Genomic DNA, 72,089 nt, shown 5'->3' with positions numbered 1-72,089 from the left:
TAATATGTTGCGTTCATGTTACATGTATAGATGTAAAAGTCCCAGAATGCAAAGGTATGTGGGATACAAGCACTGGCGTTGCCAATAGGTTTCGCATTTTGAAAGTTGGAGCTATTGGTTTTGTAAATGACATTTTATATTTATATATCGTTATTGGCATTGTCAATAACAATATATAAATATAAAATGTCATTTACAAAACCAATAGCTCCAACTTTCCTAATGCGAAACCTATTGGCAACGCCAGTGCTTGTTTGTATTATTGAAGAACTCTAGTATAGTATATACAATGTAATACATTACGTTGTAACAGGCAGTAGCCTGCCTTGATCGCCACTACTCTGGGGATTTGCAATGCTTCTCCCCAGTCCTTATTCTCTATTTCTCCCACTTTGTCATGACATCTATTTTTTGGGGAGCTCTAGGTCTCTTTGGGTGTTTCTCTGTAACATCTGATATGTGAGAGATATCGCTCTAGTGGTCACATTGCCATCCAGTTGCCTGTTCTTCAGGTGCGAGCTCTCCATTGTCTTCGTCTGGCGGCACTCCCACCTTCAGCCCATGGCACAGTTGGAGGTTATTAAACGCTTGGGTGCTGGCATGTTGTATTCTGTCCTAAAATGATCATCCCTTTCTGCACCTAAACAGTCCCGCTCTCTCTGTCTTTTATCTCCTCCCACCACCAAAATGATCTCACTCCTTATAGTGACTTTGTAGGCCTCCTACAGGGTGGCCACATTGTCCACCATGTCGGTATTTTCTGCAAAATATAATGTTGTCACCCTATTCAGCTGTTGTACTGCTAGCAGGTTTGTGAGTCTCCATATTGTCATTCCCCTTTCCCCCTTGGGTTTGGTGTTTTGAATGTACTCACTAATGGGGTGTGATCCGATATTCCCCACACCCTGTAATCCGGCCTCATGAATCTGTGGAGAATCGTCTTGGGGCAAAAAAGTAATTTATATGGGTATGCATGCTATGTGCCCACGAATAGTAGGAGTATCCCCTGCGTTGTCCTTGTAGTGCTCTCCAGGCATCTCCCAGACCTAACACCTGGAAGAAGCCCACTAATTTCCCTATGCAGAAGCATTGTACTTGCCTAATGTGAGTTCTGTCTAGTTGTGGGTGCATGATAATGTTAAAGTCGGCTCCCAGTATGGTTATCGCCTGAGGTATGTCTGCTAAGACGCGACCCATGGTATACAGTTTATCAGTTTGCAACCCTGGGGGAAGATACCCCCCAGGGAGTATCTTCCCCCAGGGAAGGTAGCTCCAAATTCCCTGGAACCACTGTACACTGCCCCAGGGCAACTTTCGTTACTTGGCATGCTAGAGATTTTGTAACTAGTGTTGGCACCCTCTGGAGCCTGTAGTGAATCCTGCGTGACCAACCATCTTATATTCCCCTTGCCCTATTGCTGGTGCAATTTAACCTTCTATGTGCGTCTCTTGTATGAATATCACATCTGCTGAGTATTTCGCTAGGGCTTTCGCGACTAGCCCCACTTTAATTTTGTGGCCCAGGGCATTGTCATTCCAAGTCAACAATTTAAGGGTGTGCAGAGTCCTTCTCGGTGTGTGTCAGTTTGCCCCATCGTGCAGCCTATATTTCAACTTGGTTTCCCTTGAAAATGATAACATTTCAAACTGTTGAACTGTTTCCCAACTCTCATCCCTACCTACCTTACCATGCTACAGCCTTGAAACTGGCTGCCACCCCCATTCACTGTATGTCAATCATCACCTCAATACATAGCGTTTGTACACAACAATCAAGTAGGCCCTGCGGCGAATGTATGTGCCCAGTGGGGAGGAATTCCGGGACTTGGAACTGGGGGCTCGAGGGTTGGGTGGGATAGCAGGAAGAAGGGTTAGACAAATATTGACCCCTAAAGGGTGGGCTGGGGGAATTGAATCACAGGGATAACCTGGGCGATGCTGTGATCTTTGGAGCTAGGAGAGTTAGAGCTAGCTATCCTTGAGGAGGGGAGATCATGCAGACTAGTATGATGACTGTACTGATGAGGTTCATTCCCACTGGGCATTGAAGGAGAATTGTTCTTACCTATAAAGGTAACTAAAAAGGGGGCCCTTTGGAGCTAAGGATGGTTCAGAAGATGGGTCTAGTGTGTTATAGGCTAGACTTTGCGGAGACTAGGGGACCTCAGGGGAGCCAGCAGCTCCTAGGGAGGGGGCATATTTGATGTTAGCCACTATATTCATGATGGTGGGGGGGGAAATTGTCAAATACCACTAGGTTGCGGTCTGAAGTTTGTATAAGAATGGTTCGGTTTTTGTAAAGGGGTTAGTGTACCCGTCCTCATGTTTGCGGACGATACCCTGATTGTCTCTCGGACTCCGAGTGGGCTGCAGAAGGCTGTCAATGCCTTCGGGGAATTTTGCCAACTGCGTGGACTTGAGATTAACACCTCAAAAACCAAGTTCATGTCCCTTAATCAGCGCAAATCCTTTAAAGGAGAAATCCTCCTGAACGATATACCCCTAGAGCAGGTGGAGGCCTTTACCTATTTAGGTATTTTACTCCAGAGTAACATGGGTTGGAAAAGTCAAACAGACATGGCTATTTTAAAATTCCATCAGCTCGCACGTGCCCTATCCTCCAAACATAAATCTTCCCACACAAAGCCAATTACACCTGCTTTGGAGATGTTTTATATGAAAGTATTAAGTGCTGCCCTGTATGGATCAGAGCTTTGGGGATTTTCAAACCTGAGCCAACTAGCAAAATCGGAGAATACATTTCTACGTAGTTTAGTTGGTGTTTCCCAAAGCACTCCTACTGTTCCGCTCCTACTTGATCTAGGTAGGAAAAATGTGATAGACATAGTGAGGCTACGGCCACTATTGTATTGGAGACGAATTTGGACCATGCCTGAACTTGCTCATTACGTCCATGCTTTGAAGGACGTGATCTTGGTAGATCGCTTCCACACAATCCAGTGGCTCAAAGAGCTTGGGTCACTTTTAAAAAAGCTGGATCTTAGTCATTTATGGGACGAACCTGATATATCAACTTTCCCATCAAAAAAACAATTGAAAGAAAAATATTGGGAAATGGCTCTGGTAACATCTCATAGCGTCAGCAATAACACCAACCTAACTGGCCTTTTTTTAGATCATAAATCACGCCCGTTTTGTGAATCGTATTGGGATATCATTGAGAGCCCTTTAGACCGCAAACTGTACTTTCAATTCAGGGTAGGGACCCTTACAGTCAAATCCTTTACCCATGAATGGACGCCATCCGGAGATGATAAATGTCACAACTGTTCAAACTCTGTAGAGACCATAGCACATTTATTTTTTGTATGCCCCCTCTATGTTGCCCCTCGACGCAAATGGCTTAAACCCATTTGCTTAAATCTGGGCACCCGGAGGCACATAGATGCCCTAAGGATATTAGAGTCAGACTGTTCACCCTGTATAGCGGTTGCTGTAGCTAAATTTTTTAAGTGGGCCTGGATTATACACACACGCACTTTTCAGCCACTTGATGCTAGCTAGCTGCTCTAGCCAATCCCAAGCCTTTTCTTGGTGTTAAAGATTTTTTTTTGCCTTACAGAGGAACTCAAGAGTGTCGCGGGTAAAAACAAGCTATATTTTATTATAGTTGCTCCCTCCACTTGCAATGGCTGATGTGCTCTTGCCCTTTGCAGTATAGCTTCTGTGTGACGATAATTTAGTAGTCTTACTACTATGGCCCTTGGTGGAGCTCCCAGGATTGGTGGTCCCCTAGGTACTCTGTGAGCGTGTTCTATTGTGAACCATAGGGAGGTCTTCCCCTCCAATACCTCTATAGACTATCAATCCACAAAGAACAGTTCCATTGATGATCCTTCTGCCCGCTTAGGGAGTACCATCACTCAGATGTTGTTTCGACGAAAACACCCTTCTCAGTCGTTGACCTTCTTCCTCAATGCAAGCATTTCTTTTTCCAAATGTTTTATGCGGGCCTCATGTCCCAGCATCGTTGGTTGGGTTTGAGCTAGGGTGGATTCTTTGCCCGCAGCTCTGTCCAAAAATGTCCTATAGTCTTCCTGAAGTAAGTTCACATCATGTATTACGGATTATAACTCCTTAGAGCCATTTATGACTGCTTATATAGCGGTTTGTGATTCAAACCATTGGACTAATCCGGTAGACGGTTCTAGAGTAGTCACCAGTGTGGTGCCCAGCATGGTCTCCGGTTTATGCAGCTGGGCTGGATTGTTGCGCACCATCACAGCCTCCCTGTTACCTTAGCATATCTTACCTCAGTAGCCCCCTCATAGTTGTGGGGGAAAAGGGGAGGGACTGTAAACAGTAGCTGCTTAGCTCATCTTGTCTGTTTCTTGTTGGGTAGTGATCTCGGGGTCACCTCCAGTGAGCGATGAAGCCGTGAAGCAGGCTTGTGGTGCCCTAGTTTCCTCACTTCCCAGCAGCTCTGCACCAAGCATGTGCACCTCTATTCTCCTACCACTCGGCATCCCTCCTGTTGTGGCCTCACACACTTCATGCATTGCTGCCATCTGCTCACAATTCCAGGGCACAGTAGTGTGCAGTTAATATGAGTGAGCCTGGTCCTTGCATCAGCGAGTTATCGGCAAGGCGCATAGTGCATCTTCCACTCCTGACCTCTCAGACTGCGCAGGGGGAGCCCCCCATCTCGCTGACCGGTCTACTTAGGTGCTCGTCACCCGGCCTCCTCAATATTTGTTCTTGCAAGGGGGCCCTCACTCTCCCCTGCCATCTCTGGGACGAGCACAGCATGCTGCAGTTTGCCCTTCTGGTACACCAGAGGGCCATCCTTGGCCTCACCTTTACTTGGGATGGGGGCCACTGGAGTCAGGCTCTCCACCGTTTCTCCAAGGGGCAGGCATGCGCCTTAATTTCTTCAACACACTCATCTGGCCGGTAGAGCCCTCTGCCCCCTCGCAGCCTCATCTGGTTGTCCCTTCACTGCTGCAGCACCTGGCGATCCCTCTCCACCAGAATCATCTTGTGTCGGCTTTTCTTTGTCTCTGCTGCCACCTACAAAGGTCACCGCACTTTCCTTTGGCCCTTTTTCCCCCCGTTGGTTCTGCCAAATGCCACACCCCCACACTTTCTTTTCAGTGTAATGCGGATGGGGGGGGGGGGGGTGGTAATGATCCTATAAGGGCTCAGGAGCAGGAGCTCAGCAGTCACGCGGCTGCCGCCATGCTTCTCAAGCCATATCCCTCATCTAGCTCTGTTGATGCAGTCGTGGTATTCGTCGGCCACCTAGGGGACGCGTGACTGCTGAGCAAATGAATAATAGCACCTTCTCAGTATCCTTCGGGCCTAGAGAAATATGCCTATGAAACTGTTCTACCTGCAAATTGACCATTAAATGTCATGTGAGTTTCCTGCTGCACATGTTCTCAATAGTCAGAAGGCTTTCAGCCAGGAGAGAGCTCATCCCTGCTGTCCTGTTACACCTCAAGAGCAAGCCGTTCAAACAGAATATCTCCAACAGCATGAATCTGTTTTTGTGGAAAACAACATTTCTGACTGCCATTACATCAATGCTAAACATTGGTGAGTTGCAATCTCTATTCATCTCTGAGCAGTACACCATTTTTGCCTGAGGTAAGTTGGGTCTCATCCAGCATTCGTCCGAATGTCACATAAAAATAAAAAAAGAGACATAACTGCAAGCCTTTCTGTTCTCTCGCTCCAGGACTGGACTGCCCATAAGGACATTTTGTATTCCCTCACAGTACTGTATGGGGCATTTTGGAGGCCACATCCTGGATAATCGAGAGCACCTCCCGCCGCATTCCCTAGCATTATCTGTTGACATACGAAAGGTGTTAGATTCCCTTCGCTGGGAGTTCTTGTATGCTACTTCACTCTGGATGGGGTTAACACCTTGGCTGCGCAGGATATTCCTCTGCTGTGCTGGGCCATAATGATAATGGGTGTGGTGAGCACAGCTCCACTGTGCCTCATGACGAGCAAGGGTCAGTTGGCTGGCCTCCTGTTTACCTACAGGGACAAAAAAGCTCCAAGAAGCCCATAAGCCCACTTTGCTGAAGAGCCCAGCTGACCGGTTTCAACTGAACCTGCCCTGTACACTGCTGATGGTGTCTGCTGAAGTCCAGACCCCCCCTTACCCAACGCCTGAGTGCTGGTCCTAGAGTCCTTGACTGGTGTTAGCAGAGTGTACTCCTTCCTTCCCAGACTGCAAATGTTGGCGCTTTAAAACATTTTGCCAACTTTTCTTATGAAGAATCAGTGGGAGACCTGCACCACTCTCAAATCGCTGGTCAGATCTAACTCACTGGTCTGCCCCACTGGAGGAGGTCTAAATTCCAGAAAAGTTTCCAAGCCTGAACTTAGAGATAGGGCTTCACCAAGCCAACTGATGTTGAATCCTTCCTTGGAAGGGAAGCCAGACTTTGCCCACTCAGAACTTTTCTGCCTTAGTCAACGACTGCACCAGTACCCAGCTCTTCAGCAACCTGCCATAGTCAGACCCCAACTCGGATCCATCTTGGCTTGCTAACGATAACCTTTTATGTGTGTCTGCTCTCTGCCATAGCTACCAGGTGTTAAGCTCAGCTTTAAATTACTGAAAGCTTTACTGGACCTAACAACAATAGTGCCATTATGGCTTGTGGTGCACTACCAACCACCACCACTAATAATCCACTTTGCACAATACATCCTGTATTGGCAAATTTAAAGGTTATCTATATACTCCTGAGTCATGGAAGCAAGTATTAAGATGTGTACGTGTCTTCTACAGAAAGTGTTAAAGTAAAACCATATTTTGCCACGCATAAGCAAAAATATGCTGCAAGTGTTTTTAAGAAGCACTTGCAGCATATATTTGCTTATGCCTAGAGAAATCTGGAGAGGGTTCCTAAATGTCAAGACATTACAACCCAAAATCGACTTTGAAAGAATATGAAACAGAAAATAAGATTAACATTAAAGCTTCTGATGGAACAAATATCCCCTTATAGGACAACTACGCTCAGGAACTAGAAATCCTTATGTTCCTAGCACACCGGTGTGGCGTTTTACACACTACTGCAATCATCTTATGTGTCTTGATTTACTGCAGGATGGGTTCTTGGCCACTTCAGCCCTTCAAGTGCAAATGGCACCTCTTTGGGTATTTAGGAGAGTTTTGATCCATCTAAAACTATGGTTAGGGACATGGCAGCTTCCTGAAATGTACCTTTTTTTCTCAAGGCTTGAGGAAAATACCTTTTTATTTCATGTAGAATGTGCCTCTCAATCTCCTCTTTGCTCAGGTTATGTTCTTGGTTACCGTCACAGCAGCTGGAGACTGGTGTCAGGAACATTCCTACATCAGGCCCAATAAGCTAATTCTTTGTTTGTCTTTATATTTTCACTCTGAAGTCCAGCCCCAGTGGATATTATCCTCCATATCTCAGACACAGGGTTACTGACAGGGACTCAGGCCTGAACACCATTTGCTTACATCAAGCTGTTCGGATTTACTTGGTGCATACTATCATGTTTCACCGACCAGATCCTCAGTTCCTTTTCCTTGGATATGAAGCCCTCAGTCACTACCCTTAGCAGATGGATCCAGTGTGTCATAATCTCTTATTAGGTGGGCAATTTCCTAGCTTGGCAAGCATTCTAGAGATTCACTAGAGGGGGTTTAGGCCTTCCATTCTGAAGGCAAGGTGGTCTTGCATCCACAAACATGCTCATTGACTGCTATAGTTTGAATACGGCTATTATGTATTCTGCTCTTTTGAAGCAGTACTGCTGCTGGTAGCCACACACTGACATTAGGCTGCATTATTCTCTTGTTAGTATACACTCTATCTCACATCAGTTGCTGTTCTGCATTCTTATTGGACACCCATGTAACTTCCTATATGATCACTACTTTAGGATTGTGTAAAATACAGGAGATGCAGTGATAATTTCCATTACTTACCAGTACACTTCGTTACAGTGAGCCCAACTCTTCTTCCTCCTTTTCCTGCCACACACTCATTCTGTCCCAGTGGGATACATGTCCCTTACAGTACACCTGACACTGCTTTCTAAACTTGATGTTGTACTGGGAAAAGACTGATCATATCCCGATAAACAAGAGAAAGGTTTAAAAGACATGTGTAGGAAAGTGCCCCTTTTTGTACGGTTACCCTCTAACTTTTTGCCAGATACCTGATGTCAACTTCATGGAGTATGTGCCAGGACCCTGCAAAGCTACCCGATAGCTGAAAAGGAGATGGGCTGCAGATTCCCCCTCAGCCGGACCTTGGGCAGACTGTCCCTTCGTCTCTCCGTTGTATCTATACCCTACCCCTTTCTCCCCTACCCCCTTACCCTTCTTACTCCATTTTCCTTTCCTTGTATGCTCCTTAAATGTTATTACTGGTATCATTGGTAATGTGCAATTGATGTAAGTTTGCAAGTATGTGGAACCTTATGTAAAGCGCTCAGATACCTTCGGGTCTTGCCAGCGCTATATATATATATAAAACTGTTTAAATAAATACATTTAAAAAAAACAGGCCTCAGCCCCTCTGTTCATTGCACAAAACTGTGCTTTGGTTCCACATTTGGTACAACTCTGGGCCACTTGTATGTCCCTTATAAAAGGTACCCCTGGTACCAAGGGCCATATAATCAGAAAGGGCCTCTGAGAGCTGCAACATGTATTATACCACCATAAGAGACCTCTGAGCTTAACACCCACACACTTTCACTGCAGGCTGTATATTTTGTTGCAGACCAAACTGAAGCATTGATATGGAACATCTTCCTCTGTGCCATGCCCCCAACACTGCCAGTGGCATGGGTAAGTCACCCCTGTAGCAGGCCTTACAGCCCCAAGTCAGGGGGCACCATACCACAGGTGAGGGCATAGCTGCATGAGCAATCTGTCTCCTCAGTGCCTGTGCCATTCACAGATGTTGGTGCAGTGAAGCTATTTTGAGTACATGGGTTGGGAGTTTGTCATTATGCACTCCACAGCCTCATGATGGCTTTACTAAAAACTGAGAAGGTGGGTATCAAACTTTTCAGCATAATAAACCTACACTGGTGCCAGTGTTGGATTGATAATAAAATGCACTCAGACAGCATCTTGGAGATGCCCCCTGAAAAACGATTGACCTCTAGTGTACTGGTTGACTGGTTTCCGCCCGCCAGTCAGCCAGCCAGTCAGTCAGTCGCCCACCAGCAGATAGGTTTCTGACCTCATGGGGTGATAGCCTTTGTCTCTGAGGTCATAAACAAAGCCCGCTCTGCAGGATCAGCAACACTTGGCAGAGCCTCAAAGTCTCACACTTTGTGATGTGCTGATTTGGGCAGTGCCAATTAGTGGAGATGCCTGCTCCCATGTCCAGACACCACTTTTGGTGGCAGGACAGGCGGGAAAATTTAATGAGCGCAGTAGGAGTGACCACCCTAGTCTGGCACACCCCTAGGGTCGCCAAGAGCTGAGCTTGTCTTGGAAATTATCCATCATGGATTGGAGAATTGGGCCCAATAGGAACAAGAATGTGACCCTCTCCCTGAAGGGTGTAGTCGCCCTAGGGGACAGTAGCCATTGGATACTGCCCACCACCTCAGTACCGCCGGTAAATGTAGTATTTAGGGGCTCACCTGAGTCTTGTTCCTCAGATTTGACAAAGCACAGAAGAAGACCACTGTTGGACTAGGAACTGAACCATTGCAGAAAGAACCCGGCAAGAACCCCACCACCCGTAGCTGGTTTGACAACTGGGCCTGCTGTCCTTCCAGAAACCCTGCTAGGCCTCCAAGAAACCCTGGACACCTTCCAGCCTTAAAACAATCTCCAAGATCCTCCCTTTGGGCTAGAGGCACTAGTCCCCAGCATCCGCCGGTACAAAGACTGCAGTAGTTGAGGACCGACACTTGTGTTGACGCGACTCACTACTGCAAAAGGAACCACAAGACCACAGTGGTAGATGACCAACACTTGTATCAACGTGAATCTGCCCTGCCAGAAGAAAGTACCACAGCTGAACGGCCTCCACGACCTAGAGGAATCTTCTCGACCTAATAACCCAAGCTGCTCACAGCTCCATTCCAGAGAGCCAGTATCCTCCTCCAAGTGGCCCTATCGGACTGTTCGTGGCCCACCGGTTGGACCACAGCCTCACTGAGATGGCCCAACATTGTCAGAACTCTTCCATCCACTGCGCATCTCCATCCTCATGACTGTGGCTGGTGGTGCCTCCCTTCGATCTACAGTGACTCACTGATAACCGCAACAAACCTGCCGTGGACAGCCCACTGACCCCCCATTCAACCCCATGGTTCTTAACTGAACGCAAGAGCAAACATCATTGCCGGTAACGACCGTCGCAGCATAGATACTCAACTCTGCACCTGGCTGCCTCAGTGCCGCTGGCGCTGGTAGTGCAGTGCCCAGCTCAAACTGACCCTTGCCCAGGGCCGTTCTAACCCTCAACGCTTGCTAATGTAAGTCGTATACTTACCCGCTGATGCATAACCCAGTTTTCCTTCCTTAGGACATTACACTTTATTGATTACCTGGAACTGTCTCTCTTGTACCAGTATGACTGATACGGTTTTGAATCAACAATGCCAAAGTACAATGGGCGTGGCCAGCAACATGGCCGAGTGAGCCGCACTTTGCCGGAGCTCCGCCGAGCCGACTTTATCCGACTAACCTTACCCCATCCAGCAACCCTTAAATCCTCACACAGGGTAGCGGGCAGTACACGGACCCCAGAGGTGGCCCTTGATGACTAATGGGGCCGATCGGAGGAAGAAACACGCCGGTAAAGCTTCAGCACGCCGACCCCGGATCCAAAATGGCGGCACCCATTGCAGCCTAGTTCGGAGTTGCGGGCTGGATCGAACGCGACTTCGGAGGGGACAGGAGAGCACGTTATCGCACTCCCCGGACTGCGGCCAGAGGTGGGTGAGCCCCCGGGAGCCTGGCCATACACCCGGGAGTGAGCATCAGGCAAAGGGGAGCAACTGGACCGGGGCGCATGGACTCCCCGTAGCAGGCGCCGGAGGGAACGGCCCAACAAGCAACGGACGCCTCCCGGGGAAAAGACGGAGGGAGATTCTGTCTGCACTCCCCCCCCCCCCCCCACCTACTGCAGGCTCACCGGCTCATCGGAGGTACGCACAAGCTGCGAAAGGGACGCGGACTGGTGCCTGCCCGTCCCCCCTCCCTCCTCGCTAAACATCGGAGACGCGGCTGGGCACAGAGGAACATAGGCCCGGGTGCTTCCTGGAGTGTGGGGAGAGAGATCGGAGCCGGATGCCACTAGTCTCCCATATGTCTCCCCAGGCTCCCAAGCGCAATTAATGGTCCTGCCCTGCAAAAGTCACCGGCGATAAGCCCAGAAGACCTAAAGCGCTGCAAATTTCAGGGGGACATGGAATAGGCCGTGCTGCACCACTGGGACACTATAATTCCTCTCGACTCCTCCGTTCTCTATAACCACTCCTGCACGTGTGATAGAGAGACTGTTGGCAGCGCAGGGCCAGGAACGGGTTACGGACATGGACACACTGCGCAACCCCCTGCATTGAGGTACCCTTATCACACGACGGCCACGTCGTTCTGCGAGCCCTGGACCTGGCGGGAAATATTGCACTGCGGAGAGCGACCCCTAGCAGGGCGAAACCCTGGACTCTCGGGACAGTGGGTAAGGGTGGACAAGACAGGCATTTACAGCGGTAGACTAAGCCCACAGAGAGGCGGCGCAGTGGAGGGCCGGAGTGGAGGCCGGAACGCCGCAAGGAACACAGACCTCGCCTCCCCCTTCCCCGGCTGCGAGACCGGGGAAGGGGGCGACTTGGGGAAGGAGGACGCAATCCTTAAGGCCCCAAAGCAGGGACCCATAGATAAGTTTGCAGTGGCGCACCAACGCTATGGAGGGAGCGGCAGCGAACTCGGACATGGCCCTTCTGATGGGAGCGATACAGGCGTTCAGGGAAGATATCCAGGCCTCTCGAGCGGCCCTAGAGGTGAAAATTGGAGAGGTGGGAGTGGAGGTCAACCTACTACGGCAGGATTTCCGAAACCTCGCGGAGAGAGTCACTACGGCGGAAACGAGGCTGAGCGAAGCGGAGGATGTCATACATGCCCTACGGAAAGATGTCAAAGATCTGGCGGACTTCCATAAGCAACTACTGTGGAAGGTTGATGATGCGGAAAACAGGGCACGAAGCAAAAAATTCCGCTTTGTGGGTTTTAGGGAAGGGATCGAGGGGTCCTGTACGGCGGAGTTCCTGCGCACATGGCTGATCGAAACGCTGCCCAAGCAACATTTTCCAATTGCTTCATCATTGAAAGGGCCCACAGAGCACTCATGGGGAAACCTTTGGCTGGGGAAAGCCAAGACCGATCATAGCGAGGTTCCTCAACTTCGCCGATAGAGATACGATATTGCGATAAGCCAGGAAGTCGGGTGAGATGCAAGTAGAAAACTCTCGCATAATGATTTTTCCGGACTACAGCCAAGAGGTACAGAAGATGAGACGCTCCTTTGACACTGTAAAAGCTAAACTTAGGGATCTGAAGATACAGTATATGCTCCTTTTGCCAGCTAAACAAAGTAATATATAAGGAAAAGACCCACTTCTTCACTCATCCGGATGACGCATGGCACTGGCTAGAAGAACGCCCACCACCCCGGAGAGATGAAGGGGGCGAGCTGAACAGGGCGATGGAGGGTCCCTCAACTGGCAACCTCTGGGAAATGGTGAAACCACAGCGCCAGCGCAGACTGCGGGGGACGAGGAAGACACAAACGACACCGTACCCCTCGCAGACTAGGTCCCCTAGGAGGCACCGGGACCCTGCCTCCTCAGGTCGGGACAACCAAGCGGGATTCAGATTTCGTGCCATGGGCATGCCAAGGAACGTCCTGAGGAAGAGGATGACACTGGTGGTGCTACGACAGGCAGCGACGAGGAGGAAGATCAGTCACTTCATCCGCTAGTGGCTGCCATCAACGAGATTGAGAAGGACCCGCCTACAGGCAATGCCCCAGTGCAGGCGAGGACAAGGACCTCAATACTTGAACATGAACCGTGCTGGATGGACGAGATATCGGCTCGACCGGCGGACAGGACGCAAGTGGCTCACACGCCTCTCAATTGTTATTTTCATTAAGTACTGTTTGGTTATTATTATTGTATTCTTCCTTCTATGATCAGGAACTACCTCATAGAACTGCGGACATTGTAAGGCTGACATTACTCTTGATGACATCACCGAGGCCATGGCTAGGCTCAGACCGGGTAAATCCACGGGTCCCAACGGGTTCCAGCCGAGTTTTTTAAACACATCATCTAAAGTGCCTTTTCGACGGGGCGTTGGAGGAGGGGAGGCTCCCCCACGGTCGGAGGCTGGCAATAATAGTCCCGATCCATAAGGAAGGGAATCCTCAGGACGATTGCACGTCGTACCACCCTATCTCCCTCTTGAATATAGAGGCGGAACTACTGGCAACTATCCTAGCATTGCGCCTTCGTCTAGTGGTACCGGAACTAGTACATCTCGATCAAACAGGGTTCCTCCCGAATAGGGCTACTAGGTTAAATCTCCGACGTACCCACAATTGGTTGCAAGAAGTAAGAGAAAGGGTGGATCCGCACTGATTTCTCTCCCTTGACGCCGAGAAAGCTTTCGACGCAGTACATTGGCCATTTCTGGAGGGTGTCCTACAAAAGTTTGGTTTCGGCCCCAAATTCCGGAAGTGGGTTCAATTGCTCTATACAGAACCTAGCGCTAAAGTGAGAGTGAACGGGGCTGTATCGAGGGAATTCCCAGTCCAAAGGGGGACCAGACAGGGCTGACCGCTGTCCCCCCTCCTGTTTGCGCTCACAATAGGGGATTCAGGCGGAGTGAGATGAAAAAATATCGCTCTATGCAGATGACATCCTCTTATACGTTACTCGACCGGAATCCACAATTCCGGAAAAATTTCTGGAACTGGAGCGGTATGGCAGGCATGCGGGGTACCAGGTAAACTGGCACAAGTCGGTCCTCTATGATCCCAAGGGACAGGGAAGCTGGCCGGACCTTCCTGGAAGGTTGTTGACAACAGTGGAGGGGTTTGAATACCTTGGAGTGTATGTCACCCTGGATCGCACTCCGTCCTACCAACGGAACGTAGAACGAATAATATTGAATTTTATAGAGGACGCGACCCGGTGGAGGCAGCTCACTCTCACAATTCTGGGCCGGGCGGCCATGTTTAAGATGATCACACTCCCCAAATTCTGATATGCTCTACAGAACGAGTACTACCCTCTCCCGACCAAAGTCTTTGGGAGGATTCATGCGGAACTTAGGTCCTTCCTGTGGTTAGGTAAACAATCCAGAGTGGCACTGCGCAAGCTTCAACGCCATGAATACAGCGGAGGGATCTCGCTCCCGAATTTGGAGGCATACTACTGGGCGGAACATATAGCTCTGATCAACGAGTGGATGCATGCGCCGGCAGACCACCCCACCTATGCTCTTGAGAGACAAACTCTCAGCCTGTCCGTTGCTGTACTATCTGTATGGGACCGCTCGACGAAGACAGCTTCTCCCCGTTACGAGTACCACCCTACAGTTGTGGAAAAAGGCGATGAGCCGCACGGGCTGGGGAAAGAAACCCACCCGCCAGACGCCGATTTGGCACTGTGTGTGGCTCGCGGAATTGAATAAGCTAAAAGGCTTTCGGAGATGGGACGATATTGGGATCTCCACCTTGGGCGACATAGTGGCAGGCGGAGACCTGAAGTCGTTCGCAGCACTGAGGTCCGAGTTCGGACTGCATCACACGCAGTTCTTCAAATACGCCCAGTTGCGACATGCCTGGCGAGCGGAAAGAATATCACTAGACGGACTCCCGGATTACGCACCTCTAGAGGGTAGGTTGTTACAGGAACAGGTGCAGGAAAAAGCTGTGTCTCTCACGTATAGAACACTAACAAACAACATGCTAGGAGACCTGGAGAAACTGAGGAGAACATGGGAGAGTGAGGTGGGGGACATGGAGGTGGCCATTAAGTCTCGGCTGCGACTCATCCAGTTTAATGTGCTACACAGAACATACTACGACAGAGTGAGGCTTCATAAAATGGGACGGGCGGAAGACACTAGATGCCTTAGATGCAGGGCCACGGGAGGCGACTTCTACCACATCATATGGCCATGCACTACAATCCAAGCATATTGGGGTACTATATTCACGGAATTAAGTGAGGTGCTGGAGACCCCTATTGATCCAGAGCCCAAACTGGCCCTTCTAGGGACGACAAATGACGTAGATCTGGCATGTCCCCTGTTGACCTTTTTAGCTCTGGCGTTGGTAGTGGCCAAACGGGACATAGCTAAACATTGGGGTGCGCCTGAATCACCAGACTTGGAGGAATGGAGGAGAGGGATGGACCTGTACATGGCTGCTGAAAGGGTCACTTACAAGGCAAGGGGATGCCCGAAGAAGTTCCGTAAGGTCTGGGGTAAATGGAGAGCATATCACGGGCTGGATGCTGGGCTATGAAGGCTATCTACTTAGAGGGGAATCAGGAATGTGTCTAAGCCAACTAGGGAGACATCATAGGCCGAACATGAGAGACTACTGTATTGTGGCACTCTGGACTCTGGATTACACTGCCTTGGAACTAGCTAGAGATGTTTGGGGGGGGGTGGAGAATGGGAAATGTGCGCTGAAGATGACATGATTGTATTGTGGAGTTACACTAAAATGCAAATAAAAATGTTTAAAAAAAACAAAACCATGCCAAAGTACCTTCAAGACCATAAAATATTCCTACTGCCTTTTTGAAAGTATTACCTACCTGTAACTGAGTTCAACTTGGTTCCTAAAATAAAAGTAACTAAAGTAATATTTTTACAACACGTTGGTCTGGAGTTAGTCACTTAGTCTGTTCCTGCTTTGTATGAGTATGTACATCAAATGCATTCACACTACCATCTGATAAGCCTAACTGTTCAGACCAGCTAACACTAAATTGGGGAAAGTATTGTCTACTTTAACGCCTGCCATATCTCTGTGGACTCACTGGACTCTGTGCATACTATACCCATTTTAGTTTAGTATATACAGAGCTGGCTTCCAACAATACGCATTTAACACTATTAAAAAACCTGCTCCCAAGGATGGGTCACTATCACTACCTTTAGGAAAACAGGACTCAATTGAGAGTAATTTTGGCCAAATGTAAATTGAACTAAATTGGTCTTAAAGCCCAAGTCTAAAACTAGTGGCAGAAATAACTATTGGGGACACATTTACAGAAATGGCTGTGTGCCACCAAGAGTTTGGTAAAGATTGCAGACTTAATATTTACCTTGGAAATATTCAACATTCAGCAAGCAAAAATATCTGATGAAAAAGTTTACTTGGTTCCCCAAAACGAAATCCACCATATGCTTCAATAAGATGAACACATTTTGACTTCCACAACCTAGGATGTACTACTAGCTTTTATCCTCTTGAAGGCACAACGCTGTATGCTGTGTCCCTCTTTGGAATCTCCAGAAGTCTGTCCCCTTTCAGTTGCTCCTTCTTTTTTAATGACAAATTCAGATCCACTCACATGAAGCTGGACAACGGAGTCTTCACAATACCTCCCTTTCGACAGACAATAGGAAAGGATAAAAAGAAACAGTATCTGTCTTTAAATTCTCCATTATAAGGAAATCCTTAAGGGATAGCGTTACTGGTAGACATAGGTTTACCACTGTATATTCACCATTAACCCTGTGCTAGTTGATGGCTATTTTGCACCCTTTATCTTGCTACAAGTTCACAAATAGTACCAGTTATCACAATTTATGAACTATAACCCTTGCTCCCTCCTGGGGATCATGTAATGGTTGTGGAAATACATAATATTGTGAAAACCAGATGATTTTTGATTTGCTTATATATTACCTACTGGCTGTCGCCAGTATGTGGTTATAGTTAGGACAACGTTTCTGAATGAAAAGCATTTTTTGACTTGCCTAGATCTTTGACGCCATTTGATGAATCTTCATGACATTTTCCATAGAAAGTGTGCCGTTGATTCTAGTTGTGATTGGTAAGTTTTAGTGTGATCCGTCAAGCGGGGCCGAGAAACAGGGGAGGGTAAAAAAAAGCGTGTTTCCCACTGTTAATTCCCATAGAGGCTTTAGACACCCCTGCAGCCTGAATCGTTTGATGGAATTACACTAAATTTGGCATAAAGGTAGCTTTTGGTCGTAGATTATGCTTTCAGTCATTTGGTGTAAATCTATTCAGTAGTTTGCAGGATATTAAAGGAAATCCAAATTTATATATCTTTAAAAAAAAAAGTTTTATTGAAACAGAGAGAAACACATACAGACTTCAACAATAATAAGACAATTAAGAGAAAGATCAATAATAATCATCATACAAAAAACAATAATCAAATACAAAATGTATTACAAGGGGAAATGACAGGGAGGGAGGGGGGGATTCATAATCTTGGGGTGCTGAGCGGTTGGTCTAGCCATCGTGTTAATAATGCATTAGTGTTAGTCTTCTGGGGTATGTGTCGTAACAGTGGATCTTAAACGGGGTTGGTGTTACTACAACCGGACTTCAGTCAGGGGCGGGTCCGGTCTTTATGTTCTCGGGGTCTGCACATGATTTCGGAGGGGAAGCTTGGGAGGTGTCAGGAATCTGCAGTAAGTCTGTGCTATAGACGCACCATATATCTTTAGGTCTTGAGGTTTGAGGCTGAAGTGTGGCATGGATATCAGTTTGTAGACTGCAATAGGCTAAGCTGCGTGCCCATGCCGTTTTGTAGGTCTAGTTTTTGCCCCCCAATGTACTGCTATTTCTCTTTTTGCAAGAATCAAGGCAATGGCTACGAATCTACAGTAGCAAGGCTTAATATGGTTGACCAAGCCTAACAGGCCGAGTCGAGGGGATGAAAGGAGAAGCAATTATTTTTGCTATCGTTTGAAATACCTCCACCCAGTACGGGAGGACCTAGGGACGGGAACAGGTCAAGTGGGCAAAGTCTGCATCTCGCGTTTTGCATTTAGGGCAGTTGGATGACTTGGAGGGGTAAAACTTGAGCATTTGATGCGGGGTGATACAGATCCTGTGGATGAATTTACAATGGAGGACCTTGTGTCTATGATTAGGGGAGAATTTTTGGATTTGTTTGAGACAGAAAGTCCATTTTTTATCTGTCAGTGAGTGCCCCAGATCTTCCTCCCAGCGTTGCCGGACCCCTCTGTCCCATACCTATTTGAGCTCTATACAAGCTTTGTATAGTTTAGTAACTTAGTGTGTTCCCTCTTTATATGTAATAAGCAGAGTAAGTGGAGTGAAATCTGCGGGTGGGAATGGGAAGGAAGTGATGGTAGAGCAAAGTACCACCAGTTGTCTGGCGACTATAAAATTGTCCATGTAAGTCATCCCTGGAAGTGCAGATAATCCAGTCAGTGTGCGCGCCCGACCCCAAATTTATATATCGAAGATCGAGAAGCCGCCACAACTAATGACGTGCTCTTGCAGAGCTGTAATTGGCTGCCAATTCTACCTGGAAGTGATGGCAGCCATCTAACGAATCGGCTTTGGCAGGGACTAAAATAAATGCAAAACAAATAAAAGGGGGCAGGGCAGGAATACCCTGACCCCTAGATTCGGTCCTGGGGTTCCAAGGAGACCCTGCCAGGGGAACAATAAGTTTTCTTTTTTTAATTTACGGTGAAATCTGAGATGTCTGTGAATAAAAAAAACACAAGCGTGGTATCCCATGCTTGTTTTTAAAGTACGCCCCTTGGGTGGGCCAGGTCCAGCGGCATGCCACTATTTATGAAAACTGGATGGGGGGCCCCCCCTCCTAGGGCCTATTTATGCCATGGGGACCACATTCTCCCTGGGGCCTATGATAATAATTAGGTGGCCTTGGGGACCCCACTTGGCCCCGGGAACCACCACCTCCTCTGCCTATATAACTTAGTACCTTGCAAAGGTCTTCCTGCCTTTTCCCACACTGATAGACAGCTTAACAAAATGCCCCAGAGCGTGTTTTCTGTCAACTTTGGCGATACGTTCTAGATGCAGAGGAATAGGAGGACATCTCCACCAAACAAAGAAGCACTTACTTTATTTAGTTAGGAGGAAGCACCCGTTTGGTGGAGAATCACCTCTTTGGAGTCTTGTCATTTTCTCTTGACAAGGATTCACATTATTACAAATTTGTAGATGAAGACGCTCAAGGAAAATTCACATTGCCAAAATGACATGCACACCAGGTCACATTACCCCATTGTCGTTTACACAGTGGTAGTGCAGAATATGCACAAGACATTTACCCAATGAGTTACCACTTACTAATTAACCAGATGAAAGTACTCCAGCTGTGAATAACGTTTTCTGCAAAACTGGGGCCTCTTCTTGGAAAAAATGAGGTTCCGTTCTGACCCTGGTGCGCATTTCTCTGAAATTAAACCTCAAAAGGAAACACTTACAACAATAAACATAGGAGGGGCCCTAGTTGAAGTTCCACGTTAGTAAAGGACAAACGTTTGTAACTTCTTGGGCTTGGTGATTGCAAATCAAATATGTTTCCTCTTGTATTCCATGTTGGAAAACAACCTGAAATCCTTAGTGGAGGTTGATCTAATTGAGCAAAATCTGTTCTGTAGTAACTGTGACGAGTGGTTTCTTTTTTGTTGTATCTTGGTGAAAGCAGTGTCCTAGGTTCACCCTTTTTAAATACCTGAAGTATGCAAATTCCCAAAATCTATAGTGTCACTCACACACCCACTCAGACACTCACACTGCCATTCAAAGACCCATAGCACCACTCGCAGTCACAGACCCTCACAGCCACTCGCACACCCATCCATAGGCCCACAGTGCTACTTACAGACCCAGTCACAGACTCGCAAAGGCACTCGTACACCTACTCACAGACCCACACAAGTATTCACAAACCAACTCAAAGATCCATACAGGCTCTCACACATTTACTTACAGACCATACAGCCACTCACAGACCTATACAGCCACTCACATATCAATTCTTGAAATATGTTACAGTAATGAAATCTCACTCATGCACCTGCTCAATTGACGATACAGCCACTCACCCACCCATACAGCTACTCACACACCTACTCACTTGGCCACAGCCACTCATCCATAGTTAATCGCACACCCAATCACTTACTCATAAATATACTAACATGTGCTCACTCACCTATACAGTCACTAACACAAGCATACATTCACACATACAGCCACTTGCACGTTTACTCTCACCCATGGTCACTCACACACCCATTCGACACTTAGGCACCATTTTACACACCCCACCACTCACTCATACAGCCTCTCACATACCCACTGGCACACCCACCCACACAGTCACTCAGACACCAATACAGCCACTCACTCACCCATTCAACCACTCTCACATGGATACACACAGTCACTCATATTTTGTTACAAATAGTATCACTCAGTAGTAGTACACAAAGTTTACTAATTTAACATTTATATTATCCTACTATATACCTTTTAACACTCAAACTCATAGAAAATACTTACACTCAATGGATGATGTCATCAGGGATGGCAATGGAGATATCATCAGTGATGTCACTGACCATGTCATGAGTGATGCAATATGGGAGGTCATAAGCAGTGTATTGCGGGGGCGTTATTTATAGTTTGTTCAGGTAACTAGAACTGCTGAATTTCTATGGTTTTGTACAAGTGAAATCTGAGCCTAACTATATGTCCCTATAACCTTATAACCTTTGGTTTTTTTCAGTGATATACATAAATTAACCATATAATTCCTCACCGTAAACAATATTTTGTGAAACTCTTCTCTTGTGTTTATGTACAGTATGACCTTGCATCTTAGTTCTAATCACTTCATGCAAGGATGGCTTCTAACACTGTCATGGTGTCCAGTGAAGGAGAAATACCATAATCAAGATTTATAAGGATTGTATTGTATTGTATTGTAATTAAACTTATAATGCGCTCAGCTACCCGCATGGGGTCTCCCGGCGCCGATTAGAGGTAGCAGTGACATGAGTCTAGCAGGTATGTTGAATTATATCAAATAAGAAGAATTAAACAATCTTCCAAAGGGAAAGAATGCTTCAGAAATCTACCTGCCTAGACCCCCCCCCCCTCCCACACGCACACACAATCCACTTTTCTATTTTGGAACCATGTAGTGAGGTGAAATATTATGGCAGAGCACTCATAACAGTGTCTCCTTGCTAGGGCTCATATTATATCAGGATATGGATTCTAGCAAGGCAAAGACAAGCTTACATACAGAAACTGGATGTAGGCAGGAAGCATTAGTTCCATGACTGGAATGCCCTATGAGTTTGTGCACACCTGCAAATATATATGCTTATAGGTATTCACCAACTCCTCTCTAATCTCTTCTCACACTGGAAAGGTCACAATGTATTCCTTAAAAGTGAACAGGGAAATCTATTTTACGGGGTGGAGAAAAAAAGGTGGTGATATAGGGAAAGGGGAAATATACTCTCACTTTAGAAACACTAAAAAAAACATGCAGCAGAAGTTTGAATGAGCATAGGTAAGTGTGAATATTTGCAGATGCAAATCTATAATTGACAACATTTTGCTAGGAGTAATGTTTTTAGGATCACGTGTAAACTATTGTGAATTACTGAAAGTTGTAAACCAATACAAGGCCTGGACATGCAGGTGCACGTTTGAGAGTTTAGTTAAGAATAGGGGCTTATTTCTTTCCATGTTACCTATAGGTGCTTTAAAGCAATTCTCAAAATTATTTCTTTAGATCGGTTTGCATTAGGCACATTTTCTTAACGGATGCCTCAAAGAAATTGTATGCAAAGTTGTAGAATAGTTTAGCGTTTTTTTTTAATGAAGTTGCAAATTGTGTACATTTTATTTTGTAAGCTAACAATCAAAAATCTTGCTTTCATGCTTTTGCATGCATTCACATTTAATGAGGGAACATTTTGGGCAGATTAAAAATAGCCTACAATAGTTAAATTTTGCAAATATCTGTGCGTATTTGTATATTGAATCCACTGTCGATAATGCAAGCTGAAGTTGCAGTTAACTTCCTTTCTTACGAACACTTGCTCAGATTGTAAATTATTTGCATTAATGAATTACATATGTTATTGTGAATTACTTTTACATACATATACAAATCTTGTATTAGTGGTGGACAATCATCTTTCCCACAGCAATACTCTGGGACTGTAAACTCGTAGCCAAGGGTTTGTGCCGCATGAGGTTGGGCTTAGCCTATTTGTCCATTGACAAAAATAAATATGAAAACTTGTTGTTCTTGACGCCAACAGTATGTTTGGTTTTGGGAATTCCACATCCCTGGTTTCTAAAGTGAAACAGTGCGTAAATAACCCCGGTTTTAGTTGCTCAGAGGACTTCATAGATTCCAAGGGAGTACTATGCTGGTAAACTCTACACCCTGCAAACACTGACAATCACTGGCCTATGAGGAGATTAGAGGGTGTGAATAACACCCAAAATTGACAGAAATACAAATGCAGGTTTGTGAGTTTTCTTTTATGAAATGTTAAGTAGTTTCTATGTGTTTATATTCCCAATATTAACTTGCACTCGAGCATTTCTAATATTAACCATATTTATCTAGTATGGTCTAGTTTACCAATACATAGAGAATTGTAAAACAAATACATTTGTGATTATGCTTGATTTCTCAGAATTAAGAGGGGATCACACCCAATAAAAATGAATATTGGCACATCTCTGTAAACTAAGACTGTGAGAGAGTTGGCGTGATCGCTCTCTGTGGTGCTAAAGAATAATTAGCTACATAGCCCCAAAGGCTAGGGAAATCTAACTGAGGGACGGCAAAAGTATTTAAACCAACGTTACTAGATTAGTACCACCTGCAAAAGCAGAATACTACAATGAGATGAAGCAATGATTTGTCAGACAGACTTTTTTTTAACCCTATAAAAAGACCCATCTCAAGATATGAGGTTTCAACTTCTTCCAGTGACAGATTATTTCCACAATAAACACTCCGCCGGCTAAAAAGAAAATCTCACAGAAGATAGTTTAACCCCCTTGCACACATGCAGATCAGATTCTGGAAAAATACCTTGGCTAGGAATGTTACCCTCGAGCAAAAACCTGATGAATGAGCAGAAAATTGCCACCAACATGGAAACAACTTATACACAGTAAAGTATATTTATGAGTGCAATCTGATCTCTGAAATAAACAAAGGAGAACTGTGTGACATTCAAATGACAACAGTAAGTGGTGCAAGAAAGAAGCTAAATACAAAGAAATGTTGGATCTTTCCGGATTTTACTTAATTATCTTCTATGTACATGAAGTTGCAGAAATAATTTACTTCACAACTTTAGTTGAGATATCTATTACAAGAAGCAACTATTCTAGGATTCCAATACAGGAAAATCAAAATCTTGTAGATTAAAACAAATGTTGCGTTGGCCAAAAGAAATTATACATTGGAACTAGAAATGTGTTCTGCCTCGTGGATCATAGGCAGGTGGCAGAGAGGGAGGATAGTTTACAGACTGCACAAGAATAAGGCCAATTTTTCCAATAAGCACATGGGATAACTCTCTGGAATTCTAAGATTGATTTGATTACACATCGACTCCATATTTTACTGCAAAAATGACAAAATGTAATATAAATGCTCAATGTTCACAATCTCCGTTAATCCTACAACCGGACACTGGGTGTAGGATATGACCTATTTTCTTTTACAGTTTCTGTTTGTCACATCAGTGGCCTTAATATATGTTATTTAGCTCTTTCAAAAAGACTGCTGTAGCTGCACATTGCAATGCATTTAAATTTGGAGAATGGCTAGTATATTTCTATGGGCCTTGTAAATTGTATATAATTGCTTTTACAATTTAAACTTTAAGACAGATTTACAAGAAATGCAGATATTTTGCTGACATACATTTTCAAATCGGCGGGTGGAGGGTGGGAAGGGAGACCACTAACACATGCAATGTATTGCAGGGCAATAAAGTCATATCCACCGCACATAAGTGCCACTACACTGCAAGGTAAGTATACAAATATTACTCCGCATTTCACTTGTATGCATCTTCCAAGGTAGGATAGGTGGGGGAAAGAGTAACAATTATGTAATTTCTTACAATACTATGGCATAATAGTACAGTAGATACAAAACTCTGGATCGATTTTGTTAGCCTCAATAAACTGACAAAATGCCTTTCAAAAAGCTTCAAAATCAATTTTGCTCAAATCATTCTGTGAAAATCTAAAACATTTCTTCAGAGATCTTTCCAATTAAAACTACTTTTGTCTTACACACTGCAATGAAAAATAGATTACCAGTATGTTAAAAATGCAAGCGAAACTTCCGCAATTCTCACAAATCTAAAGTTAAAAAAAGAGCATTGGCAAAGCTAATGTGAAGGGCTGGCATGTAAAACAGACAATAGGTGGCACTATTATTTCAAGTGTGCAAAATTGTGAAGCCAAAACTGACCGTTTCTGCTTGATGGGGGATACGTGAGAATCCACAATATGGGGTAACTCTGGCAGTATGGAACACATTAGAGTTGCCAACAGACTAGCTATAGCGGTCTATGGCCAGATGCTAAAATAGAGAAACATAGAGGTGAGATACCAAACTGCTTGCGCCTGCCCCATTTTGGCCCAGACCTACAACTGTCTACCACATGAAGCCACAGGTTCACCAATCGCTACGACCAGTGCTGCCACACATTTCGTCTAGTACAACGGTTGCAACCCCACCTCAATTAAGTTCTATCAGAGGTGTACAAAAAGACAAATATTTCAAACAGCGTCCTTGAATATGGACCTTGCTGCCGGATAGATGTTTGAAAGGGTTGAACTATACTGCATAAAGAATTGCAGACAATAAGTACGCTGTTAACAAAGCTTCCATTTTAAATCAATGGTAAGCAAAAATTGGAAGACGCTGAATATTTCCAAACACAATCGATCAATAACATGTTTTTAACTGAAGTTTTGACAGATTAGCTTATTTCAAGATTATTATTTTGCTTAGTACATGACCTTGTTTAAATTTTTTCACAGTTGAGCTCCAGTCAAACTAATCGGAACCCTAATGCACAACGAGTAAAGTCACTGGTTAGCTTCCCCATTTACCAGTATACTAATTGGTTTTACATTTAAAAGAACAACATATTTCATAAATCACAGCATTTCTGATAGAGATATTGTGCTGCACGGTAAGGTACATGAATCGCTACATAAAAAGTAGTTGCATTCTACCACAAGAGATCCCTGGCATAAATACTGAGTTGAGTATCAATTTAGGAGATTTAATGGAGTGAAAATTGCAAGTGACCTTCTCGCAGAAATCAGAGAAAGCTTGGTCTTCTAAATGAAAACATGCTAAAATCAAGTGCTGAGGATTCTGTTCAAATCTCATTTTGGTATTGCCGATGTTTTGAAGGATGCACATTTTAGGAGGAACATATCAACTGTGAAGCTGAAAAGTAGTTGATTCTTGGGACCATCAAGGACGGAGGCTGTGGAAGTCAGGACAATACAGGAAGATTTGGGATACCCAAATACTGATGAGTGAGTCGCCACCTATTCATGGGTGTTCACATGACTACGAGCAGATCCAATGCGGGGCAGCATGAGCTGGTTTTACAGTAGCCTGGGGAGCTATTACAATCCGTAACACGGCTGGATCCTCCACTTGTCCATAAGAGGCAGAACTCACTACTGCTCATGGACGTAGCCTCTTAAGCAATGTGCATCCTGAGTGAAAGCCTTCAACATCACAAGTTAGTAGTCCTGAGACTGGCCCTCTTCTCTCGGCTGAAGGTTGGCCCGAAGTTTGTACATGTGGTTTAAAGAATCTGTAAAGAATGTCCCAATGGTGTTAATTTCCATCAACGTCAGGTTATCCAACTAAAAGGAGATACAAATAAAGCGCATTAGACTTGATGGACCACTGCTGGACTTTAACAAGTCAAACAACACAGTGTGCATAATTTCAGTCTGTCCATCCACACTGAACTACTGACGAATGCATCAGACACCAACAAGAATATTTCCATTTTCCAATCCGGTGGCACCTAATCAAAGTGTTATGCTGTTTAGTCAGGTACAACAGACAGGAACAATGCAGTAGAGTTTTTCTGTAACTAATACAGTCTCAAAATTAAATAAGTTTTAGCTTGCCACTCACTGTTAAGTTGAGGGAGGCAAGTCAGATTTGACGCAAACAGTGACTGAGCTGCCACAAAGTCTAATCATTCTAGCGTCTATTAGATGAACTGGTTTCTGTAAAGTCTACCAGGCTTAACAGCAATGCTTGTGTCTGCAACATATATGTAATAAGTAAAAAAATACAAAATGACTAGAATCCAATGGAAATATTCAAAGGTGATAGAAAACACAAATTGGAAATGCTTAATAAAAAATAATAATTTTAAAAAGCGGAGGGCACTGTCAGAAAAACAAAATCAAAGAAAGACGTGCTGGATGCTTTTCTCAGAAATGCCTGACCTGCCTCCCTCCAGGACAGCAGGGTCTCTACACTCCCCATGGGAAATAATTTTCACAAGGGCTGGCTCAAAACATGCCCAGTTGCTACCAGACTATTGCTTCCCTTGTAGGCAGATGCAGATTCCTGTGCACTCAAGACCTTCTGTACTCTCGAGCTGCAGAAGATAAATTCTAATTCAAAATGCAAACAGACTCCAAGAAACTGTGCCTGGACCCCCTGGCCTAGTTGTCCAGAGTTCAAAAGTCAAAAACTGGGGGAACGTGGCACAAAGAAGAATTTCTTGCACAGGAACTCAGGAATCATTGTATTCCAAATTTCTAATAACGGTTTGCTCCGAAACAGCAAAGCAAAATCACTGCCTCCCCAGCAGAAAATATTCGGTCTAACTACATTGAATCCTATGTACATTCGGTGATTTGAATTTCGGTCTCAGGAGATGGGAATCGACTTAGGCAACCTCTTCCCATCTCCTCCAGAATATTGCAGACTAGTAACCTTATAATCTACAACAGAGGTTCTAAACCGGAGGTCCAGAGACCTGGGGGTGTCCACAAAGTCTACTCAGGGGTGTCAGCAATAGCTTAGAAAATTCATTAATATTAACAGATTAATAAAGAGTATATTAATAAAGGATAAAAAGGTACAATTTAAATTTTTAAAACGTTCTGTTAAGGAATTTGAAATTGGAGGCTAAAAATTAAATGTGTCAGATTGATTTGTGGAGGAGTGCAAATGCATCAAACAGAATACAGTATGGACAATAAGTGGCTTCAAATGAATTTAGAAAAGCCACAAACCTCCTATAAAAAAAATCTGATTTTTGTTTATATTTAATTGCTAATTTCTGTATTAGTAGTGTATTGTTTTGCAGGTCAAATCATTGAAAATGCTTAGGCCCGGATCCCCAGCTTCCAGTAATGACTCAGTGGGGGTCCCTAGATAACAATAATGATTTAGTGGAGGTTCACAGGTTCCACTAATGATTAAGTGAGAGTCCACAGAAGTCAAAAAGGCCAAGTACCAGTAGTATAAAGCATCACTTACATTTTTGAGAATCAAATATTCAAATGTACTGCAGCTAAGAAAACTGCCAGGAGAGCAGGGGCACAGGTTCGGCTATATCCCTTCTAGTACCACGTCACCCGCTATCTACAGCATGCTAGATCAGCTGTGAGAAAGCAGTAAACCTGTGTGCACCTATATCACTCTTTCCCAGTTCTATATAGAACCCCTATCTTCTCTTCCACTCCTATGGACAGACGAGTAGGTTAACACAAAAATAGCTAAATCAAATACATCTTTTTAGGAATAGGTACTTTTTATCAACACACTCACCTGTGGGCTAGTTGGGAGGGCAGCATAATCCACAGTTCTTCAACACAATTATCCAACAGACATCCATAGATCTCAGACACCTTATTTTGGGGAGTTCTTGGCCCTAAGCTAATCAACACAGGACCTAATGTACCTTGGATGTGGCTCTGTCCTCTTGTTTCCTCATGCATCACAGATAATGGTTATATTTAGTAGAAAACTAGTTACTGAAGCAAACAGCATGTGACAGAATATGTTAAATCAATAACTGACAAGTACATGTACAATAACAAAAGCATTTATTGACAGGCAAGTAGAAAACTCCACCTATTAAAACATGTTACTGCCCCATTTGCAATCAACCCCCTTAAACAATAACAAAACAGGGACACAAAGGCCCTTAAGAGTAGATGCAGCATCGAGACTGAGCTTGTAAAACTTAAACTACTGTTAGTGACAATCATTTCCCAACCTCCCCTACCACTCCCACAAAGAAGACCCCCAAACCCGCAATCTAGGTCATCAGATTGTCCTGAAAGTCTCTCGCAGACCCTTTTTCGCGAACATAAATGCTTTCCCTTGATGGTCTATACTGGACTGCACCAGGAAGTTTATCCCCCGCCAGATGCTATCAAACCACTCCCTACCATCTCCTTCTGTGGGGGCTAATTACAAGTGCCCCACTGAATTGTGATCCATGCGCAAAAACTTGTCTGCACAGGGATCACAATTACAAGCGGTCTGATGTTTATTGTGCCCGATATGGTACCTGGTGCAATAATGATCGTACCTTTTGTCAAATTTCAGCAAGCCACATTTGTTGGAATTTAACAAGGGTAAAAGGCTCGGTATTTAACAGGACATGCAGATTTTTGTGCACCAAGCACCAACATCTGTATGATATTAACCAAAACGTCTTAAAGGCCGTACAGACGATCATTTTTGAATCCGACAAATTATGAACAACTTGGTGTCACATTTGCATCAGATGCGGTAATGAATGCCCAGCCACTCCTAATCAAGCCCTGTGGCTCTAGAGGTGTGCACTTCCAGCCTAGTCTTAAGATCGAGGTGGGGAAGCCCCGGTCTACAACTAGTTCTATGCTCCGATCTTAGATTTCTATTTTTAATAGCTTACCTCAGAATTTTTCCATCCATTCTACAGATTTTATGTAGACATTCACAGTGCCACTCACAGCTGTACTGTCTATGAGTCCTGGGAAGATTATAAATGCATTCTCCATCAGCAATTGTATGTTCCTAGATACACTCATTCCATTTTTGATGTCGGTACTCAGCATTTTCCTGCTTCTGCCCTCTCATTCTACAAGCAATGCTCTTTAATTTCCCTTCCTCTACCTTCACAGCAATTTCAATATTTATTTACTACTCCGCCAAAGCTGTCTGCGGCATATTGAACAAACTATGGTCCTTTCTCCAATTTAAAGTCCTAAGACACTAACTACAGACTCTTTTTACAGGAACCCCCACCCTATGATTACAAAAGTCATTATTCCGTTTCCTTCTCTCCAGCTGGGCAGTAGAGGACAGAAATAGTCAGGGAGAGTTAGGTGTATCCTATGTGATCACAGATTATCAAAGCCGAAAGTGAGCTTCCCAAGGAATTTGCTTTCACTTTGGATGCTGTTCTTTTGAGATCCAACATCAAATTGGGTCCGGATGACGGGCAACTGCACTTGGTAGTTATGAAACACTTTTCATTCACCTGTAATCAAACGTTTGCTTTCTTCTATTCACTCAGGGCCTCAGGCGCCATGCTGATCCTACCATAGTTTCATGTCAAGAAGTGGGACACAGCTTTCCCTATTGCTTAATTGTCTCTTGGACCACTCCAGACTTTCACTACCAAAGCCGGCCCCCCCAGGGGACTGCCAACACAGACACTGATTCCTTTAATGGTGAAGGCTTGCAATTTCCAGATCAGTTGGGGACAACGCCACTCTGGCTGAGGGACGGCACCTCCAGTGTATGATGGGTTGCATCACAGGAGTGCGGAAAAGACGCAGTCATCTTGGTCTCCAGTCAACCCTACTCCCTGTTTTTCGATGCTAGTGACGGAACGGTTCCGTCACGAGCGCCGGTTGGGCTGTGCTTATGACACAACCGTTCCGACAAGACCATATTTTAGAACCTTCAGCACAGCGCGAAAATTTGCGCCGCGCTGAAGGTGTTAAGCCAAAGATGTCTAATTTATTTAATTATTTTAGAGTTGCTCTGCCTATATACAGTTTCCTGTACTATGACCTTTCAGAAGAGTGACTACTGGGACACTCCATTATCTTCTCCCATACAGTGTTCCAACATACCTTGGCATGGGCTTCCTGTTCCTTGACAAAGCTGTCCGCAGACAACCGAAGCTTTGCGATCCGTGTGTCCCAGGTGTCCTTGATGAGGGTCCGAATTTCATCTGCTTTTGGGATATTGTCAGAGGCGCTGAAATGATAAATAATCCAACAGCCTTTTTTAAGCATGAGATATTTTTACTTGAACAATTCTATCCCTAAAGTCTTAACGAGAACAAGTTTTCCAGCTGCTCCTCACTAAGTACATTGGTTAACACTCAGCAATTACCATGATTTCATGTCACACAAGGAAGACAATGTGGTGGAGGCAGAGTTCCTCAATGATTCTTCTTACCATTGCAGCAGCACAGTCTTAAGACACAGGTCTTCTTAATTGCATTTTTCAGCCAAGGACTTTATAGCCAAAAAATACACTCTTCAAAATACAAAAACTTGGGAGTCTGATTTGTCACACTCTGAAGGACCATTGTAAAGATCCTCATTAGCAAATTATCTATTAACCCTTTGGTTAGACCGGTCAGCCTAACGGTGGTCTTTCCCCAAACCTTTTGCCTTCACCACTCCTACTTTTGATGATCTTGTTCTTGTCCATAGGACTCTGTGCACGTTACCACTGCTAAAATGATTGTGCTTTATACCCTAATCATGGTAGAATGGGCTTATGCCCAATTGTCACACTAAATTTAAAGTGGTACTCCACGTACCCAGGGCCGTAGGGTGCAATGCATTTAAAAGGTTGGACATATAAAACTTAACGTACTTGTTTTGGTAGTGGAAACATTCATTTTTCACTACTGCAAGGCCTACCTCTGCCATAGGGTGACATTGGGTTAACTTATTCCATTTAATAATTGATAACTTTCAATTGGGAACAGATAGGAATGCCGAGTTTTGCGTCTAAAGAATTGTAATTTGAAGGCTTTTTGAGTGATAAAGCCAGATTTTACGTCACAATTCTGAAAATGCCACTTTTATAAAGTTGTGGAGGAAGCTGGCTCTGTATATACTATACCAAAAAGAGGTATAGTGTGCACAGAGTCCAGTGAGTCCCCAAACGTCTCTCCGAGGATAAAGCAGATAATACCTTCCTCTCAATTTAGTTACTAGCTGGGCTGAGCAGTTAGGGTAGTGTGAATGCATTTGTTACTAATACCCCTACAAGGCAGGAAAACACACTCAATGACTAACCCTGCCAATGGTTGTAAAAAATATAACTTTAGTTACTTTTATTTTAGGAACCAAGTTGAAGTCAGTTACAGGTAAGAAGCCTTTTCAAATTCTTATTGGCAAATGGTTTGTATAGCATTTAATAATACTTTGCATGTACATGAAAAACTTTTCAATGTGCAAAAGGATACTCTGTATTCAGGATCAACACTTGGTACAATGTAGTGAGAGATCAATGCATTCCTATGGGAGGTAAGTAACTTACAGTTAAGTAAACAGTTGAGGGTTCAGTCTCCTTGGGTTTTGGTTAACACTGGGTAAGGGTCGGACCAGGGTAGGTACAGCACCACCAGCAGCACAGAGGCAGATGGTTGCAGAGGTCACTGGGCCCAATGTTATCCTATGGAGGCTGGGGGCACCTCCAAGAGGCACTGGTTGCAGGTAAGTACCTGTGGATCAGGGACATAGGCCCTGGTGGTTGAGGTCAGCAATGGAGGGACCACCAAGGAGCATGGATACTGCACTACCAGCGGCACGGGGCGGCCAGGTGCAGAGTGCAAAGGAGGCATCAAGTGTTCTGTAGAAACCAATAGAGAAAGTTGGTTGAAGAAAAAGGCATCAGGCTGGTTCCAGAAGACTGGCCGAAGGAATCCCACCACTGGAGAGGTACGTTGGATTGTCAGGGAATGCCAGGAGACCATCAGTTGAGGACCTCAAGGCCTGTGGGCTGCGGGTGCAGGGGTGTCTTTAGGCGCTGCTTTTTTCTCTCTCAGGTCAGGGTTGGGGGGGGGACGCTGCAGGAGTTGTGGAGAAGTTCAGGAGAGTTTGCCAATGCTAGTTCCCAGGTCAGGATCGCTGTGGGTTGGAGGCACTTCACTGGATAGGTGGGCGACTTGGACCGTGGGCGTCCGGTGCAGAGAGGTGCAAGATGTCGCAGATCCGCCTGGATCCGGAGTCCTTAGGTTAGTTCTTGGCTGGACAAATCCGGTGTCCACTGGAGACAACAGTGTGGAATGTAGAGCAGGTCACCGAGTTTCTTGGAGATTGCTGGCTACAGGACATGCTGGTTTCTGCAAGCAGGGTCGCTGGGGGATGAGACAGGCTAGAAGTCAGTCATCATCGTCTTCTGGACTGCTGCATGGCTCTTTGGTCCTTCTTCGTAGGTCATCGATTCTGAGGAGAAATATTCATGTTGGTCCTTAAATACTAAATGTAAGGGTGTTACTGGGTTTGAAGGGCAGTAGCTTGATGGCTACTGTCCCTTAGGATGACTACATCCTTTAGGTGCCCCCTCCCTCAGGGGTGAGGGGCACATCCCTATTCGTATTGGACTCAATGCTCCTAATCAAGATAGAGAATTTTCTGGCGCAGGGTTCACCTCAGCTCCTGGCCACCACTGGGTGTGCCAAGCTAAGGTGGACACTTCAATTCTGTTTACAAATTTTCCCACCTGCCCTGTTTACAAAAGTGGGGCCAGGGCGGGAATCTCCACTTTTTTGAAGGTGCCCAATCAGCAAGACACCGGTAGGAGCCTTTGAGGCTCACCACCAAGTGTTGCTGTTCTTACCAGGGGGAGGTTTGAAGCATCTTCACCCAGAGCAGGCTTGGTTTCTGATCTCCGAGAACACAAAGGCTCTCACCCAATGAGGTCAGAGACCTGTCTGGTGGTGGCTGGAAGACAGTGGTCATTTTTCAGGGGCATCTCCAAGATGCCCTCTGAGCGCATTTTATAACTAATCTAACAGTGTGGAGTTATTATGCGGAGATGAGAGATTTAGTACCAAACTTCCCAGCTTTCAGTAAAGCCATCATGGAGCTTATTTATTTATTTATAAAGTTTTATATAGCGCGAACTTGATCCAGAAGGATATCAGAGCGCTTTACAATTTGAGACAAAGGTAACAAATCAGAACATTAGTGAAGCCTGCACAAAGAACATGACTTATTTGTCCTTCACTGAAAATATATTTTTACCTGTGGTAAGAACTTGGGACATATTAGGGAATTACATTATAGTCTGGGATTGAAGGAACAAAACTAAACACATCTATTGGTAGTAAGAAATAAACTGATAAGAATCCATATTGAACAATAAAACCACTAACCTGTAACTGAAGAACAGCCCTTTGCTCTGGGATGTGTGCCCATTTGCCCTTTATGTTGCTCTTTTGCCCAGGTCTATTGTGGTGTCCTGTGATCTATGCACAGATGTTACGGCTTTCCCACTTGCTACCACTTTAGTGAACAGCGTTTGCCTGGAAGACTTCTGTTAGGCCATGATGCATATGGAATGTGCTATGGAAACAGGTCCCTACGCTAGACTCACTTTTGAGAAGGTATGCAGAGAGCTCCACTCAGCCCGTAGTTGGGGCAAGTGATTGGAGTCTACCGGTATGTGGCAGCAGGGCAATTACACTTACACGGCCAAAGGAGAGGAGATGGTGCTTCACAAAGTATCGGCTATGTTTGGTCTGTATTCTGGGCATTGGTTTGTGGAGTGAAGTTAAAGAGTACAAGGCTGAGGTTTTGAAACCCTCATGCAGATATTTTGCCTACCCTGTTGTAGCGTCATGTGGTGGGTGGTTTGCTGCTTCAGAGCACGGACTGCGTACTATGAAGCCGGAGTTCATAATGACAAACTCGCAGCTCACGTACTCAATATAGCTTTATTGCACTTACAATGTCTGGTAATGGCACAACCACTATGGGGGCATAGCGCTCATGCATGTATGCCCTCACCTGTGGTATGGTGCACTCTATCTTAGGGCTTTGAAGCCTGCTAGAGGGGAGACTTGCCTATGCTACAGGCAGTGGTTGTGGGCATGGCACACATAGGTGTGTGCCATGTTGAATCTTTGGTTTTGTCTGCACCAAAACAAGCAGCCTGCAATGGTAGTGTGTGGCCGTTAAGGTGAAGGGTCTCTGTGGATGGCACAATACATGCTGTAGCCCTCAGAGGCCCTCTCGCAAGGCCCTTGGTAGCTGGGGCACCTTTTATAAGGGACTTACATGTGGCCCAGAAGTGTGCCAATTGTGGAAACAAAGGTACATTTGTGGGAAAGAACACAGGTGCTGGGGCCTGGTTACCAGCATCCAAGCACACACTCAGTCAAGTTAGCACCAGGTATCTGACAAAAAGTTAGGGGGTAGCAATGCAAAAAGGGGCACTTTCCTACAAGTTGGCATTTTCTTATCCTAGCCATTTGGTACCTGCAGCTTGTCCCTATTTCACAAGACTAGGTGCAGCTGGCAGTTGGTCTTTGTATATTGCTCCCAGACAGTAAGGCCAAAAAAGACTTCAAAGTGGGCATGAGGTATAAATAATGGCCCCTCAGACCGAGCTCTTCAGTACACAACTGGAGCTGTGTAAGACTTAGAATAAGGACTGATGTGCTGCAAGAAAAAACAAACAGTCCAAATATCACCTTATTTCCTGGAAGAACACCCGCCTTTACAGTGAACCTAAGGTGCCTGAGCACGTGTGCTGGTGGTCCCCCAATGCTACATTACCTTTCCGCTGAAACTGGCTCGCAAGATACCCCTGGCAGGACATCTCAGGCAGGACAAAACCTTTGCCAGGCTGGTCACCCACTTCTATTGGCCCGGAATGAAGACCGCTTCAGGTACTTTCTGTAGGACTTGTTTCACCTGCCATGCTATCCGGCACCCAGAAGCCATCCCTCAAAGGACCGTGGCTCCACCTTCAGTGACTAGGGCCCTGATGGGGATTTTTACCCGAGGAAATGGTGTCCGACAGGGGCACCAACTTCATGTCCGTGTACATATAAATCATGTTGGAAGAATGTGAGGTAACCTACAAGTTCTGCTCACCTTACCATCCCCAGACTAATAGCTTGTTGAAAGGTTCAACAAGACTCAAGGCGCATGATTATGAGCCTGCCTGAGCCCAGGAAGTGGGACTTCGTCTTGCAATGCCAGCTATTTGCATACAGCGAGCTCCACGGAAGGGAGTAGTGTTTAGCTCATTTGAACTCCCCTATGGTCACCCTGTATGGGGACCTCTCAGTTTGCTGAAGGAGGAGTGGGAACAAGCCCCAAAGAAGCTCCCTCAGGATGTGGTTAGCTACATGTTATCCCTCAGCAGCCAAATGCAAATGTTCTGGAAGAAGGCTTCCAAGAACTTAGAATCTAGCCAGGAGGTATTGAAACACTGGTATGCCCAGAAGGCCACTCCAGAAGGAGTGGTTGATGAAGCCAGTTGAGCCCAGGAACTTCCAAGATTGTTGGACAGGGCCCTATGAGGAGACAGAGTTAGGGGGACCCTCTGAAACCCACTAAGGGTTCTCCATATCAATCGCCTCATCCTGGACGCAGAATCTCGCAACGATCTGCAACCGGGATTTAAGGTACTCTTGTTCAGCAGACCCAAATGGGTCCCTATATCTGGCCCGCACTACATCACAGTCGGCCTTAACTTGTGATTTTGTACTGGTCCAGTGTGACCAGATAACCACAGTTGGCGCTTGTATTTTGTGGTGCTATTTTCATTTGAATCTTTAAAATTGCATAGCTCTGGTTCTACTGATTAGATTTTTGTCATTCAGGTATTAAAGTATTTATTAGCTTTTACTCCATTTTTCTATATTTGTATGGGATTTTTCTAGTGTTGTTTCACTTTATTGCTGTGTGAACTGCTGCATAAATACTTTACACATTGCCTCCAAGTAAAGCCTGACTGCTCCGTGCCAAGCTACCAGAGAGTTAAGCACAGGGTATTTAGGGGCTTGCTTGTGACTTCACTGGGACACGGATTGTGGTTGCTGCTTCAGCAGGGTTTCAGCCCCCTCAACCAGTAACCCAATTACTTATACCATTCATTATTGATACCATTTGTGGGCCATTAATGCAAGATTACCTCATTGGTTTAGAATTTAAACATCAGCAGCGTATCTGAAAGCAACAATGCTTTTTTGAGTAAGGAAGAACAAGTTACAGAGATCTCTCAGACCAACATTCTGTGGCTTTGAACTATGTGTCAAATACCACACACATTGCTAGTCAGCGCCTACAGATTTTTTGGCACCCAGGACATTTTACAAAGGTTTACAAATCAAAATATATTGAAGACAAAACAATGGCTATCCTACTCACTGGTTTAGCAGTAGCTGGGTAAGTTCCATGTAGTAGGGGCTTGGCATTGGGGTAAATGTGTCCTCCCGCCGCTCTTGATCTCGGATTTCTTCCAGTTTATCTATAAGACAAGAAAAAGGAGAATCAGAAACTGCACAATTTGGTCAGACTCAAATTCATCAATTGCAAAGTACTCACACTTGTCTATTGCAAAGCAGTGAAAATATTAGTTTGCATTAATGCAAACACCAGGTGATAGGATAATGAGACGAAAAATAAGGTCAAAGTTCATTACGCAGGGCAGAATGTGTCATGCAACCAACCGTGCACTGCCATTATAATTTTAAAGAACCGTGAAAAACAGGTGAGTAGAATAAAGGCACATCTGAAACGTACACATAAAAATCCACAACAATTCATTTAAACTGTAATGTATGTATACCAACTACAGGTACTGAAACCTATTTAGCATCAGATCGTACCTCTGGCTACACGCCAGAGGTACGATCTATGTACCGCGCTGCTTGGTTTTAGATGCTTTTTTTTTTTTTTTTAGGAAAATATGTGTCAGTAATTCCACAGGGGGTATGATTTTGGATGCCCGCACTGTGTTGTGTTGATTTTTAAGAAACTGCACCGACCGTTGTAATTACTTGCGCCTGCCTCACACTCCCCGTTCCACCCCGAGCTTTTCTCGTGGTTGTGGAGGGAGCTTCTTACTATCACTTGCTCTGCCCTGGCTCATACTTCCGGCGGAAGGGGGGGGAGCGGTCTAGTTGCTATCACGCTCTTTCCCTTCATAACGCAGGGCTTCACTCGCGCAGCGGTCTACACGCCAGAGGTACGATCTATGTACCGTGCTGCTTGGTTTTAGATGCTGCTTTGTTTTTAGGAAAATGCGTGTCAGTAATTTCACAGGGGGTATGATTTTGGATGCCCGCACTGTGCTGTGTTGATTTTTAAGAAACTGCACCGACCGTTGCAATTACTTGCGCCTGCCTCACACTCCCCGTTCCACCTCGAGCTTTTCTCGTGGTTGTGGAGGGAGCTTCTTACTATCACTTGCTCTGCTTTGGCTCATACTTCCGGCGGAAGGGGGGGGAGCGGTCTAGTTGCTATCACGCTCCTTCCCTTCATAACACAGGGCTTCACTCGCGCAGCGGTCTACACGCCAGAGGTACGATCTATGCACCGCGCTGCTTGGTTTTAGATGCTGCTTTGTTTTTAGGAAAATATGTGTCAGTAATTTCACAGGGGGTATGATTTTGGATGCCAGCACTGTGCTGTGTTGATTTTTAAGAAACTGCACCGACTGTTGTAATTACTTGCGCCTGCCTCACACTCCCCGTTCCACCCCGAGCTTTTCTCGTGGTTGTGGGGGGAGCTTCTTACTATCACTTGCTCTGCCTTGGCTCATACTTCCGGCGGAAGGGGGGGAGCGGTCTAGTTGCCATCACGCTCCTTCCCTTCATTACCGATGTGTTGGGCGGCGCGCAGCGGGCGCGTTGATGGCGCGCCGAAGGCAAGCCCGTCTGCGCCCGTACGTCGCCTCTCGCCAGGACCCCTGGCCAGTGTCAGCCCGGTCCTCTATGTTATGGTAGAGATAAACTCTTGAGTCTCAACACTGGCCTAGCTCCTTGCACAGCCAATCATCCGACTCTAGGGGCTCTTCATGGAACTGCCCTGCTTGTGGGATCTTTACCATCCCCACCCCTACCCTCCCTGCATGCGTTCGCCGAACTCAGCCTCAGATTCAGCTGAAATTGCTACAGCTCAACGTCAGATCTTTGGCGAAACATCACGCCGAAATATTCGATCTAATTTCGGAAGAGCGCCCAGATATATTTTTTATGTGAAACCTGGCTAAAAGAAGACTTGGTAGCAACGGAAAACCTGGCCCTACCCCTTGGATACTCCATAAGTACTCTAAATAGGGACTCCAGAGGAGGGGGCATAGCGGTCATCTATAAATCTCACTATGCCTGTCTATTTAACAAAGTTCAGGTGGCAGACTGTGAAGCGGCGCGCTTTCAGGTAGCGGTGAGCCCACAGTATTCCTTATCAGGTTTAATGATGTATCGTCCCCCTGGCTCATCCACTAAGTTTAAGGAAGCACTCCCTGAGGTCGTTAGCGAGCTTGCCACAGGATCTGCAAATTTTAGTATTTGTGGAGACTTCAATCTCCATCTGGACAATACCCAGGACAATGCCACCTTCATAGCAGATCTAGCTGCACTCCAGCTGGATCAATTAGTTATTGGATCCACTCACTTAGCTGGACATCTGCTCGACCCCCTATTTTCCAATCTTCAGTCAGTAACCATGGAACGTCCCATACCCATGGGCTGGACTGACCACTTTCTGGTCAAATGGTTTGTCCCGCTTACTGAACCCCCAAACGATGGCACCCCTAGATCGGTCTTCAAACGCCCCTGGCACAATTTGAAGCTTGATGACTTTCACCAATATCTTAGTGCCAATCCTCTCGATAATGGTCTAGATTACGACCAGTTTTGCGATTGAATTTTGAAAGGTCTAGATGCCCTAATTCCAGCTAAATGGGTTAAAAGTCGGACCTTCACCACCAATCCTTGGTATAACAACTCTTTAACCATCTTGCGTAAAGCCTGTAAACAGGCTGAACGCGATTGGAGGAAAGATTACGCACCGGAGAAAAAAGGGCACTATTTGGCGAAAATCAAACTCTATCACAGAGCAACTTGTAAAACACGCGCAGCCTTTTACGCCATGGAAATTAGCTCCAGCCCTAACCCCACCAAATGCATCTTCAAAATTCTCAAAGATCTTAGGACCAGGAAAGTTAATACTCCGGTTGTCCCATCCAAGTTTTTGTGTGATGAATTGGCGACCTTTTTTGTTAATAAAGTGCGCAACATCTACTTATCATTTCCTGATCCCTGCGCCGTGCCGGTCTGTGGTACACCTAGGGCGGAACCCAGGGTCTCCTTACTATCTATCCCGTCCCGATCAGAAAATGAATTTAACCGGCTCAGTGGGAAAATGAGGTCGGGTTCTCCTCTGGACTCCTTCTGGACCCCTTGCGGCCATCACAGTTTATGGAATCCCTTTCCATCTTCAGGGAGCCCCTCTGTAACATAATCAATTGCTCCCTTTCATCTGGGACCGTCCCGGCGTCTTGGAAGCATGCCTGGGTGTCCCCTATTCAGAACAAGCATTTGCAATGCAATAGGTCTCCAGCTTTGAGATATTGACCTATGGGCATTGTAAGTGACAATGCCATTTATTTATCTGTATAAAAAACACCTGCAATAGCAAAATGCATTGTCATTTGCAATACTAATAGGTCAAAGTTTATAAAAATGCAAGATCTATTGCATTGCAAATGATAGTTTAAAAGCGATCCCTGCTGCGTGTGCTTTCACATTAATAGAGGTCACGCCCCTTTCTTTAGACGAGCAGTGTCTAAAGAAAGGTCTGCGGCACCTATTAAAGTGAAAGCGCGGTCTGAGGGGCTTTTACCAAAAATAGCTTTCGTTTGTCAAGTTGACAAATACATTTTTTTTGGTAAAAGCACCCAGGGAAAGCGCGCATGGCACGCTGAATTGAATGTTGCAGGAACGCATGTCGTACCTAAAGTAAGAGAAACTCATTGAAGAAAATAGTGCTTACAGACTAAATATTACCATGTACCAACAGAAATAAAAGGGCCAGTCCTCATGGGAGGTTACATATGAAGACAAGGCGGTACTATTGAGGGACTAACAAGCCAATTTACGAATCAGAAGCCAGCATTTAGGAAGGGAAATGGCACAAGCTAATGACAAATATGGAAGGCGAGAGGGCGGGGCTTCACGTGCATACTCCAATAGAGCAAGCATCTTAGAGCAGAGCATGTGCTGCCCAGGCTCGACCTAAAAAACGGAGTAGTGAAAAAGTGATTCTGTGTATGCAGAGGCAAACACGGAAAAACACACGAGGACAGGAGGAAAGTACAAGCAGCCAAATCTCAGACCCATGTGTCACACGCTGAGTGACCTTTAGCGTTCTATGTGGGTCATTGAGATATGGAGAAAATGTTAACCTGACAACGAAGGGAAAGAGACAGCAGCAAGAATCTGCTTGGCAAATCAAGCAAATGTGCACTAAATCTCACCTTCAGAGCACGTGCATCAATCTCATGAAAATGCATCAGCCCGGCTAGCTCAGTCGGTAGAGCATGAGACTCTTAATCTCAGGGTCGTGGGTTCGAGCCCCACGTTGGGCGTGTAGCATTTTAAATTCATTACTTACATTTTGATAATTATTGCTTTTGATCGCAAGAGCGTTTTTTATTGTTTAGATTTTATATTTCATAATTTTCATATATTTCAATAATATACCCATAGCTCCTATCTTTAATATACCATGGCATCACAAAACGGAGAATCTTAACTATGAGGATTCAGAGGTCGCCGGGCGCATGGAACGCCTGGAGATAAAGCAGAAGAGATTCCAAGTAACCCCTTCAACCCTCGTCACCTCTGCTCGCTGAGTCGCTGAAATGTAACTCTTCGTCTTTAGGGGACCGAAGCGAAATATATTTAAAAAATGCCTTAAACGAAGCATGGAACGTAAACCTTGCTCACTTCTAGGAGAATGGAGGAGGCAAAGTCGATGAAAGGAACGTAAATACATTCAGTAGGAAACGATTTGCTCTTTTAATTGGATAGTGCCTGCACTTCTCTAGTGCTTTTAATAGGAGAGTACAGCATTTCTCAGCACTTTGCTCTAAATTGGACAGTACCAGCACTTTGCAGCACTGCACCAGTTCTTCCAAATGGATAGTACTACCATTCTCAGCATTGCTCCAGTGACTTGAATATGAGAGTACTAGCACACCTCGGTAGCAAACAGGTCGTGCGGGAGAATGAGTACTTATCTGTGCGTTTATATTTACATTAACGCTCGAGTGAGATCTCTCGGTGGGTCACTCCCTTGGGTCCTCTATACGTCTAAGCACGTTTGCGGAGTCATCCCGCATTCACAAAAACCTTCGGGAGTTTATTACTTTTCTTTCTCACATGAGTTCAGTCATCTCAGTAAGAGACGGGGTGCGGGTAAAGAATAATCAGCGAGGTGCTGCGCTGTGCTTTACACACATTGAAACCCGACACGTGGCTTGGAGCTTGGAATTTTCGAAACTCCGAAAGCTACTTTGAGGGGATTATTCCTCGCAGCGAATAACCCTTTTTCAAGAAACAGCAAACCTAGAATGAATATTTAAAAATCGTTTAGCACAACGTTACATTTCAATTCTAAGACAATTCCACTACTTCATAAAATAGTAAATAAATAATCACTCTAAAATTCAGCAAAACAGTTGCTGCATTGGCCGGGAATCGAACCCGGGCCTCCCGCGTGGCAGGCGAGAATTCTACCACTGAACCACCAATGCCACGCTGGAAGCATTGCCCGGAAAGATCAACATATGGTAGACGATGAGAAAAGGGGCCGGTATATTTTGTGTGTCCTTAACTTGAGTCTTTCCATGAGGCTGACAAGAGCACAGGTCGGGTTATTTTAGAGCACCGATACTTCATATGAAGAGAGCAGCTGCAGAGCTCACATGTAGTATAGTATGTAACAGGTTCTATCTGTGACCCACAGATGCTTCGATAGTACACATAAACCTCAGAGACACACAGGAGATGATAAACCATGACCAGTGCAAATGATGAATCATTAGCTGTAGTCAAGGCTAAACCACCCGGGCTGTACCTGAACCTGGCAGAAACAAAGTTGCTGCACAGTACAACCCATGCCGGAAATGATGAAAAGTCACAGAACTGACATCCTAAGGCGATGAAAAGACAACGCTTTCTGTACTGAACAGAGAAAGCATCAAACGCATTAAATATATCCAAATGGGCAAATCAGAATAAAACTCCGCACTTGGAAGAAGAGAAAGTCCAGAGGACTAGCCGAGGTTTAAAGCTCGAGAGGGGCGTCAGGGATGAAATCTAGAACTCACCACTGAGGGAGGGGGAGGCGCGGCCGGTGGTCAGGGCGAGCAATAAATCATGAACTCCTGATATCACCAGCAGAGAAGGACTGAGCGTTTCTCAGCAGGGCTGACGCTTCTCAGAAGGGCCGATGCTTCTCAGCAGGACTGCTGTGCTGTTTAAGATGACATTACAAGCACTTCCTCGGAGCGCTGGGATGCACTTAAACGGACGACCGTCTCTGTCCAGGCTACTAAGAACGGGAAGCATATTTGAGAGATGAATGTTTACCTTTCAAGTTGGACATGTCACTAATTACAGCTTAGCCTGAGCGCATAATCAAGCAACCTCACGGAAAAATAAAATATTCTTACAAAAAACGCATCTTAAAATGAGCAATGTGTTCTGCATTCCATAGAAAGGTTTCTGCGCATATACACACAGTATTTGTACAGGGCATATCTACAGTATGAAACAGTATACTAAAAGCAAAATGTTAATTAAAATATATATATATATATCTTCCGACTGCAGTACGTCATTAGGATGGAATGACTTTTCTTGATAAAAGCTGGCAGTTTCATCAGTTGGATAATGCAGAAGTGTGTTATGAAAAAAATACTATATATATATATATTTCAAATGTGTATTTACCAAAATGTTTCATACCCAACTGCCGAGACATTGCCACCCGCAATGCCGTGACTCGGATTCGAACCGAGGTTGCTGCGGCCACAACACAGAGTACTAACCACTATACAATGACCAGAGCGATTTGGTTCTTAGGTTACCTTCGGTATCTGGCTCTTCTAGACTTGATCTGGTCAAGCCCAGAGTTTCTGAAATGGGGGGTTTTTTTCTGGGCCGGAAACAAGCTTCCGAGGACCGGTTTCTGGCATTCCAGCCGTCTTCAGCCCGGCTTGCTTGAATCCCGTGGCAAAGTGAGCAAGGGACTCCCGTCTGAGCATACCCTGCCACACTTATGGCGGCCAAAAGGGGGGGGGGGGGGGGGGTGGCAGAGTGGGCTAAAGCACGGTGATGGGTTAAATCCAGATCTTTTGACTGGGTGTGAGTGTTTGATTGATTCAGGTGCTCCGTCCATCACCACCTCCTTTTGTACCTCTTTTGGCCGCCATAAGTGTGGCAGGGTATGCTCAGACGGGAGTCCCTTGCTCACTTTGCCACTGGATTCAAGCAAGTCGGGCTGAAGAAGGCTGGAATGCCAGAAACCAGTCCTCGGAAGCTTGTTTCCGGTCCAGGGAAGACATGGCTTGGCAGTTCGGGCTGGACTGTTCCCATGAGGCACAGGGTCAGACTGATTTGCATATAGCCATGTCTGAACTGGGGTGGCAGAGTGGGCTAAAGAACGGTGATGGGTTAAACCCAGATCTTTTGACTGGGTGTGAGTGTTTGATTGATTCAGGTGCTCCGTCCATCACCACCCCCTTTTGTACCGCACACATTCACAGCAAACAGCCAGCAGCAAAAGCGCGCTCACAAGGACAAATCTGACACTGCAAAAGCGCGCGTCCGACTCGTGTCCACATTCAAGTAAGCACAAGAGGTATACTAAACTATACAAGAGGTCTCGAATGCTCGACCTAAAAAGTCCAACTCAGACCCCACTAAACCGGAGAATTTCCGCCCAATCTCCCCCTTGCCTTGGGTAGCAAAAATCGCTGAAGCCCACGTTAACAACGTACTAACTCGGTTTGTGAATGATAATAACATCTTAGATCCCTCACAAAATGGGTTCCGACCGGGCCATAGTACGGAGACTGCTATTCTGGCCACTACTGAGCAACTGCGATCTCTCCTGGTCAAAGGTCAAAGTGCGGCGCTGATTTTGCTTGATCTCAGCGGCGCTGATTTTGCTTGATCTCAGCGCCGCCTTTGATACGGTGTCCCATGAGATTCTACTCTGGAGGCAGGGATCGAAGGCTCAGCATTAGATTGGTTTAGCTCATTCCTGACAAACAGATCTTTTTGAGTATCAGTACCCCCTTACTCCTCTCAGACCCACGCTATTGATCAGGGGTGCCTCAGGGTTCGGCTCTGAGCCCACTGCTCTTTAATTTATACGTCTAGCCTCTAGCTGCGGTCGCCAAGCTGTGGGACCTTACAATAGTCTCATATGCTGACGACACGCAGCTAGTAGTCACCTTGGTGGACGGTTTTTCCCCCTCGGCCTCCAGGTTCAAAAACGGCATGACGGCAGTGGCCGATTGGATGGCGGCCAATCGTCTACAGCTAAATGCCAGGAAAACTGAGGTTCTGTTGGTGGGTAAGAACGTCAACCTAGGGAACGAGCAGTGGTGGCCATCAGCCCTAGGAGCAATTCCATCGCCAAAAAATGTAGTTAAGAACCTTGGGGTCATGATGGTCTCCTCCCTTTCCTTTCTGGCTCACACTAAACAGTTAGCCGCCTCGTGCTTTGGCACTCTGCGAGGTCTGAGACCCATTTTAAAATACTTTGCTCCCTCTGTTCGCCAACTCATTGTACACGCCACCATCCTCTCACGCCTCGATTACTCGAGCTCTCTTCTTCTAGGGGCGAATAAGGCGGAAATACTGAGAATGCAGCGTATTCAAAATGCTGCTGCCAGAGCCCTGGTGGGCTTGCCTCGTTTCTGCTCAGTCTCTAGTACCATTCGTAAGCTACACTGGCTACCCATTGATAAACGCATTCTTTTTAAAACACTTTGTCTTTTGAAATACCGAAGTGCACGAGTCCCGCCCTGTTGGGCAACCTGATCTCCCTTTATGTTCTCTCCCGCCCTCTCCGTTCGGCAGAGTGTCATTTGGCGGTGGTGCCCAGAATTAGGCTCTCCAGGACGGGCGGCGTGCGTTCCGTTACCTTGCCCACAAACTATGGAATTCCCTTCCCGTGCATATCCGCGCCATTGACTCTCTGTCATCCTTCAGGAAGGCTATTAAAACCTTCCTGTTTCCGTTACCTTAGGTTATTTCTCTGCGGTTTCTTTCGTTAGGCTGGTCTACATAGTTGTTGTGTCCTCCCGTGGTCAGCGCCGGGACGCCCCTTTGCTGGGGCAGTTGCACGCTTTACAAAAAGCATAACATAACATAACAATGCTGCAAAATTGCCAGGACCTACATAAATCCATTTCACTGATCTGTGTTTAATCATGCAATGTGTTCTAGATATGAAAGTAAATGAGAAACCTGGAAAAGGCTCAGTTTTGATTTACTGAATCGCCGGGTACAGGGGACACACCAGAATCCAAGTGAGAATGTATTTCTTTACTTAATTCATTAATAGGTCGCACCCACTAGACTCTGCATGTGCAGTCTGCTGCAAGGCATATTGTGTGCTTACCAACAATATACAGGAGTTTGCTTACCATTGGTTGGCTTTCCAGTCACTCACTTGCAAGCTTCTTATTTGTGTCCCATCTTGTCAATCTTGTGTTTGTTGCTCCCATGGAGCATAGCCACTTTACCATCTCTTGATTGGCCGGCTTCAATATATTTTCGGCGTACCAAAAACATACAGGGGCTTGAAGCCTGCACATTGCTTACCATTGGTCGGCTTTCCTGTCACTCATTTGCTGCTACTAATGCGTGTCCCACCTTGTCAATCCTGTGTTAGCCCCACCAATGAAGATTAGCCTCTTTAGTATCTTCTTTTATAGGCTGGATTTTAGGCGTCCACTGCTATTTTATTCAAATTGTACTTTAAAAAAATGTTTTTTTTTAGCTAAACCATCCACAAGAATGTTCATGTTTTCCAGCTGTCTCTGTGTAGTTCATATGCCCTTCACTGTGTGTTACTCTGTCGCCTGTGTGCTTCTCCCATGCCCACGCCACATTGCTCCCTCGCCTTTTGCTTTTCACCTCCAGCCATGGCGTCCATGTTGCTTCTGTACATCCAACCCCTACTTCTCGGTCACTGAAGCTTCTTCTACCCATACTCTCGGTGTTACTTCAGTTCAATTTGCCATTCCTGTAGCCTTATCCGAGCACTCTATTTTGCTCCCACACGCCATCCTTCGCACTACAAAAAATGCTTTCACATATTTTTTTTCTTTTTATTTGCCGATCCAACTTGGGATGCTCTACAGCATGGCTAAAAACCATTGTTGAGGCCAATAGGTCTCAAAGGTGAGACCTTTTACTTATCCAATGCTAGTTGTACAATGCAATCTTCACCCTCAGTAAGTGTGACAGACCTCTACACATAATGAAGAAACGCGTTTCAACATTCATGTGCAGTGACATGTATATCACAATTCACAAATGCAGTTAAGAGAGTTCTAATAAAATAACTTTAAGGAAACAGGGCAATGGCGGTCTATGGAGAGTATGGGGTCCAAATACACAGCCTATCACATTTAAGAAAGACAGTAACCAATATCTGAACCTTTAGACTAGTTTTTAACAATAAAAAAAGTTGCAAAAAGTCTAGATTTCTACGGGTAAAATGAATAGAGACCAGCAGTGAGAAATGTATGTTGTAAAACGTATGCATAGTTCTACTCAAGGGGTCATTTAGTACTATGAGCTAGTAATGAATAACATTGGTCATGGACACTGTTTGCGTTTTGCACCAGATTATGACTTTGGTGACAAATAACGCAAGCAAACCTTTTTTTCCTATTCCCCCGAAGCCCCCTCCAGGATCCTTACTCCTTGCACACTATTTTGTACAGACAATAACCAATACTTACAAGCAGTGGGAACCAACATGTGCAAAAATGCAATCAAGTGTAATTTGCCCTTAATACCAAGTGGAAGCATGGGTTACATATGATATGTGCAAATGCAACGTGAACCTGTTTTATTACATATAAAGAATATAGGAATAACTAGGAAAGGTATATTGTTAAAATATCAGCAAATGAATGCAAATTTACTATTATCTATTTGCACATGGAGTGACATCACTGGCTTCCTTGTCTACCGCACTCTGCGCTCCTCCCCGCTCACAGGACCAACTTAATAGCAGCTACAACAATAGCGCCAGGGGCAGTTCCTCCGCTAAGGCGGAGGTGCATCGCCCCACTGCTTTAAGGGGGTGCAGAGGAAAATGATAACAACAAAGGTAGTTATTTTATTTTTCCGTTCCTAGGTGCGGGGAGGCGCTAGCCAGAGCAAGAGCCAGGAAAGGAGTGGTTTGCCCACTCAAAGTGCGCATGAATGTTTGACTGGCCGTCTTGGGCTGGCCAAACATATATGCATACTTTGCATGCTCCCCACCAGGCTGCATTATACTGTCCCTGTTTGAGCGCCGAACCACGGCGCTCAGACCATTCACAACGCTGCAATGCATGACTTAGGGGCACCAATCACAATGCTGCCTTGCAGCGTTGTCATTGGCTTAGGAAGCCTGGGAGCCCGGGTGCTTCCCCTGCAAAGAGGAGAGGCTGAAGAAAGGCAATGGCTGGCGGCGCGAGCTGCAGGTATTTTTTTTCTACCTACCTACCTCCCCCGCCACCGTTCCCTCCCAGCTGTCACTGACAAGCATGAGCAGCGGGCATTCTGCTTGTGCGCCAACGGTGCACGATAAGCAAGTCTGGCTGGGCCCATTTGCGCCTGGACCGTGCTAAGCACTAGGAATCCTTGTTCTCCCTTACCCATTACTACCCTCCAGCACTCGTCCATGCTCTCAACTCCTGCCCCCGCTTGTCGCACTGCAGACACACAACATGGAAGGAGCAATCACATGCGCCTCCCGAAAGTTCTTCTGCACTCTCCCACACCTCAGAGCCACCACTCCCGAGCCAACACTACCAGCATTCCACTCGCTCACACAAACAAGCCACCTGCTCACGCTACACAGACCAAACACCATTCATACAGCACTCTCATATGCTACTTAACACCCGCTCGCTCACCAAACACACCACAGAGATATGGGAGCACACTCCAGACCTGCTCTTCCTCAAGGAAATATGGCTAAACCCACACTCTGCACCGGACATCGCTATTGCCATCCCCGCCAGCTACAAGATTGCCAGGCAGGCCCTTCAACAAAAGCCTGTAGTGAGAGCCACCATCATATTCGAGATACATATCACAGCCAACTTCTCACTTTGTGTAATCCTCGTATACAGACTACCAGGGCCAGCACCAGTTTTGCTAGTGAAATCAAGGACTTAGACACACTCCTTATCATCAACAGCACCCCTTTCATCCTTCTATGAGAGCTTAACATTCACCCAGAGTACCGCACCGTTCCAAACCCTACAGCCCTTCTAGAAAACTTCAAAGACATTGGCCCTCACCCAGCATGTTACCAAACCCACAGACACTGCCAGTCACCTATTAAACCAGATTTTCTCCTCCATCTGCAACATCACAGTTGACAAGCCAGCAACTATGTCCTGAACAGACCATGCTCTGATCAGTTTCTGCATACCTATCCTTCACCACCACAAACCTACCACAACTGAAACCAACAGCCGCAGCTGGCAAAGCATCACAGAGTAGGAGTATGGTTTTTCCCACTACACACACCAGCCCGAGCAAAATTGCAATGTGCCGAAAGTCATCAAGAACCTAAACAGCTGGATCACAGCATGCACCGACGTCTCGACACCCCAACAGCAATACCCTGACTCTAGGCCAGCTGATACACCGAGGAACTCAGGCTGACGAAACACCAATGCAAGCAACTGGAGTGCAAATGTAGAACAAGTAAAGACAACAAAAATAAAGACCTCTTCAAAACAGCCCTACAAATCAAACACCAGCAGATACGCAACACCAAGCACAGCTCTTGCAGACCGTATCACTGCCAGCACTAACAGCAACAAGAAAATCTTCGCCATCAAAGATTTCACTGCGATTTCTGCTGCCTCCTTCAACATCACCCACTCACAAGACCTTTGCAACAATCTCTCGGAAATCTTCTGTAACAAAATCACCTCCATATACAACAACTTCGACCCTCACCCTGATCTTTCACCGTCAGATCCTTGCCCCTAACACGCCTTTAGCAAATGACTCCTACAGATCAGAAAAGTACTAACAACCATCCTCAATGCCTCCATTGACTCAGTAACATTCCAGTACACCTAGCAACATGCCACTATCATGCTCAAGAATCGATCCTCTGAGACAGACACGCTTTCCATCTACAGACCCATCTCCCTATTATCATATCCAGCAAAGGTCTTGGAGAAACTAACCAACCAACGCCTCACTGACCACCTTAGCAAACACCAGCTTCTCTACGCCACACAACCTGGATTCAGGCCCAACCACAGTACAGAAACAGCACTCATTGCCACCTCAGACAACATCCGCATTATCCTTGACAGGAAACACAGCAACCATCATTCTTGAGGACCTCTCAGAAGCATTGGACACGGTCTCAAACTCCAGCTTCATCAGGTGCCTGCACGAGATTAGCATCCAAGAACCCGCTCTCGACTGAATCTCCTTTCTTAACGGATAGAATACAAGCTGTCAGCCTGGCACCTTACTCTTTGAAAGCCCCCACTCTCATTTATCGAATGCCTCAAGATTAGTTGCTCAGCCCAACCTTTTCACTGCATACATGATCCCTCTGGGCAGTGTGATCCGCACATTAACATACCCTCCTACGCCAGCATGAACCTCATACTCACCCTCTTGGATAAGACCCCCGACACAAGTAACAAGTTCACAGCATACATGACCAAAGTTGGTAACTGGATGAAAGCCAACTATCTCAAGCTCATCACCTAGAAGACAGAGTAATGATTTTTTGCTAGAACACCTCACCATGAGACACAAACTGGTAGCTGATCAAAATCAGACTCACACCCACACCCAGGATCAACGTCAGGAACCTCGGAAGAACCATTTCCGGCATCCCGGAGAGGAGTGCACAAGAAAATGTCGTCCCTGCATTGTGCTTCAACACCCTGAAGGTGCGGAGGAAGATCTTGGAATGGCTCCGAAGCAACACTAGAAAAAATCCCTCATGACCTAGTCAACGGCAAGTTGGACTACGGGAACACCCTCTGGGTCGAGATCACCAAGCAACTAACTAGAAGGCTACAAGCCATCCAGAACTCGGCAGGCAGACTCATCCCCCTACAGAGAACTCGCATCACAGCACAGAACACTGATAAACAAATGTGCTCATTTCAAACTCCTCACAAACACATTCAAGGCACTAAAAACTCAAGACCACCCTATCTGAACAGTCTCATCTCCTTTCACCAACCACCCGCACTCTTCCATTCCACAGGAGTTCTACTGGAGGACATCCCACACATGCACAGACCCAGATCAGGAGGACGGGCATTCTTACATAGCTCCTAAAGCATGGAATGGCCTCCCACTTCACACCAGAGCCTGCTCCTCTCCATGAATTCCGCAAGAAGCTGAAGACCTGGTTTTCAACTAACCAACCTACCCTAGGCAGGGTTAAGCACACACACCTGCTCAGCACCAGAATACCCTAACAGGTGAAAGTGGGTTTTAAAAATGCACAGTACATAACAAGTAATTCAATTACACCTGTGTTTGGAAGCAATAGAAACATCAGTTTGCACCTGGAAAGCATCTTAGAAATTTCTAGTGGAGGGTTGGGGTCTGTATAATGTCCATTTCTTCTTACATTAGGGTTTAGAGAGGAAAGTCTGGAATACCATCATGACAAACACAGACAAATTGACTGAATATCCAAATCAGTTATTGTGTGCGAGAGATCCCGAAGCAAAGGCAAACGTTTGTTGGGAGTTTAGTTATTTAGAAATAAAGTAACGTGTTTTGATAAGATATCTTTACCTTTTTTCTATCCCAGCTCATTAATTGCAAATATGATACCTGTTTTTGATCCGTAATCCCTTTGTTTTTAATTCACTATTTATTATCTCATACTATGTTGAGTTGCAATATATTATCAATTTGTCATCTTTTTAAAATAACAATAAAAAAATATTTGAACAAAAAAAAGAAATAAAGTAACGTAATCTTTCTGCATTACAGGGCAGTGTAAGCAAACCATTACAGAATTACTATGGGAGAGAAAACAGTAGAATAGTAGTTAATTGTTATGGCATGTTTCATAAGTTGGAGGTAAAAAAGGGTGCAAAATGTGCTATATTATATCTTGCTCAATATTCATACCACCACCCATGAGTTGACCCTGAATAAGTGATCAAGCTAGCTGGGAGTTTTGTGCAGACAATGGATAAGCAACTTTCCAACTCACGCCAAGTATACTCAGGTCTTTAAGCAATACATGGAGTCTTATCTCTGTCAATAAGACTCCATGTATTGCTTGATATAGCCCCTATAAACTGTTGGACTAAAAGTGTGGGGAAAGAACAGTTTTTTATTAGATTAACCATGCTCATGCAACAACAAAAGGTGTTTTGGACCAGGCGCCTGCAGATGCAACAATTCAGGAGAAACTGAGTGAGGGAGTCACATTTCTATATCACGGTGTGAGGGTGAACACGTTGCTGTGTGAGTGGAAAAGGCAATGTAGTGCGGAGTGAAGAAAGGTTTCTCCTTTCCCGATTAAAAAACTAGTAGTAAATCCAACAATAAGGGAGAAGTATTTTTCCAAAAGGACAACACAATCGATCGACTGTCATATTTGCAATGTTCAAATTCAGATATTTCAATGACCCTGAGATGGACTGCAACTGGTGTAAAAGCATATGAGAAAGCAGAGAACTGCAATATATAATTTCTCTTCAGCTGCACTTCAAAGTTTTATTTGGAAAAAGGGCAAGATAGTAAACTATTGCCAGTCGTGTGCTTCATTTCTCACCTCTTAAATCTGTGCTTAACCTTGCAGCTAGGCTTACCTCAGACTGCAAGTGATTCGACCACATATCCCCTGCCCTTAAAACCCTTAAATGGCTCCCCATTGAAGGTAGATCCACTTACAAAACAGCCTGCATTACACACTAAATTCTCCATCAGAATACACCGACCTACCTCGCTAGCAAACTCACTAAAGCCGGTTGCTCCCGTTCCTTGAGAAGTACTAACACCCTCCTTCTTATCCCTCCCTTCTAAAAAAGAAAACCACCCAGTCTCGATCCTTTTCCAGCAACGCTCCTTGCATTTGGAATGCCCTTCCAACTGACCTTCGCTGCAACCCTTCCTACTCAGCTTCAAAAAAGAACTCAAACTACATCTCCTCAATAAATACTGGGGACCCTAATCCATATCTGTTCACTTCCCCTGGCTACATCTGTCCGACCCTAGATGCATTCGCCCTCCCCCTTGTTTTTTTCTTTTTTAGCCTTACTTTTCTTTTTTAGCCTTACTCGCCCCTTCCTCCTCGTCACTTCCCTCTCCCTTTTTACCACCTTCACTCCTCCTTGCTCCCCCTTCCCTTGTCCACCCTCAGCCTGCATCCCTTCCAACCACCCCCCCCCCCCCCCCACTTCTGCCCCTCCCGCTTCTCTTCCTTACCAACGGACCACTAAACTCCCTATCCTGACCCTGCAATTTTCCGGCTCTTTTTTCAATTTGTGCCTTTTGATATTTTTGATTTATCACATCTTACACATTTTGTTGCGCTTATTTCCCATATTTACCTTTTTGAAATCTGTCAGGCGGAGACTTATATGTTATTTATATACATTGATGCTATGTATGTCCCCTGTCTTATTTACCTTTCTTGTCTCTAAAATGTAAAGCGCTCTGATACCCTCGGGTCTAGCCAGCGCTATATAAAACCTCTTAAAAAAAAAAAATAAGGTGTATGCTGATGTAGGTTTATAGCAGGCCATTTACCTTGTGAAATATTTCCATCTGTACCAAGCAAGAGAATGGGTTCCACTGACTTGCAACAGTCTAGACAGAAGTAAAGTGGCCCAAAGCAATAGAGCATCTGGGCAGATTTATGTACAGGCAACGCAGACTTGTACCAATGACAGCCTCAGCCCTTCTGAAGCATACATCTGGTGTAAAAGTGAACAATTTAATAACTGTTGCTACAATGTATGTCTGTAGATCACTGCACTGCAGAACCCCTGCGCACAATATAGTTTATTTTGCTTCACTGATGATTTCTAAAAAGGTACTCAATTATTTGTTTTCTCTTCACTTCACTGCCTTACAGTATTATGTGAGGTAAGTAGTAAAAGTGGGCGGGTTCTGGGGGGCACGATGTTACCCTACTTTTTGTAAAAAGACTACAATCCCAGGATTGTTATTTACGACAGATAAAATGCTTCGGCTGAAGGGGAAGGCAGGGAATTTCCTGCGCTGCGAATCAGAGGGAGGGGCAGACAGTTAATCTACCCTTCTTGCCAGGGTGCCTGCTTGCCTTAAAAGAAATGTAAATATGCACAACTGGTCAATGTGCAAATATATAGAGTGCTTTAAAGTTGGTATTTGCTTTAACAGAATCACTTGATGCTTCCTGATCACACAGACTTATTCTTTTTAAGTAGTTTTGAAAGGGAGTGGAGAAAAGAAACTAGGGCACTGTGGTACCCGAGACAAAGCACACACTGCAATGACCTCAAGGTTTCCATGTACACAATAAGTCTGTTACAAAAATCCCAAAACAGTGATCAATTCTTTGCTAAAAAAACAGTAATCAATTCTTTGCCATGTAGAACTGAGATTTATTAAGTTGCATTCAGATTAAAGACTCATTTGCAAATGTTAACTTCACATCTGCCGGTGACAAAGATGTAACGTGTTTAACAACCGGATAATGTCCAACAAAGTTGCTCCAGAATCCCAATGCATTTCGAGTGCGGACTAACCTTTGGCAGGGGTAGCTATTAATTAAGGAGAATCATGGATTACAAGAATGAGTACTCCTATAAAGTCACATCATAGGTTCAAGCACAAAAAGGCGTCTATGCGAAAAGATGAAAAAGGATATAGTTCATGACAAGTTACAGAAGTGAATACTGACATTTCTACCTAATACATAGATTCCCAATATGCTGAAGCCATGCTATCAATCACATACAGCCTGTGTACTGTATTCCAAGTGAAAACCTAAGATGAAACACAGGTTCATAAAGAGAACCCGTGGCACACCAAAGTCCCAGCATGCATCTAGTGAGGCAAAAAAACTTGTTATGTGGAAGGACACAAGGTGTCACTGACAAAAATACCATAATGTGAATCACTAAGTACACGCCAAAAGAAATCCGGTAGAAGGTTACAATGATGAATGTTTACGTGCCAAAATTATGTGAATAGTCAAACGTGATGTCAAGTGCAAAGAGATGCAATCCAAAGCCAAACCTCCCAAAAATGGACTTTTGTGACGGTGTTCTAGTTTCTTTTCTCAGTTTATCCATGGGCTATGGCAAAACCCTTTCCCAGAACTAGCACGCAAAGTTTATTTAAATATGGTAAATGATATTCAACATTTTTCAAAAATATTGTTTACTTGAATGCATTACATGCATTTTCTATTGCAAGGGAGTTACCATCTGAGCTGTGAAGTGTGTGCTTTTAGATGATAGTTATAAAACAATTGCACTATGTACAGTCATTTTGGAAGCTCTTTTCTATCTGAAACTTTTTTGCACATTTTATAGCAACCTATTTTGCAAAGTGTGTGGAGCAAATTAAAAATAATGACCAGCATTTTGCCAAATACCGGTTGGCTGACTCCATATAATTGATATCGACCTTATGACGGTCGTTGACGCTAGCTTCACAACTCATGACAGTGTACATAGTTTAGGTTTACTCGGGATAGTGGACGGTTTTGCTGATACTGGTGATTAGATTTTTTTTTTCTTTCATCTCTTCATTGAACTTTGCCCTGAGGAAGCCCACTATATGGCGAAACGCTTTAGCTGCGCTTGTTGCATACACTGATGAAGAGCAAGATTAAAAATACACAAAATACAAACCCCTACTTGTCTCGCTTTGTTTTTCGAGAAACTTTCTTTTGTATACTCTCTACTTATGTTGCCTCTCTACCACAATCAAATGTCTCTAATGTTGGACCACTTGGTAGATTGTCTTTAGGAGGTGGGCCCAGTGATTATTACACGTGGTGCAATCACATTTCTCACAGCTGCCATTATTTGTTCTTTAACTAATAGAGGTTTCATAATGTACGAAAGTGCATTTCCCACTGAACAACTTAAATTGTATTTATTTTTCATTTAAGCTAAATTATTTTATATGTAGTTACCTGAGGGTGAAACACCCCAAAAAGTTACACAGTAATTTGTTTTTTTAGCCACACCTTTCAACCCACCCCCATGCTCACTCAATCCATCACGATTGCACTCAGCATCACAGTTCCCATAATTTCTATAATGCACTTCGACTGCTGCTTGAGTTTTTCAAAACATTTGTTTTTTTAACTAAACTTAGGTGATTGACTCTTGCAGACCTAACTGTCAAAATGTAGAGAGTTAAAAGGGAGATTGCCCCGTCTATCTGATACTTTTTCTTGGGGAAACTTGGCACTAGAAGGACAAGAATTTGCAATTATATGAAGGATGTGACTTCATGATTATTGACAAAGCCAACCGTTTATCTTTTGTATGGATTACTAAAGTTCCTTTACACACGAAACCAACACAGCATTGGCAACTACAATGCAGTTGTTCCTCACAAAGATAATGGGAACATCATAGACCGCAGCAATGCAAGCTTCCCTCGCAATAACACCTTAACTCACACCTACAGACTAGGTACAACACAGACAGCTGAGTGCAGACTTTCCACACACAGAATGTGTTCAGACTTACATCACGAGCCCAGAACTGATATAGCATTGTCAGTCGCAGAGTTGGCTAATATCCCCAGATCATGCCACATCAGTGGGACACCAGGTTTCCACTCCTGTGTTTTTTTATTTAACAACCTGGTGCATTCAAGGCATTACCTTTGGTTCCATTTTCCAAATTGGACTATCTCGCCTAATAATAGTTTCTAGAAATCTCAGGAATGAAAACATGGGGGTGTCATTAACATAAAGCCACTTAGAAACTTGGTAGTGCTTGTCAGGCCTGAGGTATGTTGATTGAGTTCATATGTACTGTCTGTAGGCTGGTGTAGCACGGGAGACTGATTTAAGTTATTACTGGCATGCTACCCGAGTCGATGGAGACCCCACGAGGCTGTATATTACCTGACAACCAGGAAAGGACATGGGTAGTGTGGCAGGTCATACACAGCCCTACACTAATCCTTGGCCAATACCATCAATTACAGAAAAACCTCCAGCGTTGCATTGAACAATGTAAGTTACACTTAACCAGTGTGCTTGCACATAGTTTCATTTCTCTACATTGTCTCTGTTACTTACGCAAGCGTTGCAACTGCTGGAAAAGTTGCTCCTAGCTTGCCTGGGTGCCTCAAGTTTCACCACCTGATAGCCACTGAGCCAAAACAAACACATCATGCATGCTGATGTCAGCTGACACAGAGTCTGTGAAGCAAGAGCTCATCACAAAAGGTCCTGGAGGTAGAAAGTGTTCTGGGTGGCAATACTTCATGTTCCAAAAAAACATCTACACATTTACACTGAAGGAGTCTCACTGCTAAGCTTTCACCACAGTGCACAGAGAAGAAAGGCACTGCAATGGGTACTAACGTTTGCTTTCTGTAAGCAGATGGACATAGCATTGACTAGCCTATCCTAACAGAAAAGGATTCATCACCTGTCCCTCATGAACCTGTCTCCACTCTTCCAATGCTTCTTATGCAGCCATGGATGTCTAATCAAACTGCTGTATCCTCTACCAAAGGTGTGTATTATTTATATAAGCTAGACAACAATGTTTTAGTAGCCTTCGTCTGGTTCATTCCGAGGTTTCAATACAATGTCAGGGAGTGCTATAGAGGGCATAATACTTATTGTAAATGTGGCTGACCCCACGGTAGTATTAAAGCAACATTTTGCATTAGGATGGCAATAATCTAGTTACCCCTCAACTCAATTCTGGGAAGCAGAACCATGCAAATAAATTCTATTCCATCTTTGCATGGAGACGACATCAGATGTGGGAGCAGTTTCTAAGAAAACACATTTCATTCAGGCACCTTATAGTAATTTGCATTAAACTCTACAAAGTAACGCACTCCTTCCTAAAGTCATAGTCTTACCAATGTCCATCCATTCGGGGGGAATAATTCGACACTTCTGGCGCTGTTTCAAATTGATTGCCAACCACAGGGGAACATCCACTGGCAAACCAGGGTTAAATGGCCCCAGGTCCCCCTAAAACCCAAAGATAGAAAAGAAAGACATTATTAGCCATCACCTCCACAATGCCCAATTGTACAAGATTATATTTTGGTAAAATGTGCTGCACTGCAACTATCTACTACAGTGTCATATCTGTTGACAGTTATCAACTAGTAAACAGCTGCAACTTTTTGTTTGGAGTTCAGACTTCTTGAATTTGAATAACAGGTTCAGTCCTTACTAAACTAGACAACTGCATCAACGTAGTTCTCTATCCCAACACATCTACTCTTTTGAAACTCTAGAGAAGGTCCTCAGCCTTCTACCTACAAACTATTCAGTCACCTACCTCACTCACAAATCTCATATTTAAAATCATTCTAAGGCCTTATACTATAACACCGATCTATCAATCCAATTCAAATCCTCGGCCTGCACTATCACACTCCCACTTGCTGATATTAGCCACGCCACACCCGGGTCTCTATAGGAATAGTCTAGGGAAGCTAACATCTGCCAAGCCAAGAATAAACTCAAGTGGCGCTAATTTGTACTTGATGAGTACGCTACCAGCAAAATGGATAACTGCAGCCACATACAAGCCACCCCGCTTCGCAGAAGCCATGTGCGTAAAGGAGCCAACACATTAAGATTGTAATACTGATCCCCTCCCCTACCACTATATTCTCACATACCACTTGGTTCTTCTCAGGCAGAGAGATTCTCCAAGCAGGAAATCTAATGCAAAAGCATATTTAAATTAAATACTAATTGCAGCAGATTTTCTTCCAACACTGAATGAGTCTGTCACAAAGGGATGATCAAATAGTGCTGTATCCTTCAGTTAAGGAGCTACACTGGGTATCTATATATCACTTTCAACCACAGCTGCACCGATAAAGTAGAAACCGTCTCACCTGTATGCTATTATTTGTCAGTATTAAGATGGCTGCCACCTATGAGTTAACGGTTGAATTGAAATGCACTCCTTTCTTTATTTCCATGTACATCACTGCAGAACGAATAAATTCCCTTGTTGTTTAAATGTAAAATGGTGTATGGACGCACTGATATTGAGGAAGGCGTTGTGCCGAAATGAGTATGTCAGTGCTGCTATGTGGCTTTTTGAATAAACCTTGAAAACCATCAAGGTCCCGTGTGTGCTCTTCGTTGGGCAACGGAAAAACGGTTGCCGGTGGAGATTTTGTTAAGCTGCTCACCCCCCAAGTAGAGCGGTAACCGAAACCGCTGGTGAATTGAGAGTTGTATGGATATATATATATTTAGGATGGACTCACGCTATATGCACACAACAAATCTCCCTAGGGTAGGAAAACCATTCGGGAACACACAGGCATGCTTTTTAATTCCACTGTTTATTCTACTAAAAAACACATGTGCGTAATGTGCACGCAGTTCATTTGCCGTTATCACACCATATTAAAAAACACGTGTGTAATGTGCACACAGTTCATTTGCCGTTACTAGTGCATTATAAAACTATGAAAATAAATGCCGTACTGCTTATTTGTGTACCCAATATGACGCAATGATATACTAATCAAGCCCTGACGCTGAGCCACATTTCAAATTTGTTACCTTTGTGGCAACACGTCACGCACAATAATAGTTAGCCTGCGCCTATTGCTATAGAAGAAGTGCTTTTATGGCTTCACACCACCGCTCAACTCCTCACCACCGCCCGCCCAACTCCTCACCACCGCCCGCCCAACTCTTCACCACCGCCCAACTCCTCACCACCGCCCAACTCCTCACCACCGCCCAACTCCTCACCACCGCCCAACTCCTCACCACCGCCCAACTCCTCACCACCGCCCAACTCCTCACCACCACTCCATCCCTCCCCCGCCCCACACTCCATCCCTCCCCGCCCCACACTCCATCCCTCCCCCGCCCCACACTCCATCCCTCCCCCGCCCCACACTCCATCCCCCGCCCCACACTCCATCCCCCGCCCCACACTCCATCCCTCGCCCACACTCCATCCCTCGCCCACACTCCATCCTTTGCCCTCTTGCCCTGCCTCTCTCTCGCCCTCCCTCTATCTTTCGCCCTCCCTCTATCTTTCGCCCTCTATCTATCTTTCGCCCTCCCTCTATCTTTCGCCCTCCCTCTATTTATCTTTCGCCCTCCCTCTATTTATCTTTCGCCCTCCCTCTATCTATCTTTTGCCCTCACGATCCATCGCATCACCACAGCATCACTCAGGGGCACCACAATATCACTATGCGCTACCAGAGCATCACTGAAAGCCACAGCATCACTCAGAACCACCACAGCATCAATCTGTGCAACCATTCAACAACAACTGTTTCAAATATGTTCTCTCAATGTTTCAAACGTTATTACAAATGTCAAACATTTTTTAATATTTCACTTCTGTTCTTGTATTTTCATCACAATAAAATAAAATAAACAATCTTCCAAAAAGTTATTTGCAAAAGTTTAAGCTATTGCCATTATAAATTACAATAACTTTTATTTAAGTATTAAATATTGACAAAAATACAACCCATTGTTATTTTTAATATGAATACATCCAAGTCATGTAAATACAACACATAGTGCATTACAAATGCTATAGGTGTCACGTTTGCAAAAGTTAACACTATTGGCATTGTAAATGACAAAGTTATTAATTTAGCTATTTTCAAAACAAAAACATAAATTAAAAAATGTGTCATTTACAATACTAATACCTCTAACTTTACTAATGCGAGCCCTATTGCATTGCAAATGCTGGTTATACGTAGCTGCCTGTAGGTTAAAGACAAAAAACGCACAGGATCTTTTGTTTTTTAAGCCTCATCTGTGACCCTGCCCCCATTGCATTCACCATCACAGTTCCCATACTTATCATAATGCACTTCGACCCTGCTTAAAAGATAAGACCCTCCTAAATATGTATTCCCTTTCAATAACTGAATTCTGTGGGGATATCCTATCAAGCATCTAGCTGACCGCAACCCATCGACTCGGGGAGCTGAGATGTTTGAATATACTTATTTGTATTCTATTAACTTCTCACCCCGATCAAATACACCTTGTCCAGGCTGAAGTTAGGAATGATGGTTACCGGCTCCTTTTCTGCCAAGAACTCCACCTCCGAGGGGTCCATGGACGGTGGAAAATAGTCTTTGAACAGAAAAGAGAAAACACATCTAGGAAAATCACCAAGTAACGCTTTCAGTCACTTGAAACGGAACAGACAAACGTACCCAGTAACAAAGAAGAAGGACGATAACAGAGAGGCTCTACAGGCGATGATTGCACATCAGTAAGCATGGCGGCCATGTTGGAAAACCTATCACTATAACTTTTTTTAGTAATAAACATGCAAAACGCAGAAAAACTATATTGAGCACTATCACTATAACATGAAATGAGCACTGTGCAAACCAAGTATATTTTGTATTTATAACTGTAGTTTTCACCCGACTATTACATTACAATTTGAAAATATTTTATAGCTTCTTTATAAACACCTGCAATTTTTTTATGCTTAAAATATAATTAATTCTTGTTTTGGTGGCATTTCTTTGAGCGAAATCACGTAATGTAGACGTTCCCGGTATCAACATGATAGGAACGTGTCTAGCACTTAATTCCTGATTTTAGAACGTTCAAAAGTCAGCTCTGCCGGGTTGTTTTCTACCACATTCAGCGTACCGTCAACTTCACCAGTGATTGGTCAAGAACCAGCCACTCAGCGTAAAGAAACTCCCACGTGTGTGTTTATTGGACAAAAAATAATTAGTACGCATATTCGGGTTTCCCGCGCTGCGCCGCCTTCGACGATTAGTGCCAGAGCCACTCTTATGCTAATTGTAAAGCTCCTTAAAAGTTGGCATTCATACCTGCATTTTCATTGTTTAAATATGTTTTTTTTGCGGCTCATGATTCTTTTAAATTGATAATTCTTAATCTTAGGTGGTTATCGTTTTTATTGCACGGATCGCCGGGAAATGACCGTAACGTTAAAGATCTGAACCTGTCAACTTGTGTTCATGGTGGTTGAAATTAGTTGATTGTGGTGTGTAATAACTTTAAAAGTGAACAATTTTTGAATGATTCATAGCTTCCGAGTTTTCATATTGTTTATGTGTGACATTTTTGTATGGTTCAAGTGCGCTAATGAGTATAGCTCAACTGCCAAATGTGTGAGAGTGACACTTTCTTGTGAGTAAAGGCAAGCAATAAAATGTATATAATAGATAGATAAATAGCAGAGATTAAACCCTTGGAGAAATGACTATCTCTAAAAACTTGTAGCTGTTGCAAAACGCCAGAAATCGAAGGTTAACACTTGATTTGTAATGAACACTAAATGTCTGTACATTTTGCGGCAGCCTACTTAATATCGCGTGTAATGCAATTTTAAAAACATGTGTATATTCACAGTGCTTTAAGTCAAATGATTAATCCTCGTAGCACTATTATAGAAAAGTCACTATTCCCCACTGCATCAATCAAGTCGCAATTCTGTTTCTGGTTGCACACAAAATCTCTGCAGAGAAAGCATTAAGCAAATGAGATCATAACATCAGTGTAAAATAATGCATTTCATCTCAATTTCTTTAATTTTTATGATTTATCTTTAATTTAGGTGTGTGGTTGCTCAAAGACAAAATGGGTATATAATATTTTGTCCTTTTTTTTTGTGAGACCTTAGCTCTAAAGCCCTTAGATTGCTTATTATCTCTGCAGTTTCATATGTCACCAGAAGTTAAAACGGTTTTTAGTGTGACATTTGATGTTAAAGTTAATAGCGATTAAAGGGTAGATTACTATTAAAATCCACTCAACACAGGTTTCCCAAATGGAGACATCTTTAAAGTGTCAATGGAATGCAAGATTAGAATAAGAATGCGCAATGTGTTGAAGAAGTGAGCACAACTTTAGGCATGCAGCACTTAAGATTTGCATGCCCAAAAAATATACAAGTAAAGAAATAGTTATATAACATGCCTTAGTGTGACTCCCAACGCCATTGCACTGTATTGTGGCCTAGTGCGGTGTAATATATGCTACAGAGATCAATTAAAGATATGGAAAAGTCGCTTTTTAAAAAACGTTTTTTTAATTTAGCGCGAGCTAGACCTGAGGATATCCGGTATCAGAGTGCTTTACATGAGCACTAGTTTCGTTACAGATGAACACATTCGTTTTTGTTAGACACAGGGAGATTATATAATTTGCCCAGAATCACAGGATGTTGAGAGTCGTTTCCAAGACTTGAACCCAGTTACCCAGCTTCGAGGACGACCACGATAGCCGTAAGGCTACAACCTCTCCCCTGCTATAGCATGAAAAAGCAGTGTGGGACTCACCTGATTGCTGCCAGTGCACAAGGGCTGGAGAGAGTTTGTCTGCTAGCCTGGGCATGTCACCCACTTCCTTTTCTGTGAGCTTGGAAGTGTTCTACAGCCAGGCTGGGAAGAAGGGGCATGGACTAGCAGCAAACAGCAGTTCAGGGGTGACCTGAGTGACTGAATTGAGTTTGGACCATTCACAGGCAGCTCTACACTCCTCGTACTGGAACTTCTCACTCTGGTTGGCCAACAGCAGTGACAATAAATACTTGACTGATTCATATGAAGGAGTGACATTGCAATTTCAAACTGGGATGTGACTTGTTCACAGAGAAATTAGTCACATATTTTAGCATCACTGCTGCTGGGCAGCCCGCTTCCAGTGCTTACAGGACCCTATGCATGTCGGGGGTAACTTGGGGTGAACATCTGCTCCAGTCTTCTCTTCGCATAGAGGCTGCCCTTGCTAGCCAGAGACCCTCCACATCCATGACTCACAATTTAGCCGCCGTGTCAGAGAGGGCACTGGCGGGCCGCAAAGGAAGTACAGTTTGTTTTTATAGTGAATGTAAAACAATGTATCTTAATGTGCTGGCCCACATCCCCATAACAACTAGTCGGAGTACCCAGCAAAGTAAATTGATTCGCAGGCAAAGCAGCAGTGCATAGATGAAGCACTGCGCTTCAGTCTTGTTTTCAGAGCAACACATGATCCCCAAAGCGTGTCAGGGTGCTCTCTGTGCGTGACTAATTCATTTTAATGCTGTGATACGGACACAAGCATTAAAATGCGTTAGTCTAACCACTTATGTGTGGTACTTGGCAGGGCTGATGATTAAGTGTTTGCGTAGCGGGTGACCCATTGAAGTTTTTGTACAGCAATGGGAAGTTGGCATGGTAACAGTTGTTCCATGCTGATGGGCATAGATTGCCACATTAGTGAATTTTTTTGTTTGGGCTTGCTGAGACCGCACATGCGCTGTCCCTTGTAAAAATTTTGTTAGATTAAAGGGGGTTTAGACATACATTCCAATGGACTCGACTCATGTCTGAAAATACCTCAGCTTCAATAGAAGTCAGTGGGGAAAATATATTCTCCTGATTAGTTGTTAAAAAAATCTAGCACTTACCTTGTGTAAAAATTGGCATTTATACTTGGAGCTCACCTGATTCTTACCATTGGCTCGTTCACTTTAGTTGGCCCCTGGCAGCTTTACTTCTTTGGGTGTTTGTCCTTCCCTTGGATCATGGCCCAAAGGCTGCTTCTGTCCCCAGTGAGTGTCCTTCCGCTGCACATGCGTTTGTACTAGGGTGACTTTTTTATTGTTATTTGCAGGAATCCATAAGAGAACGTGTGCTTGCAGGCCGTCTCTTACCTGTTCTTCCCCCTCTTCGTATTGTTGTTTGTCCCGTCCCTCTCTTAAAGAGCTGTCTATTGTTTCTTCCCCCCCCCCCGCTCTTCTTCCCCTGTCACTCGTGTGCTTGCCCCCACCGCAATCCATTTGTGTTTCTTTTGCCTCCCACTCTCCTTCCATGTTGGCTTTGCACTCCTCCCTCCCACCCTACGTCCATTTTGCCTTTGGCTCCCCCAACCTCGGTTCATGCTACTTTTGATTTTACCATTCATATCAGTCATTTTCCTAATGTCCTACCGAGGATCACAATCCTCAACTGTGCCAGTGCTGGGATCTGTTTTTTGATAAGCATATTTGTAAGGCACTGGTTAGTATGAGTGAGCCTAGACAATATTATGTCTTTCATCGGTAATAGCCTCTGTAAAAGGCAGACATGCTACAGACAGTGATTAGAGTCACTCAAATTGTTGGCAACCTGTGCAGAGATGGACTACATCATGGCATAGGTTGATGTGAGATGAACGACAGGCCCTTTGCATGTACATGCACTGTCACGAATGACCAGTGTTAAATCTGGGGCACGAAAGCAGCAGGGTGGAAACTGACTGGTTTGCAGACACCGAAAACAAGCACTGGCAAAGCCAACAGGCCTCGCTTATGCGACATCTATTGGCGTTGTCAATGTGTTTTTTTTAGCAATGCTGTGCCGCACTGCAGCTGCTGTGCAGCATGGCTAAAAGTTAAATTCTTAATTAAAAAAAAAAGCAGTATGACTTGGTCATTAGAACAACTTGCTGTAAGGGGTGCGTTGTTGGACTGATGTTGGATTTTTAATTCCAACACCTTCCCTACAGTTGCATAGACTGGAGTTCACATAATAATTCATACTATTCCAAAGTCTAGCGCCTCCTAAAGCAAGTCCCTGTAACAACTTTCGTGCTAAATTAACAAATAGTTACGTCGCATGCAGGGTACTGACTGTGTTGTAAAGGCGTGCTGGATAAATGCCTGGGGGTCCGTCATACAACCCAACCAGATAGCTCATTTATGTAAACACTCAGTGTTTACACTCTGCTTCTTTTCTGCTGTTTTCTTTTGCTTCTGCCCATAGTCAGAGATAGGCACAGCCTAGCCTGATAATTACTTTATCACTGCATTTCTGACAGCTTTATAAAAAAGCATTTTCCCATTAGTGGCTCCTTAAACCTCTTAAAATTTACTTATGCTGTGTTATCCAGTACCTAAGTAGTTGGCAACTGGCACTAGTGTGATATTGAGAACTTGGCATTCTGACTGTTTGGAACAATTACTGGCATACCTGTATCTTTGGTAGCATAAGTGTCTGTCTGTAGGATGCACTGTGTGGGAAGAGTTGGGTCAAGTACTGGATTTCCTCACATGTGGGCTGTTCGTGTTGAGGCGAACTTGATGATGATCGTTTGTGTGCTCATATTTCAAAAATATGTGAGTGATAGATTTCGCTTCATTTTAGCTGAATGTATTTTCCTTGAAAATCTTGTCTGTCTCTTGCATTGTGGTCCAATAATCTTGTGGTTGATGAGTGTTGTTGGACCTGGCCCTTTTTGGCAGGTTCACCCGTAAACCTTTTGCTTTTACCTAGCCTGTTTCTGTAACCTGGTGTTGTTGATTTTAGGTCTCTGTGCAATTTTTCACTGTGGTCCATTGCAAAGTGCGTGCGCTCTCTGTGTGTGTGTGGTGAGAGGGACCTGCCCTCCCATAGGAATGCATGGGGAATATGTGTGACCATGGTAGTTCCTGATGTGTGGGGGTGCAGGGTCAAGTTTGGTATGTGCAAACTCGTGAGATTAAATGCTGCGAAATGATGTATGCGGCATGAATGTGTCTAGTGTAGAAGTGCCACTTCTAGAAGTTGGCATATTTATGTAATTTGTGTCTGGTGTGTGATTGGCTGGAGCTGGCTGGTGAGCCTGGCTCCAAGAGTCTGGGTGGGTCTGCCCCGGTGGTGAATGGAGTGATTAGCATGCTCCCTGGGCCCTGCCCAGCCGCTGGATACCTGATGGACCTGGATGCCTGGAGGATCTCTGTTTGCCTGGGGTCTTCTTGTGCTTCACTTTGCCCCAGGACCTTTTTCTTTGAACCCAGTGCATTTGCTTAGGACTGCTGGGACCCTCCTTGCTAATGGGGTCATTTCTGAGGGGCCTGGCGCTGTCTGAGCCCCCAGCGCCTTGAGAGCGCTTTTATTTTACTTACTGGGCAGAGCGCTGTCGTTTTCCCTTGGAGGGAAGCGCTCCTGCCCCCTTGGATGCTTATTTGCATATTTTTTATGGACGGGTGCCACCCCGTTTATTTAATTATCCAGTGAGTGCCCACCTCGCTTCTACTTTTATTTTCGAGGGTGCCCACCCCTCATTTTGACCCTTTGTGCTACCGCCGCGGCCCGGGTACCGGGATCGCGAGGAAACCGGAAGTCCGGCCCGCTCACGCCTGACTGTGGGCGGGGCCGGGAGGGACTCTCATCCGCTTCCCCCTGCCTGGGGGAAGCCTGGCATGGTTGCTGGTCTCCGGTAGGGATAGGGAGACCGGAGATGCTGGCTGCCTCCCCCCCCCGCCGCAACGAGAGGAGGAGTGTTGCGGCCCGCGGTGTTCGGTGAAGCCTGGACCGACGCATACGCGGCGAGAGAAAAGGAGGCAGCGTGGAGCTGCTGCCCTGCCGCACGTCGGAGAGCCCGCAAGGAGCCCCTCCAGAGCAGCCGGTGAGTGAGACAGGCTGGGGCGGGCTCCGTAGGCTACTGCTGGTGAGGGGGGGACGGGTGCAGTGTGGAGTACCTTTAGGGCGGCCCCGGATGGCAGCGGGCCGCCCCACCGTTGCAGGGAAAATGTTCCCAGAGCCTTTGTGGCTCCCAGCCCGCATTAGTGTTTCTTGAGCCCTGAGATGCTCTTGGGGGCATAGGTAACATTGAGTCCCCCGAGAGGGGCTCCAACGACAGGGCCATATTTGTTTTAGGAGCCTGAGAGGCTCAAGGGCATGTGTGTATTTCCAGAGCCTGAGAGCTCCAACGTTGGGGCATCAGTGATTCTTGCAGAAGCCAGTGCGCTCCCCGTGGCCATTGATTTTGAGACGCCCGTGTCTTCCCCATGGGATGCCTTAGTGTTTGGGGGACATCTTTATTTACAGAGCCCCGTGTGGCTACAACCTGCGCATATGTGTTTTCAGAGCCTGTGTGGCTCCAACAGTTGGCGCAGTTCAGTTCTAGGGTCAGTGAGGGCCCTGTCGCAGTTATGTTATCTCCCAGCTGTCCAGCAATTAGTGGGCAGCTGCACCATTTAGGCGCAATGGAGAGAGTCCCTCTGTGGGACAGAGATGGCACAGAGGTGCCAGGCATTCTACAGCTGCGCAGCACTTAGTGCCAGCTGCAACGTTTAGGCCCTGTTACTGTCATCAGCTGCCCAGCAAGTAGTGGACGGCTACAACGTTTAGGTTTGCGCCGGGGGCGCACCCCTGACTGGCGCTGCATTGGCAGAGCGCCCTGACATTCAGGACACAGGGCTTTTTGAGTCCCCTTGTTGGATGGCCAGTTGGCCAGGGGGCTGGTATGTGGGTAGGGCGCAAGGCCCTAATGTGTTTTTTTGCGCAATGTGATTTTACTATGTTTAGAATAGTAATTGCCTAAGGTGATGTTTGCGCAATGTGATTATGAGGTTATTTCACCTATGTAGGTTTATGTTAGTGAGATGTTTTCACTCTGTGAGTTACGTCCCTAATTATGATTTATTCTTAGGAGGCAGAGTCTAATGTGTTTAGACTAGTGAGGAGATTGCCTACTGTATTTTTACCTGTTAGGCCTAAATGTGAGTTATGCATAATGTGCTATGCCATTATGCCTCTGACACCTCTGAATGTGTTTTATGCATTATGTGTCTTACCTACACCTCTGAATGTTTTTATGCATCATGTGTTTTCCTGTGCTGCACCTCTGAATGTGTTTTGATGCATCATTTGCCTTGTTCCTTACACCGCTGAATGTATGTTTATACATCATGTGTCTTTCCTACACCTCTGAGTGTTCTATGCATCATGTGTGAAACTTCTGATTGTTAAATGTTCGAAAGTGCTATTTCTAGTTCTAAAAGTGTTGATTCTGACAGTGGCCCTGTCCTATAAATAATCCCTTGTGAATATTGCCCGTGCCAGTTGGCACAATGTATATTGTGTGATTACTATCTGATGTGTTTTGACAATACAAAAGTTATTTTTATATAACCTTGTGTGGAGTTCCTTTTGTGGTGTGCCTAGGATGTTGTTGCTGTTGTGTGCGTGCGCAAATGCTTTACACATTGCCTCCGGGATAAGCCTGTCTGCTCATGCCAAGCTACCAAGGGGTTGAGCAGGGGTTATCTTGGCGTGTGACTCCCTTGCCCTGACTAGAATGGTGGTTTCTGCCTGGCTTTGGCGTCAGCCTTAGCCAACCAGAAATCCCAGTTCTAACGTGTGTTCTTGGAGGTTGCTTCAGTATCCAAAGAGCCATGTTATACAGCCTTCTAGAGAACAAAATATGGTTTTCTAGTCTCCAGGTGAGGAGAGAGTTCCACAGCTTGCTTGGACTGACTAAGTTCGGAGTCGGGTTTTGTTGAAACGTGGGACTTACAGCAGTAGGTGTGTGTTGGAATGAAGGCTTCGTCTAGTGCGATGGGTCTTGAATTTCTGTCGTTGGGTTGTTGGTTCTAGCCCACACAGTTCTCTGTGTTTTATGTACAGTGTTTTGAACGTGATCTGGCGTGACACTAAGAATTAGTGCAGTATGAATACAGCAAGCGTGTTGTGGTCCCAGGTTTTCAAATATAGGTGTACCTTGGCCACCGAGCTTTGCACCCAGAGTGAGTGAGCGAGAGAACAAACATAGGGCCCTTGTTTCCACTCAGCAGAGGAAGCCTATTTAAGGGAAAATCCGTCAGCTTCTGAGTATATTTGTTGAGGATTTCACTACAGCATCTATTTGTGGTGCATATAGGATTAATGCTAGGCGCTTTGTTGTGCTTATTTTGGGGGTGTTTCCCCTACACCTGCTGGCTAGACCATAATCCCTTGTGTCGGAGGCCAGTTTCCACATGTTTTCAAGATGTGTTTAAGGGGGTTAGAATTATCATGATCTTCACCCCAATCAGTCACTGGGCCTATCTGGATCTCGAGGTGTCACTGAGGTTCTTGAATTTGAAGATCATTTGTGAGCCATCGACGTTGCTGAAGGATTGAATCAGTCCAGAATTAAGGCTGAGTTGGATGTTGAAAAGAAGTGGAGCCATGTTTAAAGCTTGAAAGACGTCAATAAAGGTTTCTTTAAATTCGATGTTACTACCTACCCACAGCAGCATGGTACATCTATGGGTAGTAACTTAGCAGCCAGCCTGGCTTGTTTGTATGTTCACCAATTTGAGCAAGAATACAAATGGAATAACAACCCCTTCAAAACAGAAATAAGAATTTGGTGTTACTATATTGATAATGAATAGATTGGGGTATCACACTCTGTTTAAATGTAGCTTGATCGTTTGTTTGGTAAGTGTGCTGCGCTAGATCAGTGCCTGCTGAACTGTGTGTATAAATGTATGTGGCCTGGTATCACTAGATAACCAGGACTCTAGCGCGCACAACAATTAGAAAAAATCTTCCAATAAGACGTTTAGTGAAAATACTTTTATCCTTAATTCGTCAAGAATTCATCAAATAAAGTATATACTCAGTTTAAACAATCATCTTGAAAATAATCACAATCTTTATATCATATATGCTTTTTGCACAAAACAATATATTCTGAAAACCCAATGCATTTCGGGGTAGAAACCCCTTCATCAGGGGTTTCTACCCCGAAATGCATATATGCATATATGATATAAAGATTGTGATTGTGATTATTTTCAAGATGATTGTTTAAACTGAGTATATACTTTATTTGATGAATTCTTGACGAATTCAGGATAAAAGTATTTTCACTAAACGTCTTATTGGAAGATTTTTTCTAATTGTTGTGCGCGCTAGAGTCCTGGTTATCTAGTGATACCAGGCCACATACATTGTTACTATATTGATGACATCTTTGTGATTTGGCACAGAAGCCGGGAAGGGGCTTGTGATGTCATTCAATGAGGTCTCCATGAATGTCAATCCAAACAAGATGTCTTTCTCGGACGTCACAATCAGAGAAATTAAAAACTTGTACGTACACCAAGTCAACAGACAAAAACAGTTTGCTGGATTTTGGGAGCGTACCCACACTCTTTAAGAGAGAATTTACCTATAGGCCAGTTCCTCTGCATAAAAAGAAACTGTTCTGACATAAAAGATTATAAAACAGAAGTAGAGGTTCTGACACAAAAACGCATTGAACTTTATTACCCAAAGAAATTGACTGACAGAGCTTACATTAGGCCTCGCAACAATCATGGACACGCATTGTTGGAAGATAAACAAATAGAAGGGATGGCACAACTGACCTGTTTGTATCCATGCAATAAGATGTATATGGGGATGACCTCCAGAAAGATTAAAATCAGGACTAGCGAACATAGAAGTAGCATTTGTGGTCAACGTGACACAACACGATTGGCAGCACATTTCCTTGAGAAGGGCCTCTCCGAAATTGACTTGTACTGGACCATCATTGAAAACATTGACACTAGCACAAGCATGAACAAAACACTCCTAGAGAGAGTACAGCAGTAGGTATATAAGTTGCAAACCTGTGTATCAGGACTGAATGACGGTATCCCATGGGCACATTTAAATGTCACAATCATTTCTCTTTCATTCATATCTATTATTATTACATAGTACGTGTGTTACCTACTCTGGTAACGTGTTTTAGCAGTATAATTTGGCACAGTACCACAGGTATACACTTTGCTGTAATAGTAACCTTTGTGTATAAATCACTGGTCACAGTTCCACAGGTATGCGCTTTTCTATATTAGTGCTACTTACCCTGGCAACGCATATGTTACCAGTGTGATTGGGCATAGTACCACAGGTATACACTGCACTGTAATGATAGCATGAATCATTGGGCACAGTACCACAAGAATACCCTTTGCTGTATTAGTAACCATCACTTTGAATCGCTTGAAAATTTCAAGCAAAAACAGGTATTTTCCGCCTTACAAACTCCACCTTCCATGAGACTTGAGTGATTGTGAATACATGTGCATGTCCATGGCGCATGCCACACAATAATGGTTTGCTGACATCTTTGGCTTTGGACCGCTCAAAGGCATTGAGCAAAAACGTGCATCTTCCACCTCAGGAAGTACATCTCCTATGAGGCTTGAGTTGTGAACGAACACACATGTTCATGGTGCACACTACACGCATGGGCTTTGTCCTGACAACGAAGCTCCTTGAGCTACCAGCCCTCTTCAAAAAGACAGCTTTTCCCTCCTCTCAGCATGCAGTCACCAGGAGATGACGCGTGAGGAGGTACAGCAAGTTACATGGCAGATGTGCCAGGGGAGGGCTGCACTTTCAACTATGGTGTCTACTGTTGCTGTAGCATACCCTGCTCTGTAATCAGTGTCTGTTAGTCTGCTGGAGGAACCGTCAGCGTACCACTCATAGTCAGTTTTTTCTAATGGTGTTTGCTGCAAGTCTGGTCTGGGTGTGGTGCATGTCTCTACAACTGCAACATAGTCATGGTCAGGGGTCTCATCTGAATCACCTCAAGGAGGTAATAATGTTGCCAAATTAACAGGTGGGCATCTTTTAATGGTGATAATGGTGTTAGACAACAGAGTGACCTAATAACCTGTTTGCCTGGCCGCCGAAAAAAGTTGTGTTGCTGCAGATGACAACAGCAACTGTACCGAATGTGGCACATAAACAATACAAAGGTAGTCCAACA

The 72,089-nt window shown here is 44.8% G+C and overlaps 1 protein-coding gene and 1 non-coding gene across 2 annotated transcripts; both read right to left on the bottom strand.

Moving 5' to 3' along the window:
• Positions 1–23,337: 23,337 nt before the first annotated feature.
• GINS2 (GINS complex subunit 2) lies at positions 23,338–60,790 on the bottom strand. Its single transcript, XM_086945860.1, has 5 exons — positions 60,580–60,790; positions 57,449–57,563; positions 36,486–36,585; positions 30,210–30,336; positions 23,338–25,967 (listed from the first exon to the last, which is right to left on the bottom strand). Exons 1-5 carry the CDS (start codon positions 60,667–60,669, stop codon positions 25,842–25,844), a joined length of 558 nt encoding a protein of 185 aa, XP_086801986.1. The 5' UTR covers positions 60,670–60,790; the 3' UTR covers positions 23,338–25,841.
• Positions 41,810–41,880, bottom strand: TRNAG-GCC (transfer RNA glycine (anticodon GCC)). Its single transcript has one exon. It is a non-coding gene; the product is annotated as a tRNA-Gly (tRNA).
• Positions 60,791–72,089: the final 11,299 nt, after the last annotated feature.

This window comes from Lissotriton vulgaris, chromosome 12 (assembly GCF_964263255.1).
Source record: "Lissotriton vulgaris chromosome 12, aLisVul1.2, whole genome shotgun sequence".
In the NCBI taxonomy this organism is placed as follows: Eukaryota; Metazoa; Chordata; class Amphibia; order Caudata; family Salamandridae; genus Lissotriton; species Lissotriton vulgaris.
Note: the sequence above shows the minus strand (reverse complement) of the source record. Positions and strands in the feature narration are given on the sequence as shown.

What these genes read in the sequence shown, in the direction of transcription:
- GINS2 (XM_086945860.1), bottom strand. Translation starts at nt 60,669, where the DNA reads ATGGACCCCTCGGAGGTGGAGTTCTTGGCAGAAAAGGAGCCGGTAACC. An exon ending in ACAAGGTGTATTTGATCGGG is followed by an intron (nt 57,564 to 60,579) that starts GTGAGAAGTTAA and finishes TTTGGGTTTTAG; the next exon opens with GGGGACCTGGGGCCATTTAA. An exon ending in CCCCGAATGGATGGACATTG is followed by an intron (nt 36,586 to 57,448) that starts GTAAGACTATGA and finishes CTTGTCTTATAG; the next exon opens with ATAAACTGGAAGAAATCCGA.